This window comes from Arachis hypogaea, chromosome 20, assembly GCF_003086295.3.
Source record: "Arachis hypogaea cultivar Tifrunner chromosome 20, arahy.Tifrunner.gnm2.J5K5, whole genome shotgun sequence".
NCBI lineage: Eukaryota > Viridiplantae > Streptophyta > Magnoliopsida > Fabales > Fabaceae > Arachis > Arachis hypogaea.
In genome coordinates this window covers 110962421-111034509 of record NC_092055.1, presented here as the reverse complement: position 1 = coordinate 111034509, position 72089 = coordinate 110962421, and the positions used below count along the sequence as shown (strand labels likewise).

Below are 72089 nucleotides of genomic sequence, written 5' to 3'. Positions count from 1 at the left end.
CAAAGTGTTCTTGGTGTTCATCTTGACATTCATAGTGTTCTTGCATGCATCACATATTTTGATCCAAAATTTTTATGCATTGAGTCTTTTTTATGTTTTTCTCTCTCATCCTTAAAATTAAAAAAAAATCAAAAAAATATCTTTCCCTTTTTCACTCATAAATTTTCGAAAATTTGAGTTGACTTTTTCAAAACTTTTTAAAATTTAGTTGTTTCTTATAAGTCAAATCAAATTTTCAATTTGAAAATCCTATCTTTTTCAAAAATCAAATCTTTTTCATTTTTCTTGTTTATTTTCGAAAATTATAAAAATATTTTTCAAAAAATCTTTTACTTAATTTTATCTCATAATTTTCGAAAATATTATCAACAATTAATATTTTGATTCAAAAATTTCAAGTTTGTTACTTTCTTGTTAAGAAAGATTCAAACTTTAAGTTCTAGAATCATATCTTGCTATCATATCTTTTTTAACTCATATCTTTTTCAAAAATTTAATTTTAAAATATCTTTTTTAACCTCTTTTCTAATTTCCTATCTTTTCAAAATTTGACTTTCAATCTTTTTCAATCAATCTTATCTTTTTGTTTCAATCACATCTTTTTCAAATTTCAATCTTATCTTTCCAAAATTTGATTTTCAAAATCTCTTAACCACTTAACTTTTTGTTTGATTCTTATCTTTTTCAAAATTGCCCAACTAACTTTCTACCTTTAATTTTCGAAAATCCCTCCCTCTTTTTTTCAAAATTCCTTTTTAATTAACTAATTGTTTTAAATTTTAATTTTTAATTTAATTTCAAACTTTAATTTTCAAAATTTAACTTTAATTTTTAATTTTTATTTTGATTAATTTTCGAAATTCTCTCACCTCTCATCTCCTTCTATTTATTTATTCATCTACTAACGCTTCTCTTCCACCCAAAAATTTGAACCCCATCCTCCTCTCTGTGTTCAAGTTTTCCTCTTCTCTTCCTTACATTACATTCTTTTCTTCTTCTACTCACATAAAGGAATCTCTATACTGTGACATAGAGGATTCCATATTTTCTGCTTTCTTCTTCTTTTTCATATGAGCAGGAACAAGGATAAGAACATTCTTGTTGAAGCTGATCCTGAACCTAAAAAGACTCTGAAGAGGAAGCTAAGGGAAGCTAAAGCACAACTCTCTGGAGAAAATCTGACAGAAATTTTCGAAAAAGAAGAAGACAATATGGCCGAAAATAATAATAATGCAAGGAGGATGCTTGGTGACTTCACTGCACCTAATTCCAATTTACATGGAAGAAGCATCTCAATTCCTGCCATTAGAGCAAACAACTTTGAGCTTAAATCTCAATTAGTTTTTCTGATGCAACAGAATTGCAAGTTTCATGGACTTCCATCTGAAGATCCTTTTCAGTTCTTGATTGAATTCTTGTAGATCTGTGATACTGTTAAGACCAATGGGGTTGATCCCGAGGTCTAAGGCTTATGCTTTTCCCGTTTGCTGTAAGAGACAGAGCTAGAGTGTGGTTGGACTCTCAACCCAAAGATAGCCTGAACTCTTGGGATAAGCTGGTCACGGCTTTCTTAGCCAAGTTCTTTCCTCCTCAAAAGCTTAGTAAGCTTAGAGTGGATGTCCAAACCTTCAGACAGAAAGAAGGTGAATCCCTCTATGAAGCTTGGGAGAGATACAAGCAACTGACCAAAAAGTGTCATTCTGACATGCTTTCAGAATGGACCATCCTGGATATATTCTATGATGGTTTGTCTGAGTTATCAAAGATGTCACTGGACCATTCTGCAGGTGGATCCATCCACCTAAAGAAAACGCCTGCAGAAGCTCAAGAACTCATTGACATGGTTGCAAATAACCAGTTCATGTGCACTTCTGAAAGGAATCCTGTGAATAATGGGACGCCTATGAGGAAGGGAGTTCTTGAAATTGATACTCTGAATGCCATATTGGCTCAGAATAAAATATTGACTCAGCAAGTCAATATGATCTCTCAGAGTCTGAATGGATTGAAGGAATCATCCAACAGTACTAAAGAGGCATCTTCTGAAGAAGAAGCTTATGATCCTGAGAACCCTGCAATAGCAGAGGTGAATTACATGGGTGAACCTTATGGAAACACCTATAATCCCTCATGGAGAAATCACCCAAATCTCTCATGGAAGGATCCAAAAAAGCCTCTACAAGGCTTTAACAATGGTGGAAGAAACAGGTTTAGCAATACCAAGCCTTTTCCATCATCCACTCAGCAAAAGACAGAGAGCTCTGAGCAGGATCCATCTAGCTTAGCAAATATAGTCTCTGATCTTTCTAAGGCCACTTTAAGTTTCATGAATGAAACAAGATCTTCTATTAGAAATTTGGAAGCACAAGTGGGCCAGCTGAGTAAAGGAATTACTGAAACCCCTCCTAGTACTCTCCCAAGCAATACAGAAGAGAATCCAAAGAGAGAGTGCAAGGCCATTGATATAACAATCATGGCTGAACCTACAAGGGAGGAAGAGGACGTGAATCCCAGTGAGGAAGACCTCATGGGACGTCCAGTAATCAACAAGGAGTTTCTCTTTGAGGAACCAAAGGACTCTAAGGCTCATCTAGAGACCATAGAGATTCCAATGAACCTCCTTATGCCCTTCATGACCTCTGATGAGTACTCTTCTTCTGAAGAGAATGAGGATGTTACTGAAGAGCAAGTTGCCAAGTACCTTGGTGCAATCATGAAGCTAAATACCAAATTATTTGGTAATGAGATTTGGGAAGATGAACCTCCCTTGCTCATCAATGAACTGAGTGATCTGGATCAACTGACATTACCTCAGAAGAAACAAGATCCTGGAAAGTTCTTAATACCTTGTACCATAGGCACCATGACCTTTGAGAAGGCTCTATGTGACCTTGGGTCAGGGATAAACCTCATGCCACTCTCTGTAATGGAGAAACTGGGAATCCTTGAGGTACAGGCTGCCAATTTCTCATTAGAGATGGCAGACAAATCTATGAAAATGGCTTATAAACTAGTAGAGGAGGTGTTAGTAAAGGTTTGAGGCCTTTACATCCCTGCTGATTTCATAATCCTAGACACTAGGAAGGATGAGGATGAATCCATCATCCTTGGAAGACCCTTCCTAGCCACAGCAAGAGCTGTGATTGATGTAGACAAAGGAGAATTGATCCTTCAACTGAATGAGGACAACCTTGTGTTTAAAACTCAAGAATCTCCTTCTGTAACAATGGAGAGGAAGCATAGAAAGCTTCTCTCAGTGCATAGTCAACTAAAGCCCCCACAGTCAAACTCTAAGTTTGGTGTTGGGAGGCCTCAGCCAAACTCTAAGTTTGGTGTTGAACTCACATATCCAAACTCTAAGTTTGGTGTTGGGAGTCTATAAAATTGACCTGATCACCTGTGTGGCTCCATGAGAGCCCACTGTCAAGCTATTGACATTAAAGAAGCGCTTGTTGGGAGGCAATCCAATTTTTATTTATCTAATTTTATTTTTATTTTTATTGTTCTTTTATGTTTTATTAGGTTCATGATCATGTGGAGTCACAAAATAAATACAAAAATTAAAAACAGAATCAAAAATAGCAGAAGAAAAATCACACCCTAGAGGAAGGACTTACTGGCATTTAAACGCCAGTAAGGAGCATCTGGCTGGCGTTCAACGCCAGAACAGAGCATGGATCTGGCGTTGAACGCCAGAAACAAGCAACATCCTGGTGTTCAAATGCCAGGAATGCACCCTGAGAAGAGCTGGCGCTGAACACCAGAAACAAGCATAGAACTGGCGTTCAACGCCAGAAACATGCTGCATCTGGGCGTTGAACGCCCAGAACAAGCATTAATTCAGCGTTTAAACGCCAGAATTGCATGCAAAGATGTTTTACATGCCTAATTGGTGCAGGAATGCAAATCCTTGACACCTCAGGATCTGTGGACCCCACAGGATCATCTCAGCATCTGTGGACCCTATAGGATCCCCACCTACCTCCACTCATATTCTTCCCTCTTCTCAACACTCACCATTCCCAATAAACACCTTTCCCCAAAACCCTTCACCAATCACCTCAATCTCTCTTCCCTATTACCCCTTCACCACTCACATCCATCCACTCTTCCCCATAAACCCCACCTACCTTCAAAATTCAAAATCACTTTCCCACCCAAAACCCACCCCATATGGCCGAACCTACTCCCTCTCCCCTCACTATATAAACACCTCAATCCCTCCTTCATTTTCACACAACACAACCCTATCTTATTTACCTTGGCCGAATACACCCCCTCCCTCTCCTCCATATTTTCTCTTCTTCTTCTTCTTTTCTTTATTCTCTTGCTCGAGGGCGAGCAATATTCTAAGTTTGGTGTGGTAAAAGCATAAGCTTTTTGTTTTTCCATTACCATTGATGGCACCTAAGACCGGAGAAACCTCTAGAAAAGGGAAAGGGAAGACAAAAGCTTCCACCTCTGAGTCATGGGAGATGGAAAGATTCATCTCCAAAGCCCATCAAGACCACTTCTATGATATTGTGGCCAAGAAGAAGGTGATCTCCGAGGTCCCTTTCAAACTCAAGAAAAATGAGTACCCGAAGATCCGACATGAGATCCAAAGAAGAGGTTGGGAAGTCCTAACCAACCCCACTCAACAAGTCGGAATCCTAATGGTTCAAGAGTTCTGTGCCAATGCATGGATCACTAGGAACCATGATCAAAGTAAGAACCCGAACCCAAAGAATTATCTTACCATGGTTCGGGGGAATTACTTAGATTTTAGTCCAGAAAATGTAAGGCTGGCGTTCAACTTGCCAATGATGGAAGAGAATGCACGCCCCTACACAAGAAGAGTCAACTTTGATCAAATGTTGGACCAAGTCCTCATGGACATATGTGTGGAAGGAGCTCAATGGAAGATTGACTCAAAAGGCAAACCGGTTCAACTGAGAAGATTGGACTTTAAGCCTGTAGCTAGAGGATGGTTGGAGTTCATTCAACGCTCAATCATTTCCACTAGCAACCGGTCTGAAGTTACTGTAGACCGGGCCATCATGATCCATAGTATCATGATTGGGGAGGAAATAGAAGTTCATGAGATTATACCTCAAGAACTCTACAAGGTGGCTGACAAGTCCTCCACTGTAGCAATGTTAGCCTTTCCTCACCTCATTTGGCATCTATGCAATTCGGCTGGGATTGACATAGAGGGAGATATCCTCATTGATGAGGACAAGCCCATCACTAAGAAAAGGATGGAGCCAACAAGAGAGCCTATTCATGGATCTCAAGGGACGCATGAAGAAGCTCATCACCAAGAAATCCCTGAGATGCCTCAAGGGATGCACTTTCCTCCACAGAATTTTTGGGAGCAAATCAACACCTCCCTAGGATAACTAAGTTCCAACATGGGACAATGATGAGCGGATAATTTATACGCTTTTTGACATTGTTTTTAGTATGTTTTTAGTAGGATCTAGTTACTTTTAGGGATGTTTTCATTAGTTTTTATGTTAAATTCACATTTCTGGACTTTACTATGATTTTGTGTGTTTTTATGTGATTTCAGGTATTTTCTGGCTGAAATTGAGGGACTTGAGCAGAAATCAGATTCAGAGGTTGAAAAAGGACTGCTGATGCTGTTGGATTCTGACCTCCCTGCACTCAAAGTGGATTTTCTGGAGCTACAGAACTCGAAATGGCGCGCTTCCAATTGCGTTGGAAAGTAGACATCCAGGGCTTTCCAGAAATATATAATAGTCCATACTTTGGCCAAGAATTGATGACGTAAATTGGCGTTCAACGCCAGCCTTCTGCCCAAATCTGGCGTCCAGCGCCAGAAAAGGATCCAAAACCAGAGTTGAACGCCCAAACCGGCACAGAACTTGGCGTTCAACTCCACAAATGGCCTCTGCACGTGCTACACTTAAGCTCAGCCCAAACACACACCAAGTGGGCCCCGAAAGTGGATTTATGCATCAATTACTTACTCATGTAAACCCTAGTGACTAGTTTATTATAAATAGGACCTTTTACTATTGTATTAGGCATCTTTTAGACCATCTTACGTCTCTTTGACCATCTTTTGGACGTCTGGTTCTTAGATCATAGGGGGCTGGCCATCTCGGCCATGCCTGAACCTTCACTTATGTATTTTCATACGGTAGAGTTTCTACACTCCATAGATTAAGGTGTGGAGCTCTGCTGTTCCTCAAAGATTAATGCAAAGTACTACTGTTTTCTATTCAATTCTTCTTATTTCGCTTCTAAGATATCCATTCGCACCCAAGAACGTGATGAAGGTGATGATTATGTGTGACGCTCATCACCATTCTCCCCTATGAACGCGTGCCTGACAAACACTTCTGTTTTACATGAATTAAGCTAGAATGAGTATCTCTTAGATCTCCTAACCAGAATCTTCGTGGCGTAAGCTAGAATGATGGCAGCATTCAAGAGAATCCGGAAGGTCTAAACCTTGTCTGTGGTATTCTGAGTAGGATTCAATGATTGAATGACTGTGACGAGCTTCAAACTCGCGAGTGCTGGGCGTTAGTGACAGACGCAAAAGGAGGGTGAATCCTATTCCAGCATGATCGAGAACTGACAGATGAATAGCCGTGCCGTGACAGGGTGCGTGAGCATATTATTCACTGAGAGGAGGGGATGTAGCCACTGACAACGGTGATGCCCTTGCATACAGCCAGCCATGGAAAGGAGTAAGACTGATTGGATAAAGATAGCAGGAAAGCAGAGGTTCAGAGGAACGAAAAACATCTCCATTCGCTTGTCTGAAATTCCTACCAATGAATTATATAAGTATCTCTATCCCTATTTTATTATATTAAATTCGAAAACACCATTATCACTTTACATCTGCCTGACTGAGATTTGCAAGGTGACCATAGCTTGCTTCATCCCAACAATCTCCGTGGGATTCGACCCTTACTCACGTAAGGTATTACTTGGACGACCCAGTGCACTTGCTGGTTAGTTGTATCGAAGTTGTGACAATTATGAATTAAGATCAGAGCACCAAGCTTTGGAGCCATTACCAGGATTTGTTCGAGCCTGGAGATCACAATTTCGTGTACCAAGTTTTTGGCGCCGTTGCCGGGGATTGTTTGAGTTTTCGGCAAGCTTTTGGTCCGGTAACATCAGTGCCAAGTTTGATCCGGCAACAACACCAAGTTTTTGGCGCCGTTGCCGGGGATTGTTTGAGTTTTCGGCAAGCTTTTGGTCCGGTAACATCAGTGCCAAGTTTGATCCGGCAACAGCACCAAGTTTTTGGCGCCGTTGCCGGGGATTGTTTGAGTTTGGACAACTGACGGCTCATCTTGTTGCTCAGATTAGGTAATTTTCTTTTCGTTTTGTTTTCAAAAAAAAAAATCTTTCAAAAATATTTTCAAAAACCTCTCATCTGTTTTTGAAAAAAATAAAAAAATTGTTTTCAAAAATTTATTCAAAATTTTTAAGAATGAATTCTAGTGTTTCATGAAGCATGTGAAGCCTGGCTGGCTGTAAAGCCATGTCTAAATTCTTTTGGACTGAGGCTTGCAATTTGTTATCAAAGAGCAATATACTCTCGTGTTAAAGACTGAAGCTTGGCTGGCCATTGGCCATGTCTAGTGTTTTGGACTGGAGCTTTCATTGAAAGCTTGGCTGGCTAGTGAGCCATGTCTAATTCCTGGACTGAAGCTTTAGACTAACATGGCAAGATTCTTGGAATTCATACTAAAAATTTTGGAATCCTTATTTTCCTTTTTCAAAATAATTTTTCGAAAAATATAAAATAAAAATCCAAAAAAATTTAGAAAATCACAAAAATCAAAAAAATATTTCATGTTTCTTGTTTGAGTCTTGAGTCATATCATAAGTTTGGTGTCACTTGCATATGCATCTTGCATTTTTCAAAAATTTCATGCATTCATAGTGTTCTTCATGATCTTCAAGTTGTTCTTGGTAAGTCCTCTTGTTTGATCTTGATGATTTTTTGTTTTGTGTTGTATGTTGTTTTTCATATGCATTCTTGAATTCTTAGTGCGTAAGCATTAAAGAATTCTAAGTTTGGTGTCTTGAATGTTTTCTTTGCATTAAAAATTTTTCAAAAAATATGTTCTTGATGTTCATCATGATCTTCATAGTGTTCTTGGTGTTCATCTTGACATTCATAGCATTCTTGCATGCATTCATTGTTTTGATCTAAAAATTTCATGCATTGCATAATTTTCATGTTTTCATAAAAATTCAAAAAATCAAAAAAATATCTTTCCCTTTTTCTCTCATCAAATTCGAAAATTGAGTTGACTTTTTCAAAAATTTTTTAAAAATCAAAGTTGTTTCTTATGAGTCAAATCAAATTTTCAATTTGAAAATCTTATCTTTTTCAAAATCTTTTTCAAAAAATCAAATCTTTTTCAAATTTCTTAGTTATTTTCGAAAATTCCAAAAATATTTTTCAAAAATCTTTTTCTTATTTTTATACCAAATTTTCGAAAATAACATAAACAATTAATGTTTTGATTCAAAAATTTGAAGTTTGTTACTTGCTTGTTAAGAAAGATTCAAACTTTAAGTTCTAGAATCATATCTTGTGATTTCTTATGAATCAAGTCATTAATTGTGATTTTAAAAATCAAATCTTTTTCAAAACTAATCCTATCATATCTTTTCAAAATATCTTCTTATCTTATCTTGTTCAAAAATATCTTTTCAAAATATCTTTTCTAACTTCCTAACTTCTTATCTTTTCAAAATTTGTTTCAACTAACTAACTAACTTTTTGTTTGTTTCTTAACTTTTTCAAAACTACCTAACTAACTCTCTCTCTCTAATTTTCGAAAATATCTCCCCCTTTTTAAAAATTTCTTTTTAATTAACTAATTATTTTTATTTTTATTTTTATTTCAAAAAATTTTTCGAAAAATACTAACAAATTTTCAAAAACCAATTTTCAAAAATCACTAACTCCTTTTCAAAATAATTTTCGAAAATTATACCTCCCCCATCCTATTCTATTTATTCATTCATATCCTAACATCTCATCTCACATCTCTTCCATCAGTATAGTTGCATTTCTTCCTTCACATCACATTCTTTGTCTCTCCCTCTTTTCTTCCACTCACAAAGGGATCCCTATACTGTGGTATAAAGGATCTCTATTATTATTATTTTTCTGTGCCTTCTTCTTTGTCATATGAGCAGGAGCAAGGATAAGAACATTCTTGTGGAAGCAGATCCAGAACCTGAAAGGACTCTGAAGAGAAAATTAAGAGAAGCTAAAATACAACAATCCAGAGATAACCTTTCAGAAATTTTCGAACAGGCAGAGGAGATGGCAGCCGAAAATAATAATAATGTAAGGAAGATGCTTGGTGACTTTACTGCACCTAATTCCAATTTACATGGAAGAAGCATCTCCATTCCTGCCATTGGAGCAAACAACTTTGAGCTGAAACCTCAATTAGTTTCTCTAATGCAGCAGAACTGCAAGTTTCATGGACTTCCATCTGAAGATCCTTTTCAGTTCTTAACTGAATTCTTGCAGATATGTGATACTGTTAAGACTAATGGAGTAGATCCTGAAGTCTACAGGCTCATGCTTTTCCCTTTTGCTATAAGAGACAGAGCTAGATTATGGTTGGATTCTCAACCCAAAGACAGCCTGAACTCTTGGGATAAGCTGGTCACGGCTTTCTTAGCCAAGTACTTTCCTCCTCAAAAGCTGAGCAAGCTTAGAGCTGATGTTCAAACCTTCAGACAGAAAGAAGGTGAATCTCTCTATGAAGCTTGGGAAAGATACAAACAGTTGACCAAAAAGTGTCCTTCTGACATGCTTTCAGAATGGACCATCCTGGATATATTCTATGATGGTCTGTCTGAGTTATCTAAGATGTCATTGGATACCTCTGTAGGTGGATCCATTCACCTAAAGAAAACGCCTGCAGAAGCTCAAGAACTCATTGACATGGTTGCTAATAACCAGTTCATGTACACTTCTGAAAGGAATCCTGTGAATAATGGGACGCCTATGAAGAAGGGAGTTCTTGAAGTTGATACTCTGAATGCCATATTGGCTCAGAACAAAATATTGACTCAGCAAGTCAATATGATTTCTCAGAGTCTGCATGGAATGCAAGCTGCATCCAACAGTACTCAAGAGGCTTCTCCTGAAGAAGAAGCCTATGATCCTGAGAACCCTGCAATAGCAGAGGTGAATTACTTAGGTGAACCTTATAGAAACACCTATAACTCAACATGGAGAAATCATCCAAATTTCTCATGGAAGGATCAAAGCCCCAACAAGGCTTTAATAATGGTGGAAGAAACAGGTTCAGCAATAGCAAGCCTTTTCCATCATCAACTCAGCAACAGACAGAGAACTCTGAACAAAATACTTCTAATTTAGCAAATCTAGTCTCTGATCTATCTAAGGCCACTGTAAGTTTCATGAATGAAACAAGGTCTTCCATTAGAAATCTGGAAGCACAAGTGGGCCAGCTGAGTAAAAGGATCACTGAAATCCCTCCTAGTACTCTCCCAAGCAATACAGAAGAGAACCCAAAAGGAGAGTGCAAGGCCATTGACATAAGCGCCATGGCCGAACCTCTGAGGAGAGGAGAGGACGTGAATCCCAAGGAGGAGGACCTCCTGGGACGTCCAGTGATCAATAAGGAGCTTCCCTTTGAGGAACCAAAGGACTCTGAGGCTCATCTAGAGACCATAGAGATTCCATTGAACCTCCTTATGCCCTTCATGAGCTCTGATGAGTATTCCTCTTCTGAAGAGAATGAGGATGTTACTGAAGAGCAAACTGCCAAGTTTCTTGGTGCAATCATGAAGCTGAATGCCAAATTGTTTGGCATTGATGCTTGGGAAGTTGAACCTCCCTTGTTCATCAATGAACTAAGTGATCTGGATCAACTGACATTGCCTCAGAAGAGATAGGATCCTGGAAAGTTCATAATACCCTGTACCATAGGCACCATGATCTTTAAGGCTCTGTGTGATCTTGGTTCAGGAATAAACCTCATGCCCCTCTCTGTAATAGAGAAACTGGGAATCTATGGGGTGCAAGCTGCTAAAATCTCACTAGAGATGGCAGACAGCTCAAGAAGACAGGCTTATGGACAAGTAGAGGACGTTTTAGTAAAGGTTGAGGGCCTTTACATCCCTGCTGATTTCATAGTCCTGGATACTGGAAAGGAAGAGGATGAATCCATCATCCTAGGAAGACCTTTCCTGGCCACAGTAAGAGCTGTGATTGATGTTGACAGAGGTGAAATAGTCCTTCAATGGAATGAGAACTCCATTGTATTCAAAACTCAAGGATCTCCCTCTGCAACCATGGAGAGGAAGCTTGAAAAGCTTCTCTCAAAGCAGAGTCAACCAGAGCCCCCACAGTCAAACTCTAAGTTTGGTGTTGGGAGGCCACAACCAAACTCTAAGTTTGGTGTTGAACTCCCATATCCAAACTCTAAGTTTGGTGTTGGAGAGTCTCAACAAAGCTCTGCACATCTGTGAGGCTCCATGAGAGCCCACTGTCAAGCTATTGACATTAAAGAAGCGCTTGTTGGGAGGCAACCCAATGTTTATCTAATTCTTATTTTTATTGTTTTTCATGTTTTCTTAGGTTCATGATCATGTGGAGTCACAAAATAAATAGAAAAATTGAAAACGGAATCAAAAACAGCAGAAGAAAAATCACACCCTGGAGGAGCATCTGTCTGGCGTTCAGCGCCAGAACAGAGCATGGTTCTGGCGCTGAACGCCCAAAATGGGCAGCTTCTGGGCGCTGAACGCCAGAACAGGCATGGTTCTGGCGTTCAACGCCAGAAATGGCACACAGATGGGCGTTGAACGCCCAAAATGGCCACCAACCTGGCGCTGAACGCCCAGAGTTGGATACAAAGGCATTTTTACATGCCTAAGGGTGCAGGGATGTAATTCCTTGAACACCTCAGGATCTGTGGACCCCACAGGATCCACTCAGGATCTGTGGACCCCACAGGATCCACTCAGGATCCGTGGACCCCACAGGATCCCCACCTACCTCCACTCACTTCTTCTCACCACTCTCTTTCACACAACCCCATAAACACTCTTCTCTAAAAGCCCTTCACCAATCACCTCAATCTCTCTTCCCCATTAAACCTTCACCACTCACATCCACCCACTCTTCCCAATAAACCTACCTCATAAACTCCACCTACCTTCAAAATTCAAAACCAATTTCCCACCCAAACCCACCCATATGGCCGAACCAATACCCCCCTCCCTTCCCTATATAAAGACCTCCATTCTTCATCAAATTCACACAACACACCCCTCTACACTCCTCTTGGCCGAAACCACATATCCCTCTCCCTCTCCATATTTCTTCTTCTTCTTCTTCTATTCTTTTGTTTATTGCTCGAGGGCGAGCAATATTCTAAGTTTGGTGTGGTAAAAGCATAGCTTTTTTGTTTTTCCATTACCATTGATGGCATCTATGACCGGAGAATCCTCTAGAAGAGGGAAAGGGAAGACAAGAGCTTCCACATCCGAGTCATGGAAGATGGAAAGGTTCATCTCCAAAGCCCATCAAGACCACTTCTATGATGTTGTGGCCAAGAAGAAGGTGATCCCTGAGGTCCCTTTTAAACTCAAAAGAAATAAGTATCCGGAGATCCGACATGAAATTCAAAGAAGAGGTTGGGAAGTTCTAACAAACCCCATCCAACAAGTCGGCATCCTAATGGTTCAAGAGTTCTATGCCAATGCATGGATCACCAAGAACCATGATCAAAGTAAGAACCCGGATCCAAAGAACTATGTTACAATGGTTCGGGGGAAATACTTAGATTTTAATCCGGAAAATGTGAGGTTGGCGTTCAACTTGCCATACATGGAAGAGAACGCACGCCCCTACACAAGGAGAGTCAACTTTGATCAAAGGTTGGACCAAGTCCTTATGGACATATGTGTAGAAGGAGCTCAATGGAAGATTGACTCCAAAGGCAAGCCGGTTCAACTAAGAAGATTGGACCTCAAGCCTATAGCTAGAGGATGGTTGGAGTTTATTCAATGCTCAATCATTCCCACTAGCAACCGGTCTGAAGTTACTATAGACCGGGCCATCATGATCCATAGCATCATGATTGGAGAAGAGGTGGAAGTTCATGAGATTATACCTCAAGAACTCTACAAGGTGGCTGACAAGTCCTCCACCATGGCAAGGTTAGCCTTTCCTCACCTCATTTGCCATCTATGCAATTCAGCTGGGATTGACATAGAGGGAGATATCCTCATTAAAGAGGAAAAGCCCATCACTAAGAAAAAGATGGAGCAAGCAAGAGAGCCCAGTCATGGAGCTCAAGAGGTGCAAGAAGCTCATCACCATGAGATTCCGGAAATGCCTCAAATGCACTTTCCTCCACAAAACTATTGGGAGCAAATCAACACCTCCCTAGGAGAATTGAGTTCCAATATGGGACAACTAAGGGTGGAACATCAAGAGCACTCCATCATGCTCCATGAAATAAGAGAAGATCAAAAAGCAATGAGGGAGGAGCAACAAAGACAAGGAAGAGACATAGAAGAGCTCAAGGACATCATTGGTTCCTCAAGAAGGAAACGCCACCATCACTAAGGTGGATTCATTCCTTGTTTTTGCTTTCTCTGTTTTTCGTTTTCTATGTTATGTGCTTATCTATGTTTGTGCCTTCATTACGTGATCATTAGTAGTAGTAACTTTGTCTTAAAGATATGAATGTCCTATGAATCCATCACCTCTCTTAAAAGAAAAATGTTTTAATTCAAAAGAACAAGAAGTACATGAGTTTCGAATTTATCCTTGAACTTAGTTTAATTATATTGATGAGGTGACAATGCTTCTTGTTTTCTGAATGTATGCTTGAACAGTGCATATGTCTTTTGAAGTTGTTGTTTAAGAATGTTAAATATGTTGGCTCTTGAAAGAATGATGACTAGGAGACATGTTATTTGATAATCTGAAAAATCATAAAAATGATTCTTGAAGCAAGAAAAAGCAGCAAAGAACAAAGCTTGCAGAAAAAAAAAATAGGCAAAAAAAAATAGAAAGAAAAAGAAAAAGCAAGCAGAAAAAGCCAATAACCCTTAAAACCAAAAGGCAAGGGCAAATAAAAAGGATCCCAAGGCTTTGAGCATCAGTGGATAGGAGGGCCTAAAGGAATAAAATCCTGGTCTAAGCGGCTAAACCAAGCTGTCCCTAACCATGTGCTTGTGGCGTGAAGGTGTCAAGTGAAAACTTGAGACTGAGCGGTTAAAGTCAAGGTCCAAAGCAAACAAAGAGTGTGCTTAAGAACCCTGGACACCTCTAATTGGGGACTGTAGCAAAGCTGAGTCACAATCTGAAAAGGTTCACCCAATTATGTGTCTGTGGCATTTATGTATCCGGTGGTAATACTGGCACAGAACTTGGCGTTCAACTCCACAAATGGCCTCTGCACGTGCTACACTTAAGCTCAGCCCAAACACACACCAAGTGGGCCCCGGAAGTGGATTTATGCATCAATTACTTACTCATGTAAACCCTAGTGACTAGTTTATTATAAATAGGACCTTTTACTATTGTATTAGGCATCTTTTAGACCATCTTACGTCTCTTTGACCATCTTTTGGACGTCTGGTTCTTAGATCATAGGGGGCTGGCCATCTCGGCCATGCCTGAACCTTCACTTATGTATTTTCATACGGTAGAGTTTCTACACTCCATAGATTAAGGTGTGGAGCTCTGCTGTTCCTCAAAGATTAATGCAAAGTACTACTGTTTTCTATTCAATTCTTCTTATTTCGCTTCTAAGATATCCATTCGCACCCAAGAACGTGATGAAGGTGATGATTATGTGTGACGCTCATCACCATTCTCCCCTATGAACGCGTGCCTGACAAACACTTCTGTTTTACATGAATTAAGCTAGAATGAGTATCTCTTAGATCTCCTAACCAGAATCTTCGTGGCGTAAGCTAGAATGATGGCGGCATTCAAGAGAATCCGGAAGGTCTAAACCTTATCTGTGGTATTCTGAGTAGGATTCAATGATTGAATGACTGTGACGAGCTTCAAACTCGCGAGTGCTGGGCGTTAGTGACAGACGCAAAAGGAGGGTGAATCCTATTCCAGCATGATCGAGAACCGACAGATGAATAGCCGTGCCGTGACAGGGTGCGTGAGCATATTATTCACTGAGAGGAGGGGATGTAGCCACTGACAACGGTGATGCCCTTGCATACAGCCAGCCATGGAAAGGAGTAAGACTGATTGGATAAAGATAGCAAGAAAGCAGAGGTTCAGAGGAACGAAAAGCATCTCCATTCGCTTGTCTGAAATTCCTACCAATGAATTATATAAGTATCTCTATCCCTATTTTATTATATTAAATTTGAAAACACCATTATCACTTTACATCTGCCTGACTGAGATTTGCAAGGTGACCATAGCTTGCTTCATCCCAACAATCTACGTGGGATTCGACCCTTACTCATGTAAGGTATTACTTGGACGACCCAGTGCACTTGCTGGTTAGTTGTATCGAAGTTGTGACAATTATGAATTAAGATCAGAGCACCAAGCTTTGGAGCCATTACCAGGATTTGTTCGAGCCTGGAGATCACAATTTCGTGCACCAGACAACTAAGGTTGGAACATCAAGGGCACTCCATCCTCCTTCATGAAATTAGAGAAGATCAAAGAGCAATGAGGGAGGAGCAACAAAGATAAGGAAGAGACATAGAAGAGCTCAAGGACATCATTGGTTCCTCAAGGAGAAAACGCCACCATCACTGAGGTGGACTCATTCCTTGTTCTTAAATTTACTATTTTTCGTTTTTTATGTTAAATGTTTATTTATGTTTGTGTCTTATTACATGATCATTAGTATTTAAGTGTCTATGCCTTAAAGTAGTGAATATGAATCCATCACCTCTCTTAAATGAAAAATGTTTTAATTACAAAAGAACAAGAAGTACATGGTTTCGAATTCATCCTTGAAATTAGTTTAATTATTTTGATGTGGTGACAATACTTTTTGTTTTCTGAATGAATGCTTGAACAGTGCATATGTCTTTTGAAGTTGTTGTTTATGAATGTTAAATATGTTGGCTCTTGAAAGAATGATGAACAGAAGACATGTTATTTGATAATCTGAAAAATAAAAAAAATGATTCTTGAAGCAAGAAAAAGCAGTGAATACAAAGCTTGCAGAAAAAAATGGCGAAAAAAAAAAAAGAGAAAAAGCAAGCAGAAAAAGCCAGTAGCCCTTAAAACCAAAAGACAAGGGTAAATAAAAAGGATCCAAGGCTTTGAGCATCAGTGGATAGGAGATCCTAAAGGAGTAAAATTCTGGCCTAAGCGGCTAAACCAAGTTGTCCCTAACCATGTGCTTGTGGCGTGAAGGTGTCAAGTGAAAACTTGAGACTGAGCGGTTAAAGTCAAGGTCCAAAGCAAAAATAAGAGTGTGCTTAAGAACCCTAGACACCTCTAACTGGGGACTCTAGCAAAGCTGAGTCACAATCTGAAAAGGTTCACCCAGTTATGTGTTTGTGGCATTTATGTATCCGGTGGTAATACTGGAAAATAAAGTGCTTAGGGCCACAACCAATACTCATAAAATAGCTGTGTTCAAGAATCAACATACTGAACTAGGAGAATCAATAACACTATCTGAACTCTGAGTTCCTATAGATGCCAATCATTCTGAACTTCAATGGATAAAGTGAGATGCCAAAACTATTCAAGAGGCAAAAAGCTACAAGTCCCGCTCATCTGATTGGAGCTATGTTTCATTGATATTTTAGAATTTATAGTATATTCTCTTCTTTTTATCCTATTTGATTTTCAGTTTCTTGGGGACAAGCAACAATTTAAGTTTGGTGTTGTGATGAGCGGACAATTTATACGCTTTTTGGCATTGTTTTTACATAGTTTTCAGTATGATTTAGTTAGTTTTTAGTATATTTTTATTAGTTTTTAATTAAAAATCACATTTCTGGACTTTAATATGAATTTGTGTATTTTTCTGTAATTTCAGGTATTTTCTGGCTGAAATTGAGGGACCTGGGCAAAAATCAGATTCAGAGGTTGAAGAAGGACTGCAGATGTTGTTAGATTCTGACCTCCCTGAACTCAAAGTAGATTTTCTGGAGCTATAGAACTCCAAATGGCGCGCTTCCAACTGCATTGGAAAGTAGACATCCAGAGCTTTCCAGCAATATATAATAGTAAATACTTTGTCCGAGTTTAGACGACGCAAACTGGCGTTGAGCGCCAGTTCCATGTTGCAGTCTGGCGTTCAGCGCCAGAAACAAGTTGCAAAGTTGAGTTCAATGCCAGAAACACGTTACAAACTGGCGTTCAACTCCAAGAAAGACCTCTCCATGTGTAAACTTCAAGCTCAGCCCAAGCACACACCAAGTGAGCCCCGGAAGTAGATTTCTGCATCATTTACTCATTTCTGTAAACCCTAGTAACTAGTTTAGTATAAATAGGACTTTTTACTATTGTATTTACATCTTCGGATCAGATCTTTGATTAGTTTTTATGCGATCTTAGACCTTTATGGGGGCTGGCCATTCGGCCATGCCTGGACCATTATCACTTATGTATTTTCAACGGTAGAGTTTCTACACACCATAGATTAAGGTGTGGAGCTCTGCTGTTCCTCAAAGATTAATGCAAAGTACTACTGTTTTTCTATTCAATTCAAGCTTATTCCTATTCTAAGATATTCATTCGCACCTCAATATGAATGTGATGATCGTGACACTCAACATCATTCCCTATGAATGCGTGCTTGACAACCACTTCCGTTCTACCTTAGATTGAATGAGTATCTCTGAGATTCCTTAATCAGAGTCTTCGTGGTATAAGTTAGAATCCATGGACGTCCATTCTTGAGATCCGGAAAGTCTAAACCTTGTCTGTGGTATTCCGAGTAGGATCCGGGAAGGGATGGCTGTGACGAACTTCAAACTCGCGAGTACTGGGCGTAGTGACAGACGCAAAAGGAGGGTGAATCCTATTCCAGTATGATCGAGAACCTCCAGATGATTAGCCATGCAGTGACAGCGCATCGGACCATTTTCACAGAGAGGATGGGAAGTAGCCATTGACAACGGTGATACCCTACACAAAGCTTGCCATGGAAAGTAGTAGGAAGGATTGGATGAAGATAGCAGGAAATCAGAGGTTCAGAGGGACGAAAGCATCTCTATACGCTTATCTGAAATTCTCACCAATGAATTACATAAGTACCACTATCCTATTTTATATTTTATTTATCTTTTAGTACACTATAATCTCTTAATACATTTGAATCCGCCTGACTGAGATTTACAAGGTGACCATAGCTTGTTTCATACCGACAATCTCCGTGGGATCGACCCTTACTCACGTAAGGTTTATTACTTGGACGACCCAGTGCACTTGCTGGTTAGTTGTACGAAGTTGTGAAACAAAATTAAGAATATGAACGTGCGTATGAAGTTTTTAGCGCCGTTACCAAGGAAGTAAAGATCACGATTTCGCACACCAGGAACGTAAAAGAAGGAAACAATAACTAACTATGAAGTGGATAGGAAGTTAGAAAAATTTTAGTTTTTAAAATTTAAATTAATCTTAATTATAAATGTATATCTAAAAATAAGAATATATTTTAATTAAAAAATAATTAAATAATATTAAAGGTTGAACAAAGACTGAATTTTTTTGTATAAGTAACATTTTTCTAAATTAAAATATCTACGCGAATGAGAATGAAAATATAGGTATCTGTCTTAGGTTGTATGAAGACTCGTTAAATTCTCATAAATGTAAAATTATCAAATTATCCTATTATTATTATTATTATTATTATTATTATTATTATTATTATTATTATTATTATTATTATTATTATTATTATTATTATTTTAAAATATATTCTTATGTTATTTTTTAAATTGTTATTTTTTGTAATAAATGTATTATAAATTTTTAATGTAAATATTAGATTATATTAAATTATGATCAATGTGTCAAATTATGTTGGACTATATTAATTTTTTGTATTAATTTTTTTAAAAAAAATTAAAGATGTATAAATATCTATGAATATCAATCTTTTCAGATATAGTGAATATTTTATAAATAAAAATAAAACAAAAAAAAAATATTCTTTCTACGAGTATCCATTATCATTTCTGTTAATATTAAAGATTTGAGTGTTCGAAGTTTATGATATGACTTAAAAACTCTGGCAAAGTTTAAGTTGCTATGCGTATTAACGTGGAAGGTGTTAGCAACTTGTGCTAAAGAAGAAGGCATACAAGGTTTTGTGAATTATGTTCAAGTGTAATTTAAAGTTTTTCTTTTCAAAAAAAAAAATAAAATAAAATCATTAATATTCGATTTTTTAAAAAAATTAACTTTTCTTTAATTAATAACGAACTGTTTAATTATTAAAATAGTTCTTAAAAGAGGATGTAATTGTCAAAATTGTTTTCAAAAAATAAAACGTCTCAAATAAATTTTTAAAAAAATATAATTATAAGTCAATTTAGTCTTTTCGTCACTTAAACGATGAAGAGTCACTTTAATCATCATGTGTCATATTTAAAGAGCATATTAGCACTATATATCACAAAATAATTGGTACACATATCCTCTCAAAGACATGATATGTTATATTTCATATATTTATGCACTGTCAAATTAATTTCACATCTAAAATCATTTTTATACCTAAAGTTTTAAAAAATAGTCAATCACTAAACAAATCTCTTTTATTTTTTCTTTCATAAATATCAAACTTTTAATATTTTTAATCTTACTAATTTTAATCTTATTTATTATACCATATTCAAGAAAATTCTCTCCATATAAAATAATAAAAATAATATATTATTAATTTTTAAATGCTTTTAATTGTGAATAATAATAATAATAATAATAATAATAATAATAATAATAATAATAATAATAATAATAATAGGACTTTTTTTACTTAAATAAATAAAAGAGAATCTAAAATTATCAGATTTTTTAAAAAGCTACATGAATTTTCTCTTCCTATTATTATATAAATTATTCCAAGACTTTGTGCTTTAAGTTTGGACGTTAAACATTTTAGGATGAGACGATTTATATTTGAATTTCGTAATTCAAAAGCATGTAAATCGTCTTAGGGTATTGTACTTCACTAAATGAGTGTAAATTGTTAAAAGTGTGATCTTTAATCTTTTATTATTCTCTTTTTTATATTTATTTTTGATTCCATTTATAAAATTAATGGTGAGAGATCACATTTTATTCTCTTTAATTGTTAAAAAAAATAGAGAGGATCTATTCCCGATTATGACAACCACTAATACATGATTATAAGAAAGCAAGCTAGATCAAACAAATCCACATCATAGGTTTTTCACCGAAAAATATTTTTGGGTCGGGTCAACGCTGTACAAAAGCATTTCTTTATTTCTGGTCAGGGTATGGGACAAAAAATATTAATTAAAACACCATACCAAATCTAGAGACCACTTATTCTAAACAGACAACCCAATACCCCAACCCAACTAGTTGTCCAAAAACGAAAAAAAAATAACCCAATCTAGTCCACTAAGTAAACCTCTCATTAATAAGCCCATCCAAGAATTCGTCGGCTTTGAACAAATAAAAAAAAAAAAAAAAACAAATGGAGCTGCCAAGCCACCGAGAAAGTCGTTCACAAGGGGCAAAATTCCATGGAACTAACGATCAACGTTCCTCGATTAAGGGGACATCGGATTTTTCTCTATGCTTATTCTGTAATTTATCAGCACTACCACATAAGTTGCTTTGAGAATCTCAGCTATTCACATATTTAATTCAATATCTACACGGTTCAAAATCAATGTCATATTGGTATCGGAAAAATATACTAATACATTAGAAAATCTTTTAAATTTATAACACGTCAAATGGTACATTACATTACATGTTACTAATAAGATACATCAATTAATTATTTTATAATACGTTATACTAACTTGTTAAATTAGCGTAATATGTGATACTTAATGTGACATGCATGATCTAATTGACGAAATGACTAATTTAAGTTAATTGCATTTTTTATAGACTAATTTAAAAGGTTTGATTGGCAAATTTTACTATTGTGTAATCTTTCAAAAACTGTTTTAATCCAACAATTAACGAATAAGTAATAAAAAATATAAACAAAGATTAAAGAGATAGAAAGCGAAAATAAAAAAATTATTGATTGATTATCAATTTCTTTTTTTATATTATAAAGGGAAATACGAAGAAAGTATATTGGAAGTGGGTCCTAAATATAGACGCACCACAGAAACTGAAGTGGGCTCAAAAGAATGCATAGAGAAGCAAGACTTGCCAATAGGAATGAGGCAATCTCACCTTATCCACACTCCTACCACAATCCTTTAATTTCATCCATCATCACTATCACAATCACACTACCTCCTTATCTCCCTTCAACAAGTTAAACCAAAATAACAATAACCCAAGACCAAGAACCACTACACAATCCTAGCCTTAACTTATTAATTTAGTGCTCGCATCATATCCATGGCTGCCATGAACTCCTCTAGTGTATTGGCTTGTAGCTACGCCATTTCGGGTGGCGCTTCCAGTTCCGAGCTCAGTGGCAAGATTACTTCCTTGCCCTCTGTCTCCACCAAGTTGCCTGTGATGAAGGTGAAGGCCCAGCAAGAGAGAGCCCCCAAAGCCATCAAAGAATCTGAATTGGGAACAAGAAGAACCGCTCTTGTTTACTTGGCAGCCACACTTTTTGGCACTGCAGCTGCTGCTTCTTCTGCCAATGCTGGTGTCATTGAAGATTACCTTGAGAAGAGCAAGGCCAACAAGGTCTCATCACATTTTGTTTTTTCTCCTTACTTATTTATTTAATCAATTTTGCAATTATAACTATCAATGCTTTATTTATAATTTTTTTTAAGTAGTCAATTATTAGGTAATTTTTAATTTTTGAGACAAGCAATTTTATGATACTCTAAAAGTATAGGTTTGATTTTTGTTTAAAAGAAAAAGTTTAAACTTTTTGAATAACCTTATAATTTTGTCAAATTTATAATTATTTTTTAGTTTTTAATTGAATCTTTACACATTTTTTATTTTGTAATTAATTTTTTGTCAAAAAAATATTAGAATTAATAAAATATTTCGGCTAATTAAGTTTTTAATCGAGGATATATTTAATTTATAAAAAATATTCTGTTAATTCATATTTTTCAAACGACAATAATTAAATATCATAGAATTCAATTACAAATTTGATTATAAGAACCCACAAAGTCACTAAACCCAACAAAAGAAATTCAACATTTGAATACAAATTATAGTAATTTATTTATATATGGGTGTGTATAAAAAACCAATAGAAGGTAAAAAATTAGGATGTTGGTGTAATTTCTGTTGATGAGATTACCTATTTGATATATAGGAACTGAATGACAAGAAAAGGTTAGCTACTAGTGGAGCAAATTTTGCAAGAGCATACACGGTGCAATTTGGCACTTGCAAATTCCCTGAGAACTTCACTGGTTGCCAAGATCTTGCCAAGCAAAAGGTCGAATATACCCTCTGTTTTTTTATTTCTTTATTAGCAAATTAAATACTAGGTGCTTTGCATTTACCTCTCTCTATTTATTTATTTATGCAGAAAGTGCCATTCCTTTCTGATGATTTGGAGCTTGAATGTGAAGGAAAGGACAAATACAAGTGTGGTTCTAATGTTTTCTGGAAATGGTGAGACTGAAAGGAATCAAGCTGGGCAACAATTTCCGATTCAGTTGTTGATCTCTTTGAAATATGTACCATACTTCTTCGATCTCCTTCAAAAAGTTACTAATTAAAATGCTTTCTTTTGCTACGTATATTCCTATTCTTCTTTTTTTCTTGGGTAACACTAGTGGTGGTGGTTTTTTTCTTCAGTTGGTTGCAATAATGTATAAATATTTAAAATTTATCAGTTGGTTGAATAGGTTATGAGTGAATCTACTTATTCAAATGTATAGAGAACTCGATGTTAATCTCGTTAAAACAGGGAAACCAAGAAAAAAGTAGGCGTCGGTAATAAAAGATTTTAATTATTTTATTAAATATGAGCAGTATTAATCGATCGTGAAATTAGAATTTAGAAGTTAGATACAATGAGGCATATATTGACGCATTTAATAATAATAATAATAATAATAATAATAATAAACAGCCTTATTTCGTGAATATTGTGTTAATGTGTAAGTGTTGGTTTGCTTTACACCATTTTATGCCGTGTTTACAAACTAAGAAACAATTTAAATACTTAGTTTAATGTTTTAATAAGTCCCTCCTTTATAAAGCAAGGATAAGCTGCGCCTTTTTATAACCTAAAACTATTTTCTTGACATTGATTGATCTGGTACGGTACGACGGTTCAACAAAAGATTCGAAGTCTAGCTATAACGGATATTGTTCATATTCTCGTCCAATACATAAAAGTCATGTCCAATAATATAAAAAGATCTACTAATAAAGTCAGTACTTTATGATAAACTCGACCTCTTTGAAAAAATCGGACACAAACATAAGAAGGTCAAGCCTCACCTATCCAAAACAAATAGTCACCTCCACAAATTTTTTCTACTATCTCTACCTCATCTAAAAGGTAGATTCCAACAAACTCTCAAGATAAAGGGAATACTTATTCATCAGAAAAGATAGGATTACTTCAACAAAGGTGGTTATCAATTCTACTATAAATACACTGGCACCCCCAGGTATAACTCACGTTCTAATCTACTAAAAACCTGCCTAAAACCCTTGCTAATTTAAGCATCGGAGTCTTTTGCAGATACCACCCCCACCTCCTCACGAGAAACTCAGACAGGTGGCACCTCGACACAACAAGTCGGATGCTGCCATATTAAGGGACATGGACCTCACGTTCAGGCCCAAATCAACGTTTCAGGTAACCTTCGGAACATTGGCGCCGTTGCCAGAGACCTAGGATTCTCTCTTTAACAAATGGCGGACCACGAGTGCAGAGATGGCTATACAACATCTGAGTATAAGCTAGAAAATCAGCTAGAAGATCAAGCTCTCTCGCTTTCGCCTCTACCACCACACCAAGGCCCCCACGGGGAAGGGACCTTAGAAAATCCTCAAAGAAAGATCCAGTCTGAAGTCCACCATCCCGAGGCTGAGGACCAACCTCATACAACTGAGATCCTGGATCTTGTTCATGGCTAGGGGGATCGATTACAACAGCTCGAACATGAGGTTGAACGACAACGAGAAGCAGAACAAGAATTGTAAGGAGAAGTAAGACGGCGAAAGGAGTTAGAAGACAAGCTACGAAAATTGGAAGCTGATATACAAAGGAGGAATACTCGGGCGGAGCATGATGAAAGTCCCTCAGGATGAGAAAATCCGTTCACAGAAGAGATCATGAAGGCTAAAGTTCCTAGGAACTTCAAATCACCTAACATGGATCTCTATGACGGGACGTCCGACCCGAGCCATCATCTCAGTAACTTCAAAAGTAGAATGTACCTGGCCGACGCTTCTAATGCCACTCGTTGTAAAGCCTTCCCAACTACTTTGACCAAGGCGGCCATAAAGTGGCTCGATAGTCTACCCCTCAGGTCAGTCACTAGCTTTGACGACCTGGCAAGAAAATTTTTTACCAGATTCTCCATCCAAAAAGATAAAACGAAGCACGCTTTGAGCCTACTGGGAGTAAAGCAAGAAGTCGGAGAAACCCTTCGTGACTATATGGAAATGTTCAACAAAATTTGCTTGAAAATTTAGAGTCTACCCACCGAAGCTATAATTATGGACCTGGTCAATGGCCTTAGAGAAGGACTATTTTCTCAGTCAATATCCAAAAGATACCCGACTTTTCTGAACGAAACCCAACAAAGGACAGAAAAATACATCAACATGGAGAAAAATTCCCAACTCAGGAACCTCCTTCGCTATTTAACCTACCTATCTATCTCGTGATAAAGAGAGAGAACCTAAGAAGAAAGAGGAGCAAAACATAGAGAAACCTCGAAAATATCACAATTATACTCCTTTTGGGTTTCCTTAGTGGATGTCTACAGAGAGATATGCCATACAGAGAAGCTTCCACCTCCTTATTCGATTAAGCACAAGAAAGCTAGAAGTCAGGTTGAATACTGCAAGTATCATAAGCTCTATGGTCATTCCACTAATGAATGCTACGAATTAAAGAATGTCATCGAAAAGTTGGCCAGAGAAGGCCGACTTGATAGATACCTGGCAGACAGGTTAGACGACCCAAGGAAGAGAAGAAGGGATGAAGAAGGAGGAGATCAGAACGCCCTCCTCACACCCCCGAGCGACATATACACATGATTAATGGTGGGTTTGTAGGAGGAGGAATAACAAAATCCTCACGAAAAAGGCACTTCAAGAAAGTATATCAAGTCGGGGAGGATAATCAATCGTCCGACTTACCCATTATTTCCTTCACTAAAAAAAATGCTCAAGGAATATCACCAGGGCACGACGACCCAGTGGCAATAACTATAATCCTAGCAAACGCCAACCTCCATTGAACTTGGTAGATCAAGGTAGCTCGGTGGATATTCTATATAAACCCGCCTTTGACAAGCTCAGGTTAGAGGAAAAGGATCTAAGGGCATACCCAGATAGCTTTTTTGGACTGGGAGACACCCCAATCCGACCTCTAGGTTACATCTCATTATACACCACCTTCGGAAAGGTGCCAGATCAAGGACACTAAGTGTCGACTATATTGTAGTCAATGTAAGCTTAGCCTACAATGCCGTAATATGTAGGACGACTTTGAACCGACTTGCGATTGTTGTCTCCACCCCACATCTTTGCATGAAATTTTCCACATCTAAAGGGATTGCCACCATCAAAGGAGATCAAAAGTTAGCAAGAAAATGCTATAGCGAGAGCTTCAGCCTGAAAGGCAACTCAGAAGGTAAAGAAGTCAATACAGTCGAGTTAGGTGGAGTCCGAGTTCAAGCAGAACTACGACCTCAACCTGAGGGCAAAACGGAAGTGATACAAATCAGAGACCACCCTGACAAGAAAACGAGTATAGGGGCAAAGCTGGAGGAAAGCCTAAAGAAATAACTTGTTGAATTGTGAAGGAAAAATTCCGACCTCTTTGTCTGGAAAGCCTCCGACATGCCCGGCATTGATCCTGGCCTGATGTCCCACAAATTGGTAGTATACCCGGGATCCTGACCTGTTCAGTAGAAGCACAGAAAACTTAGATCAGAAAGGACACATGTCATAGAAGAACAAGTTCGAGCCTTACTAAAGGCAGGGTTTATAAGGGAGGTAGATTATCCATTTTGGTTAGCTAACGTTGTATTAGTAAAAAATAAAAACGGAAAACGGAGGATGTGTGTCGATTACACTGACCTCAATAAAGCTTGCCCAAAGGATTCTTATCCACTCCCCAACATCAATGCTCTGGTCGACTCCGCCTCAGGTTACAAATACTTGTCCTTTATGGACGCCTAGTCGGGATATAATGAAATTCCGATGTATAAACCAGACTAAGAAAAGACCTCATTCGTAACTCCAAAGGCAAACTATTCCTACATAGTAATGCCTCTTAGATTAAAGAATGCAGGAGCTACCTATCAGCGATTGATGAATAAAGTGTTTTCCTCTCACATAGGAAAACTCATGGAAGTATCTGTGGATGACATGCTTGTCAAGACCAAAGAAGATGGAACACTACTGTCCGACCTCTCAGAAGTACTCTCCACTATAAGGAAGTATGAAATGAGATTAAATCCCTCAAAATTCACCTTTGCAATAGAAGTTGGAAAGTTTTCAGGGTTCATGTTGACTCAAAGAGGCATAGAAGCAAACTCTGACAAATGCCAGGCTATTCTCGACATATTTTTAATAACACGGTGAGACATAAAGGCTGCACCTACAAATGCAAAAAATAAAGAAAACCGTTACTAAGTAAATCAGATGTCATCCCAAAGAGGTCAGGTAAATCAAACAAAATCAAGGGAAAGCTATTCTTTTTTAGAAACTTTCTATAGAGCAAACCAAACGGCGCCTCTTCAATATAACATCACGTCAAAGCGGCACCATTAGGGGAAATGCAACATATAGTTAACAAAAGTTCGTAATTGCAAAGGTACAAAAGCAGAATCTTTATTCACTTCAAACATTTTTTCAAAATGTCTCACACCAAGCATCAAAGCCGAAAAGAGAATCAAAAGCAACGGGAAAAAAAGAGCCAGCAGCGAAGCCAAAGTCCGATAAAAACAATAAGCAAACCCAGGTAAATAAAATAAGGGTACAAGAAAAAGGGAAACAAGACCAACCTCGAAGGGAGACCGTGGAAAAGACGAAAGGCGCATCTGAAGCAGCAAAAATCACGGACGATCCCCTTCTTAACAGCAATGAATGATAGCGCTTCAGAAGATCAAAATAAAAAATCTTGGAAATATGACAAAAGAGAATGAAGTGCACAGGAAAAGTTCTTTGAGAAAGAAGAAATGAAGTCATTTTCAGAAGCAAAGAAGAAGCAAAAGAGTTGAAGAGTCTTTTATAAGAAACAAACAAAGCCAAACGACTCCTTTACCCCTCTTTAAATGTGTGCGGATCCCAAGGAGCGACTGCCGCGCAACGTTCGCCTGTCATTAAGAGGCAACATTCAAATTTTTTGAAAGGATCGTCGGACAACCTGACCTGTTAATGGCACCATGACCAACGTGTAAGACAAAAGCCGAGATGCTTGAGCCCGACCTATAAAAGGAATGGACTCAAGAAGGGGCACTATTCATACCCTGGTCCAACAGATAAAAGCCAGGCCCAATAACACAAAAAGAGCCACCAATAAAGGTGGACTTCATGATAAGCCTGATCTCTTTAAAGAGGTCAGACATTGACATAAGGAGGTTAGGCCTCACCTTCCCAAAACAGGTAGCCACCTCCACAAATCTCTCATACTATCTCTACCTCATCTAGAATGTAGATCCCAATAAACTCCCAAGATAAAGGAAATGCTTATCCATAAAAAAGATAGGATTACTCCAACAAAGGTGGTTATCGATTCTACTATAAATACACTGGCACCTCCCAGGTATAACTCATGTTCTAATCTACTAAAAATCTGCATAAAGCCCTTGCTAACTTAAGCATCAGAGTCTCTTGCAGGTACCACCGTCCACCTCCTCACGAAGAGTTCGGACAGGCGACACCTTGGCACAATAAGTCGGACGCTGCCATACAAAGGGACCTAGACCTCACGTTCAGGCCCAAATCAATATTTCAGGTAACACTCGGAACAGATATTATTATATCCAATTGAAAAATAATGTAATATATGTCGAAATGGGAAAGTGAGAAGTGAATTCTTATATATTGGTTGAGAAATAATCAAGTAAAATGTATAAAAAAATTATAAAGAACAATAAATATATTTCAGCATTTATTTACTCACTTAATTGAGTTAATCTATTGGTTTGAATTCTAAGGTTAAAATAATACAACTTGTTACGTCTTATTTTTAATCATCTGTTATCACTTATCACAAAGAAGCGGAATCACTGAGGTCGTTTCATTCAACACAAGATAACATTATAACCTGTTAGTATAAAAAATTAGATTTTTTCTCAACAAAAAAGCATTTTAATTGCCAATGATTTTGACTACAAGAAGCAGTGTTTCAACTAATAGAAGAAGAAATGGGTAAGTTGAAGTCAAAAAAGATGGAATAAAAAGTGTCGAAGCTGAAAAGTAGTTATTGTCTTTCCTTGAGCATCAATACTTGCTACTCAACCATTAAGGCTAAGTATAGAACATGGGTGCGAGATTTGAGGAGTAAGCTGAAGAAACGTGAGACTTGAAGACCAAGAAAGACATGGATGTCAAAACCTGGATATCAGGACTCTTCATTGTCAAAGAAAGGTCATGGCTGACAAAAGGAGGAAGTAAGATAGTGGACAACATGCTCCAGGGTAAGTTCATCTACATGGTTTACAAATAGTAGAAACTTAGGAGAGTTCTGAGACTTCAACTAAGGACAATAGATCATCACGTAAGCTCATAAAATTCCCAGCCTCTGCGACGCAACAAAAGAACATGGAGTATGATGAACCACTATTTTATGGTATATTTTGGATTGAATTGAGTGGACTTTGTCAACTATTCTTACACTTATTAATGTAAATTGCATGTTTTTAAGTTTCCTTCTTAATTTTGTGCTATGATTGAAAACATGCTTCCTAGGCCTTAAAATTGCTAATTTTTAGTCCTCTTTTATTACCATTCGATGTCGTAATATGTGTGTTAAGTTATTTCAGGGTTTATAGGGAAGGAATGGCTTAGAGGATGGAAATGGAGCATGCAAAAGTAAAAGGAACACAAATAATTGAAGATTTAAGAAGCTGGTACCGCCGCGTACGCCTGGATGACGCATACGCGTTACCAAGCCATAGTCAAAATGATGTGTGTGCGTGACTGACGCGTACGCGTGACTGATGCGTACGCGTGACGAGCGTCACGTGCTGCAATAAAGTGAAAATGCTGGGGCGAATTCTGGGCTGCTTTTGACCCAGTTTCAATCCCAAAAATGAAGACAAGAGGCTGGGGATGGAGCTGAATCATTCATTGCACACACTTTAGGTTTTAGATGAAGAATTCGAAAAAGAGAGAGACTCTCTCCTCTCTCTAGGTTTTAGGGTTTCTTCTTTCAATTTCTTCTTAGATTTAGATTTAATTCTTGTTTTCATTTACATTTCCTTGCAACCTATTGTTCCTGCACCTTTGTCCTTTAATTCTACTTGTTATTTCCTTCACTTTGTTGCCTTTATGTTATGGACTCTTGCTACCCTTGATCTTTATTAATACAATTTATATTTTCCATGTTATTAATGCTTTCTTCAATTTGTGTTATTGTTCTCTTGCAATTGTTAGTCTTGGGTTTTACTATTTCTTATTAGTTTTCCATGTTTTTATTTTGTGTCTTCCAAGTGTTTGATAAAATATTTGGTCGAATTTTAAAATATATTTTTATGTTCTTAGCTTGGATTGATGATTTGGAGACTCTTGAATTGTCAAAGTCTCTTGTTGATTGGTAATTGAAGATTGCTAGTTAGCTTGAACTTCACTAAATCTAGTTTCTCACTATGAGTTGACTAGGACTTGTGAACTCAAGTTGATTGTATGCACTTGACTTTCCTTCATTGGTTAGAGGTTAACTAAGTGAAGGCAATTTACATTTACCATCACAATTGACGACGATAATGGGGATAGGACTTCTAATTCTCTTTCCTTGCTAAGAGCTTTCTTAGTTATTAGTTTATTTTTTTTGCCATTTTACTTTCTTGTTTCTTATTACAAAAACCCCAAAATATACCTCATAGCCAATAATAAACTACACTTCCCTGCAATTTCTTTGAGAGACGACCCGATGTTTAAATACTTCGGTTAATTTTATTGGGTTTGCTTAAGTGACAAACAAATTAAACGTTGATTGAGGTTTAATTTTCGGTTTAGATCTATACTTGCAACGCGATTTTATTGAGAAATTCTTTACCAACATTTTTTCTCTGTCAAGTTTTTGGCGCCGTTGCCAGGAATTGCAAATGTGTGTCTTATTATTGGTTATTGTGAATATTGTGAATATGTTTGCCTTTTGTTTCTTTGTTAGTTGTTGCTAGTTTTAGGAGTTTATTTTCATTATTTCTTGTTAGTGTTTGTTTTTATTTTCTATTCCTACTATGAATTCTCATCCCTTTGGCTATGAGTTTGGTTTAAATTATGTTGTAGGGAATGGAAGCTTCAATGAAAACATACATCAAAGATGGAACAATGATAAGCAGATATTTTATACCCTTTTTGGCATTGTTTTTACATAGTTTTTAGTATGTTTTAGTTACTTTTTATTATATTTTTATTAGTTTTTATGAAAAAATCATATTTCTGGACTTTACTACGAGTTTGTGTGTTTTTCTATAATTTTAGATATTTTCTGGCTGAAATTGAGGGACATGAGCAAAAATCTGATTCAGAGGCTGAGAAAGGACTGCAGATGTTGTTGGATTCTGACCCTTCTGCACTCGAAGTGGATTTTCTGGAGCTACAAAAGCCCAATTAGCGCACTCTCAATTGCGTTGGAAAGTAGACATCTTGAGCTTTCCAGCAATATATAATAGTTCATACTTTTCTCTAGATTTGATGGCCTAAACTGGCGTCTAAACACCAGTCAGAGACCCTTTTCTGGCGTAAAACGCCAGAACTAGCACCAGAACTGGAGTTAAACGCCCAAACTGGCATCCAAGCTGGTGTTTAACTATAAGAATGGCCTATGCACGTGAAAGCTTCAAAGCTCAGCCGAAACACACACCAAGTGGGCCCCGGAAGTGGATTTCTGCACAATTTGCACTTAATTACTTATTTTCTGTAATCCCTAGTAACTAGTTTAGTATAAATAGCACTTTTTACTATTGTATTCGCATCTTATCATCTCTGGATGTTTAGTCCTTAGACTTTGACACTTTTATGTTACATTTGGGAGGCTAGCCATTCGGCCATGCCTAGACCTCTTTCTTATGTATTTTCAACGGTGGAGTTTCTACACCTCCTAGATTAAGGTGCGGAGCTCTGCTGTTCTTCATGAATTAATGCAAGTACTATTGTTTCTCTTTCAATTCATGCTTACTTCTTCTCCAAGATATACTCTCGTACTTAATTCAGTTAAGTCAGAATGAAGAGGTGACCTGTGACAATCACCCACTATCTTCATTACTCGCTTAGCCAAGATCCACGTGCCTGACAACCACAATCGGTCTACATGATGTTCAACGTAGTCATTGGACAACAGCCGGAGTATAGTCTCTTGGGTCTCTGATCCACGGACCGAGTCCGTGAGATTAGAACCTTTGTGGTATATGCTAGAACCAATTGGCAACATTCTTGAGATCCAGAAAGTCTAAACCTTGTCTGTAGTATTCCGAGTAGGATCTGGGAAGGGATGACTGTGACGAGCTTCAAACTCGTGAATGTTGGGCGCAGTGACAGTGTGCAAAAGGATAGAGAGATCCTATTCCGACGCTAGTGAGAACTGACAGATGATTAGCCGTGCGGTAGCTGTACCTGGTATTTTTCATCCGAGAGAAGAAATCCGACAGTTGATTAGCCGTGCAGAAACCGTACCTGGTATTTTTCATCCGAGAGGATCATACAGCTTGCCATGGAAGGCAGCACGCATGATTGGAAGAAGACAATAGAAAACCAGAGGTTCAGAAGCAACAAAGCATCTCCAAATGCTTATCTGAAATTCCCATCAATGATTTACATAAGTATCTTTATTTTATTTTGTTTTATTTATCTTTTAATTATCAAAACCTCATAACCATTTGAATCCGCCTGACTAAGATTTACAGGATGACCATAGCTTTCTTCAAGCCGACAATCTCCATAGGATCGATCCTTACTCACGTAAGGTATTACTTGGACGACCTAGTGCACTTGCTGGTTAGTTGTGCGGAGTTGTGAAAAGTGTGATCACAATTTCGTGCACCAAACAATCAAAGGTGGAAGGAGCCTCAAGCATTTGATCAACCTCCATGGCAACAACCTCCACCAATGTACTATGAGCAAGAGCCATTCCAAGATGCATACCAATCCGACGACTTTGGTGGACCTCCTTTTGACTACCAACAACCACCACCATATGCCTATGAACCTCCTCCACAACATAGCCCTCAACCATACTCACAAGCCCCACACCACCAAACATTTTCATATGATCCTAATCCATATCCACCATACCAACTACCATATGAACCATCTGAACCATACATAGAACCTCCCCAATTCCAACATAATTACTCTCAAGAACCACCACCTCAATATATACCATATCCATATCCTTATCAAGATGAACCACCTTCCTATTATGAGCCCTTTCTCCCACCTAATGAATCCTCCTATCCACCCCAAGCCCCAATAGATGATTCTCTCACTTCACTACTTCAAGGGCAAGGAGAGATGCAAAGGACGACACTAGAACTCATGGCTACCTTGACTGAGGTAGTAAATAATTTAGCTTCCCTACGCTTCAACACTCAAAGTACCCCCATGGCCGCATGTGAAGAATCTAATGAGGAGCGTAGTATGAAGGAGAGATTAGAAACTCCGGTGGAAAGTGAGGAATATGACTTTGTATTGGGATAATTGAAGGAAGTCGTAATTATTGAAGAGGAAAAAGTGGTTGAAGACTTAGGAGATGTTGAGAGTCCATGGGAACCTTAAGTCATAGAGCCTCCTTCCAAGAAGTTTGAATTTGATGTTGAGGAGGGTGTACAACCTCTAAAGCATATCATGGTTGAAGACTTTGAGGAGGTTGATCAAGAGATGGATTGAATAATTGATGAATTTCTATCTACAATTGAATCCTCCCCATTGGACATGAAATAGAGGCCAAATAAGAAGATACACAACCTCCAAGGCATGTTCCCTATGAAAAATTGGATGGAATAGATCAAGAGGCAAGTTCCCTTGGTGATGACGATCATGAATCAAGCCCTCCTAGTAATGAATTTGCATCCACAAGTGAACTCCTTGAGTTTGAAGAACCTTCTCCCGATGAAATGGAAAGTAGCGTTGAGGTAGATTTCTCTCAACCTCCTATTTATGAATTGAGTGATGGAGAAAAGTTGGATGAATTCGGTGAGGAAGAGCTTGAAGGTAAAGAATCTTTTGAAGAGGTGGAAGTCCTTCGAAAAGGATGGACGGGAGTGGAATATGCTTTGTCAAGATCGTTGGAGACTTCTCTACCTAGGTTGCCATCGACTCCTTCATTTGAGTGGGTAAAACTTATCTCTCTTAGCTTTAATATCGCACTTGAGTATGGTATGCTTGAAACGGATGGCCAACTTAGGAGGCTTTGTGGAATGAAGCGTAAGAGAAGGATGTTTAGTGGTTGGCATTGCAAATCAAGACTCATCAAGGTTGAGATTTCAAGAGCTAGATGCAAGGGTTGGACTAGTGCTCAATTGGTTGGATCTAAGATAAGAGTTTGGTACTTCATTAAGAATTCAGATTTCTTACCACCCGGATGGAATAATGATGATCAACTTGAAGACGGGTGTAGAAACAAGATTTGGGATCCCGGCATACAAGAGGATCAACTTCGGGAGCTCAAAGCTTGTGAAGAACTTCATCAAGGCTTGGTGAATTTATTTGGAAATGTTGGAGCTTATTGGAAGTCCAAGCATTGGTGAAAGTTTTAAGATGAGTTCAAGCACAAGCCACCATGACAAGGAGCTCATCAAATGTCCAACTTAAGAACTTTAACTAATAGTGCTAGGTGGGAGACACCCCACCATGGTAAATTCTTCCTATTTTCCCTTTTGATTATATTGGTAATAAGTTGAACTTTTATTTTTAGTTAGGTTTATTTAGTTTAAGTTGTGATTTAGCTTGTTTAATAAAATTTGGCATTGCTTTGGTAGCTTGTTAGTTTCTTAAAAAAAATAGGGGGCCTCCCACGCGTATGCCTCGCTGATGCGTACGCGTCACCCACAAATTTTCCTTATCCACACGTGAGCGTGACCGACGCGCATGCATCGCATGCTAATGCTGTAATCCCTGGTACAAAAACTAGAGACTTGCGCGGGAACGATCCGGATGGGGTGCTAGGCGCACAACCCAACCCACGCGTGCACCTCGTTGACGCGTACGCATCACTTCATTTTTCAGCCACCCACGTCTGGGTGTGACCGACGCACACACGTCGTCTCTTCATGCTGCCTCTAGTATAAAAACCAGAGAGTTGTGATGGCACTGTGCAGGTTTTGTGCGTCCAACACGAATGGTTATCATGCATCCGAGTGACCGACGCATACGCGTCACCTTCTGCTTTTTACTTCCCACGCGTACGCGTCACTCCCTTCTACTGCACACCACGCGTACGCATGGTCGAGCATCCGCGTCGCATCCTTGTCTCTTCTTTCTTTATTTCTTTCCTACTACTTCTTCTTTCTTTCTTCCTTTCTTCTCCGTCTCTTCTTCCATTTCTTTCTTCTTTCTTCTCTCCTTCTTCTTTCTTTCTACCTTTCTTCTTCTTCATTCCTTTCACTTCTCATCTTTATTCTCTTTCATTCTCTTTTATTTATTGCATTTGCAAACCTTCATTTATTGCATTTTAAATTTGCAGCTTGTTCTTATTTTCTTTTCTAAGTTTGCTATCTTTCCATTGGTGTTGAATTCTCTTACTTAACTGTTGAATATTTCTTGCTTTGTTTTGGTGTTTTGTGACTTGTTTTGTATTATTGGGTGATGATATTTATAGGTCAATGCTTATCTTTTGTGACACTTGCATTCTTTGTGCATTGACATGAACTCATATTGTCTTTCATGACCCGCTCTTTCCTATTTGAACTTGATGCTTCCGAGTGTTCTCTTCATGCCATTTATTTATGAATTTACTCTTGCATCAAGTGGTTGTTAATATGCCATTCGCTTATATTGCTTTCTCACTTACATGTTGTAGCTACCATGTAGTTGGGAACCCCACTTTTATTTGGCATTAGCCCCCCACCTATATTTTATTTGCTATGATATCTTTATTTTTGGGCTTAATCTTCCGTCTTTTCTCCCCTTTCAGGCCGGCCACCAAGAAGGAAAAGAAAAAGCTTCTAAATGGGGTGAACAACAAGTCTCACCGCACAATCTTTTGAAGGAGATCATCAGTTGTAGCCACCCTTGCTCATCTTTGCATGCACTGAGGATGGTGCAATCTTTAAGTGTGGGGAGATCGAGATCAACTTCCATGGGTAACTACTTCCTTTTCCAACACCAATTTTTAATCTTCTTTGTTAAAATAGTTGTTGCATTGCATAATAGATTGCATGTGTAGTTAGTTGCTTACATTTATGTACTACTTGGTTGAAGTGATGAATTCCTTTTCAAGAAACTATTTTTGGGCATTTCACTAATTTGAATTAAAATTTTTGTTGAACTTGCTTGAAGAAATTTATTTTTGGACCATGGTTTTAGAGCTCGAACACACGAGCCTAGTGAGCTTTTTGAACCTATTTGATTGGTTGCATCTTATCAACCAATGTTTTGTTTTGGTGTGTATTGGTCTCTCTAAAATTGTGATATTTGTCTTGTTTGATTCTATATTTCCATTGTTTGATGTATGCATACACTTATGTGATTGAGGCCTTTGTTTCACTATCGCTCACATACCCATATGGCCTTACCCTTTTATCACCCTTTGCAACCCAATGTTGAGCCTATGTTACCCCATTTGTTCTTTATTTTAGAACATCACTAACTCTAAGCGGAAAACAATAAATGTCTCTAATTTGAATCATTGGTTAGTTTAGACTAGTGAGAGTGTACACGAATTAAGTGTGGGGAATTTGGGTTTGGGGAATACTTGGTTTGGAAATTGGGTATTTTATATTCTTATATGAAAACGTGAAATAGTTTGGGCACTTGTTCATGCATCCAACACTTTAATCATATGCATTAACTCCTTGTGTGTATATATATATATATATATATATATTCCCAACCATATATGCATATAAAAAAAAGAGAAAAAGAAATGAAAAAGAGAAAGCAATAAAAAGGGGACAAAATGTCCCAAAGTAAGTGGTGATACCAATGCATATGAGTTGTATTCAAATTTGGGATGCATGAATATGTGAAAAAGATAGTCAATAGGTAGTTAGGTTTTGCATTCTGATTGTATGGATTGTCTTAGGTTAGATGGGAAGTTAGGCTAATCAAGGATTCAGATTTTAGTCCACTTAACTAAATACATTCCTACCTTGGCCTTAACCAAATTACAACCCATGAATAGACCTCTTGATATGTGTATTCATGCATTACATTTTTGTTGATTGGTAGAAGAAGAGCAAGCCTTAGAAAGCAAGATTAGTACAGAATTGAGAAAATCGAACCTTAAACACTTGAGCGATTAGAGCGTATACACTTTCGGTGAGGGTTCGATGCTCGATTCTTTGTTCCCGGCTTTCACAAGCTTTCTTCTTGCAAGTTTATTTGTACTTCATTTTTGAGATTTAAATTAGTGAAATCCAGTTCATATTTGTTCTTGGAAGATTTACTTACTTTTAACCAAGTAGGTAGAAATATTTTGTATTTAGTTGCATTCATATAGATAGGTTGCAATTAATGAATCCTACCATCCCTCTTCACCCCTTTATAGCTTCTTTTGAGCTTAGCATGAGGACATGCTAATGTTTAAGTATGGAGAGATTTGATGAACCACTATTTTATGGTATATTTTGGATTGAATTGAGTGGAATTTGTCAACTACTCTGCCACTTATTCATGTAAATTGCATATTTTTTCCTTCCTAATTTTGTGCTATGATTGAAAACATGCTTTCTAGGCCTTAAAATTGCTAATTTTTAATCCTCTTTTATTACCATTCAATTCCGTGATATGTGTGTTAAGTGATTTCAGGGTTTATAGGACAGGAATGGCTTAGAGGATAGAAAGGGAGCATGCAAAAGTGAAAGGAACACAAAGAATTGAAGATTTGAGAAGTTGGTACCGATGCGTACACATGGATGACGCGTACGCGTTACCAAGCCATAGTCCAAATGACGCGTACGCGTGGCCAGGAGCGTCTGTCCATTGACGCGTACGCGTGACTGATGCGTACACGTGACCTTGTGCAGAGCCCACCGACACGTACACGTGACTGATGTGTATGCGTGACGAGCGTCACGTGCTGCAATAAAGTGAAAATGCTGGGGGCGATTTCTAGGCTGCTTTTGACCCAGTTTCAGGCCCAAAAATGAAGACAAGAGGCTAGGGATGGAGCTAAATCATTCATTGCACACACTTTAGGTTTTAGATGTAGAATTCTAGAGAGAGAGAGGCTCTCTCCTCCCTCTAGGTTTTAGGGTTTCTTCTTTCAATTTATTCTTAGATTTAGATTTAATTCTTGTTTTCATTTACATTTCCTTGCAACCTATTGTTCCTACACCTTTGTCCTTTAATTCTACTTGTTATTTCCTTCACTTTGTTGCCTTTATGTTATGCACTCTTGCTACTCTTGATCTTTATTAATGCAATTTATATTTTCATGTTATTAATGCTTTCTTTAATTTGTGTTATTGTTCTCTTACAATTGTTAGTCTTGGGTTTTACTATTTCTTGTTAGTTTTCCATGTTTTTATTTTGTGCCTTCCAAGTGTTTGATAAAATGTTTGGTCAGATTTTAAAATAGATTTTTGTGTTCTTGGCTTAGGTTGATAATTTGGAGACTCTTGAATTGTCAAAGACTCTTGTTGATTGGTAACTGAAGATTGCCGATTATCTTGAACTTCACTAAATCTAGTCTCTCACTATGAGTTGACTAGGACTTGTGAACTCAAGTTGATTGTATGCACTTGACTTTCCTTCATTGGTTAGAGGTTAACTAAGTAAATGCAATTTACATTTACCATCACAATTGACGACGATAATGAGGATAGGACTTCTAATTCTCTTTCCTTGCTAAGAGCTTTCTTAGTTATTAGTTTATTTTTTTGCCATTTTACTTTCTTGTTTCTTATTACAAAAACCCCAAAATATACCTCATAGCCAATAATAAACTACACTTCCTTGCAATTCCTTTGAGAGACGACCCGAGGTTTAAATACTTCGGTTAATTTTATTGGATTTGCTTAAGTGACAAACAAATTAAACGTTGATTGAGGTTTAATTGTCGGTTTAGATCTATACTTGCAACGTGATTTTATTGAGAAATTCTTTACCGACATTTTTCCTCCGTCAAGTTTTTGGTGCCGTTGCTGGGAAATTGCAAATGTGTGGCTTATTATTGGTTATTGTGAATATTGTGAATATGTTTGCCTTTTGTTTCTTTGTTAGTTGTTGCTAGTTTTAGGAGTTTATTTTCATTATTTCTTGTTAGTGTTTGTTTTTATTTTCGACACTTTAGCTACTAAAGGTTTCAACTCATATTAAAAGAGTAGAGGGTGTATCCATCAGAAAAAATTAAGACAAGCACGATTGAAGCAAGGGGTCAAAGGTCGAGAGTCTGCAGTCGCTCTTGTCAAACAACACATGCGCACGGTGGTGATAGTCGACCAGAAACCTCAAAGGGTGTCAAGTCAAACTAGAGTTCCTCCATCTAATGTATCAAACAACAAATGGGTTCAGAATAATGCCCCAAATTACTCTAGGAATTATAGTTTTAATGTTCCTATGAGCAGTTTTGGAAATTAGGCTGGAATCCGAAAAAGAGGAAAATCTAGACAAGGAGCAGGAAGAAGGGGAATGGTTAAGGAAGGTATCGACGCAATTTTTTAGAAAGAGCTCCCTTCATTCCATGAGCTGTGTCCCAGACACAAAATGTTATGCCAATACACTGGGACCATATCCAGAATTAACCAAAGAAAGTAAGTCACCTCAGAAACAGCAACAGAAAGGGGACAAGATATCCTCAAGTAAATACAAGGAGAATGAGGAGTCGAAAGAGATATCAGTTATTAAGTTGACTAGTTTCGAGGATGATCTAGATGTGATATTTAGTGAACTGGTTTTGGGTATATTGCCGACGTTTCTGTTCTCTCTTTTGATTTTCAGGGCAATCCTGAAGGGCCTTGGAATTGTCTAGAACGAGACTGTATTGATAAAATCCTAGGTGACGAATGCCGATTTGTCGAAAATGGCAAGATTAAAGAAGGGTTATTCGAAAGGGTTGATGAGATTACCAAAGGCCATCTTCGACCATTGCATATTAAGGCAAAAGTCAAAAGATTGATGATTAATCGCATTTTGGTCGATGAAGGAGAAGCAATTAATTTGATACCTGAAAGTATGCTCCTATTATTCCAGAAAATAGTCGAGGATCTAATTAAAACAAACTTGGTTGTCATTAGATTCAATGGTAACTCGACAATTGTCCAGGGAATGATCCCACTCAGGGTTAAAGTCGGAAGCGTCAAACGACCAACAGTGTTTATAATGATACCCACTAAGGCAACCTTTAATATGCTTTTAGGAAGAGATTGGATCTATGGTGTAGGAACAATTCCCTCGACTCTGCATCATAAATTTGTGCTGTGGGACGAGGATGAAAAGATCGAGGAAATTGAACCTGATGATAGCCCCTGCTATGTCGAACAAATGAATGTCAGCTTCAAAGAATATCATACCAGTGTTTGACCACTGGATATTGATATGAGCACCTTTGACCCTACTCTTATCAAAGGTTGTTATGTAGGGTCCATGGTATGAAATTGGTCCCTAAGGCCAAGGAAGACTTGACCATTATATCTACTTAAATGGATATATCGAGCCACTGGGCTCGACTCTCAGCCTATATGGATGAGAAGGAGTGCACAGGAGAACGTGCACTGGATTGTATATATGACTTCGACCCCTTAGGGTTTGAAAGGTCCAATTTAATTTCTAAAGATTTGCATAATAAAAAAGTTGAAGTACAAGATCCTCTCAATGAAATCGAGATTGATGGAAAAGGGCGAGTGACGATGTTAGTCAATGCCTAGACCCTGAATTCAAGAAAGACTTGATAGAGGTCTTAGAGAAATATCAAGATTGTTTTGCTTGGAAATATGAAGAGATGCTTGGTTTGCATAGATCTTTAGTCAAACATAAACTCCTTCTTGTTTAGAATGCTCGAACTATCAAGCAAGCTCCTAGATGTTTTGGTGTTTTGATACCTGGAGCCATTGGCACTTATGAGTGATTAGTTATGGCATTTTAGTTGAAAAATACTGAAGCTACTTACCAGAGAGCTATGAATTCGATCTTCGATGATTTTATTGGTAAGTTTATGAAAATTTACATTGATGATGTGGTAGTTAATTCAGAGTCAAAACAGGCTCATTTGTGTAATTTAGAGTTGGCATTTCAACGAATGAGATATTAGTGACTCAAAATAAACCCATTAAAATGTGCTTTTGGTGTTTCTGCAGAAAATATTTTGGGATTCATTGTACAAAAAAAGTAGTTATGAACACCAATAAATGGCAAGCTATTTTTTACTCATCTCCTCTTAGAAATAAGAAAGAACTACAACCTTTCATAGAAAAAGTAAATTTTCTCCGATGTTTCATTTCAAATTTATTTGGGAAAACAAAAGTATTTATCCCTTTATTGAAAATGAAGCAGGGAGAAGAATTCAAATGGGAAGAGGAGCATCAAAAGGCTTTCAACCAAATAAAGAAATATTTAACTTCACCAGCAATCTTAATACCAGTCAAACAAGGTTGGCCACTGAAATTATACATTGCTGCATCAGATACAACTTTAAGAGCATGCTAGCCCAAGAAGATGAGGATGAAAACAAGAAAGTAGTTTACTATCTGAGTCGAATGTTGACTGAGTTGCATGACACCCATCCCTAAAAAAAAGTTCATGTCATGCGTACGCATGCCTTCTGCGTACGCATGACCCTCTGTCTCACATACTTTTCTTTTCTTCTCTCCATTTCTTCTCTTCTCTTCTCTTCTCTTCTCTTCTCTTCTTTTCTTTTTCCATCTTCTCTTCTCTTCTTTCCCTCTTTCAACCACCATCCACCATCATCTCCTGTAGTTAGTTAGTTAGTTAGTTAATTAGTTTAATTTTCTGTTTTAATGGATTAGGTTGTTAGTATAGATTAGATTTTAGTGAAAAGTATTGGATTATTAATCTCTATTTCTTGCTGCTAAATTATTCATTATTGGATTGTGATTGAGATTATAATTTTTTTGCTTGGTATTGAATTTTGAATGTTGAATATTTGTGCATACCAAGTACTTATGATATTGCCTTCAAGAATGATTTTGGATTTCTAAATTGCATGTTGTAGCTAGCCACCATATAATTTGAATTCACTATCTATTATTAGCCAATTACTTCTATCGATGTATTTCTTGTTAGGTGATGCTTGTTTATGATTGATTTTTATTTACATCACCTAGTTGATGCATTGAGATTGTGAAATTGTGAAATTGGATCGTAAGCTTACCTAGTGACATCTTTTTTAGCTTTCTAAGCTCTGTGGACCATGCTTGCTATGTGATTGATCTCATCATATATCTCTCTTTTCCTAAGTTGCATAGCAACCATATTTCCCACTTTATGTCAATTAGGTATTGCGAACAAAAATTCAATGTGCGTCATTGATTGATGTGTGAGTTCCATATTTTATTTGATCCATTAAATTCTCTTATAGATCAACCAATGTCCATTCATTATCCATTTAACAATTGCTAGATTTTTGCTTGAGTGCTTTCATGCTTCTTTATTACTTGTTTGTTTATCTTAACCTACAAGTTTCCTTTAAAGTATCTCAAGCATACTAGAATGAGTGAAGTACATGTTTCTTTTGTGTAATTGTGACATAGCTTTCAATGCTAGTGTGTGTGTTCTAAACTGCACACAATTTAGAATTCACGCACTATTTTTCTTAATGTCATAAACTGATTAACTCACTTCATTTTAGTGATTATTACCTTATTTCAACATCATATACTTCCTTGTTTTCAAATTCACTCATCTTACTATAGTCCATTTTATATTCTTCAGGATGAGTCACTATAAGCAAAAAGGGAAGCAAAAGAAAAGAACATGCAGCAGCCGGTTGATCCACCAGCTGAAGGTGCCAATCCGTGTAGTCATTGTACCCCTTGCTCATCTTTGAATGCATGGAGGATTGTGCAAACCTTTAACTGTGGGGAGGTCGTCCAAGCAATCAGCCAATCTTAGGTAAAAAATTCTAATCTCAAATACTTTCACATTTTATTTTTTCTACTACGTCTTTTAGAATTTTTAGTTGCATTTTCTTAGTTTGCATATATATAATAAGCTTAGTCAAAATAATGAAAATTCCAAGACCATTTCTTTATAGGGCATTCTAGAATTGATTTGAGTTAAAAATATTTTTATTAAACTTGCTTGAATTATGATTGTGGAACATAGTTTTTGAGCTAGAACACACAACCTTATGAGTTTTGAGCCTAATTGTGTGGTTGCGTCTAGGGGTGTTCATGGATCGGCTTCAATCTGCATATCCGCAGTGTTTATCCGAATTCAACCCAAAAATTGCGGATATGGATCTGATCCGCAAGGCTATCAGATCGGATCAGATCAAATCCACACATTAATCAGATCAAATTGCGGATTTGTGTAGGTATTCGCATATCCACAAAAATAAAGAAATAAATAAGTAAATATTCTTTTTATGTTTTATTTCGAGTAATAATTATCATATATGTTGTATTATTTTAATTTATTATTTAAGAAAAGTATGTTTAATATTATTTTAAGAGTAAACATATTTAAAAGAATAGAAAAAATAAATTTTATTGATATTTTTTAATAAAAATAAGTTTTAAAAAATAGTTTTGTATTTTGCGGATATATCCGATATCCGATCCAATCCGATCTGTAAATGTGTGGATCGGATAGGATCGGATCCAAGCTTAAAATATGCGGATATTGGATCCGATCCGATCCGATGATTTTAATGCGGATCGGATAAAAATTTTGGCCATATCCAATCCAATCCGATCCGTGTTCACTTGCATCATATAACCATTATTTTCCTTCTTGTGTCTTATTCTCTCTCTATGATTGCAACCTTTGGTTTGTTTGATTCTTTATGTCCATTATTTGATGTATATTTGCATTTATATGATTGAAGCCTTCATTTCAATTAGCTCACTTACCCAAATGGCCTTATCCTTTTATCCACCATTGTTAGCTAATTTTGAGCCTATTTTAATTCCCTTTTGTTCTCAATTTTAGCACATCACTACCATTGATAATTTTATGCATGCATTGAATAATTGTTGATTATTATATGAAGAATGATAAACCACTATTTTATGGTTTATCTTGTGCTCAATTGAGTGGTTTTTATCAATTCTTTGCTCACTTATTCATATAATTTGCATGGTTTTACAATTCCTTCCTAATTCTGTGATATAGTTGAAAACATGTTTCCTGGGCCTTTAAACTGTTAATTTTAATTATCCTTTATTATCATTCGATGCTGTGATCTGTGTGTTAAGTGTTTTCAGGCTTTATAGGGCAGGAATGGCTTAGAGGATGGAAAGAAAACATGCAAAAGTGGAAGGAACGCGAAAAATGAAGTTTTGAGAAGCTGGTAGCGACGCGCCCGCATGGACGATGCGTACGCAAAAATTTAGCCCCCTTCAATCTGAACAGCAAGTTGCGCCAAAATGACGCTAGAATCATGCGTTTAGCACATTTTTGGTCGACGCGTACGTGTGCCTCAAGCGTACGCGTCATCTTTATTTCTCCCGTTTCACGCGTTCGCGTCTACAACGCTTACGCGTCGATGCACTTTTCTCGCATCCACGCCTAAGCGTGATCTACGCGTACGCGTGGATTTAAATTTTAATAACCCCTTGACGCGAGAACCCTTGCCCCCGTCGCGTGCCTTTTCTCCTCTCTTCTCCAACGTCCCTTCTCTCTCCCCTCCTTTCTTCTTCTCTTCTTCTCCTTAACCCCCCATTCACCACCCCCCTGCCTTCACGCAACGCCGCGGCGAACCCGACCGCTGCCAATACCGCCGCCGTCTTTGAGTGGTAACCCCCTTCCCACTTCCTTTCCCAATCCTATTACTGCACCCCACCAGGTTTCCTTGTTTCCACCCCTGCATTTCATTTTCATCACTCTGTTCAATTAAGTTAGTTTGCTTCTTTAAATTCTGTTAAAAATTAGAATAGTTAGAAATGAATGGTTCTTAGTAAATTTTAGGTGGTTAGGTAGCTAGGATGTGGTTAGTGGATTTAGGTCTGATAACTGCTCCATTCTTGCTGACTGAAATGGTTAATTCATCTCTGTTTGTGCTCATGCTCTGCCTTGTGCTGAATTGTTACTGATGCTATGTGCATATTTCATTGTTTGCTTTTGTGCTAAACTGGTCTCTTGTTGTTGCTGAGTATTATCTGAATTTGCTGAGCTCCTATCGAGTCAATTTGGTTCCTTGATATTGGATTCTTGATGTATGATTTTAATGGAATTCAAATCTGAGTTGTTATTGCTGTTGAAATCTTGTTGCGATTTGCTCTTCATTGTTGATTCAGTGAGCTTAATTCCTTGCATTTATATCCCTTATTATTGCTTGCTTGCTGAATTTGATGAGGCAAGGCTGATTGCATATAACTGCCTATTGCTCTTTTGGATTGGCTCAATTGCTAGATTCTTATGAATTTACATATGGTTTTCGTGTTTTTAATAGTTAATGAATTCATAGGAAGTCCAAACTGATTAACTGAATTTTGGACTAGCCTGCTGCTTTCTTCTGCTTTATGATGTCTGAGTCACATGATTTACCTTGTTCTTCCTGCTATTGCCATATATTGAAATTCATGTGCTGATTGAAATTGATGGCTTCTTGGATGCTGCATGTTGCTACTTTTCTGAAATTTCCTCTGATTCATTAAGTGCTCCATTTCAACTTCCATTCCAATTCCACACTTGTGTCTTTAAAATCACCCGTGCTTGATTATTGATTACCTCAGTGTTCTTCTGCTGTTTTGGTTGATAATCTTCCTTGAGTTTATATTGATTGAAATTTCTGCTCAATGGCATTTTACTTGCTAGTTTTGCACAACTTGTTCTGAGATTCGTATAAGCTGCTGATTCTGTTTGAAATTGCTACTGCTTGCATTGTTGATTCTGCTATTTGATTTCCCGGGAACATTCCTTTTACTGCCGGAATGCTACCCAATTTTTTTGAAAACTATTTTACTAAACTTCCACTCTTGAATTGACTTTGGTACTTTTGCATTGTGCTTTATTTGGTTTAACCCAAAGCCAATTCATGAGGTGATGGGTTAGCATTCCCATTCATTTTTTGGTTCCCTTTCTATTACAATCCATTATTGATGATTTTGATCCTTTTCATGCTTCTCTCATTTACATGTTTTATCATCAATAACATGCATTTAATGCTTGACTGTGAGCTTGCTTGTTCTAAAACCTTTTGAACTTCTTTTGATTAAGAACAACATTTCCATACTGCTAACTTCTTCACACTTTTCTAACTCTTAATTTAATTGACTTTCTAACTGTTCTTTTAAGTTTAAACTAACTCTTTTAACCCCTTTTTAAGGCATGATAACTGTTGTTACTTCACAAACAAGCTTTTCACTATTATTGCAGGAATTCTTGGTTTTCGTTTTGATTGTTGTTTGCATTCTGTTTTCTTGCTTTCCAAGAGTTCATTTCTTTGAGTCAACTCACAAGTGTGTCTCAATCTCCTTTTGTTTTTGGCTTCCTGTCTGCTTGCTTCTTACCTGCTTTTCTTTCCTCTGCTTTAATTGTTAATCTGTATCCTGGGATTTTTGTTTTTCAGGATGTCTGATCTGAAAGGGAAAGGCAAGGCTAAGGCCAGCACGGGTAAGAGGAAAAGAGGGCAGTCATCTGTCGCTCTGTCAGATATTCTAGGGGATGAATCCTGGCGTGAGAAGAACTTCACTCCACAGGAAAAAGAGGATCAACTAATGCCTGCTTCTGACCCAGTTAAGTTTGTAAACCTCTACTGTGAACTAATATTTTCGGTCTTTGCGGAAAAGAGGCACCTCTATTTGGAAAAGACTCTCAGAATACCAACTGAATTACAGAAGTACACTGCAGAGAAAATTAAACAGAGAGGTTAGTTCTTTCTAGAGAGGAATCTGATAGAGGTGAACGCATCTTAGGTCAGTGAATTCTACTGCAACTATTACAAAACGACCCTGGATGCAGTACAGCTAAGAAGAAAATAGGTCTTGGTTACTGAGGAGGCCATAGAAGATATCCTCCATTTCCAGCCTAAATCAGACAAGCCAGATAGTTATCAGAAGGCTGAGGAGTCCATTAGGTTTATGAGCTTTGACTGGGATGCTGTGAGGCGCACCATAGCCATTGATCCTGCTATTCCCTGGGCTATGGGTAAGTCGACGGTAACTCCAAAGGGCATCAAGATTATCTATCTTAATGATGAGGCTTGGCTATGGCAACAAATACTGAGTAACTATGTTATGCCGAGCACTCACGAGTTAGAGGTGCCGGCTGCTATGATCATTCTCATCTGGTGCGTTATGGAAGGCAAGGACCTGTACCTTCCACGGTTCATCAGGAAGTACATGGCTAGGGTTCATGTCAGAGGCACTATGCCATTTCCCTATCTGATTACCTAGATGGCCCGCCGAGCTGAGGTACCTTGGGAACTTGAGGAAGAAAAGCCACCGGTTGTCGAATACAAAAAGATTATTCCACATGGCAAGCGGTTCGAAGCTCTAGACCACAGGCCACCTTCTCTTACTGCCTCTACTGACGCGGCCACATCCTCCACAGCACCTTCAGCGCCTGCCGCACCACCCACATCTATAGCACCATCCCCCACCTCCCAGCCAGTCTACCACCTAGTGCACCGCCTCTTTGAGCGCATCGATCAGATGGAGCGCTGCACTCAGCGGTGTATTGAGCAGTCTGAGCGTCGCAACAAGCGACGCTTTGAGCATCTGAAGCTGATGATGAAGACTGGGCATACTGATATCCCCTCCGAGCCTGACACACCATCGGAGCACTGACGAACGGATTCTTGCCAGTAAAGAATTTAATAAAAATAATCACGTTGTAAGTATAGTTTCTAAACTAACAGAAAATCCTTTCATACAAAAACTTTGGTTGTCACTTAAGCAAACCCAATAAAATTTATAACCGAAGTATTTAAACCTTGGGTCGTCTTCTCAAGGAATTGCAGGGAGGTGTGTTTATTATTGGTTATGAAATTGTATATTTTTTGTTTTGGGTTTTTGAAATAGAGAACAAGTAATTTAAATGGCAAGGAAAATAAATTAATAATTAAGAGAATCTCTTGGAAAGGTATGAAAACTGGAAATCCTATCCTAATTATCCTTATCAGGTGTGATGAGAATTGGCTTTTGCTCCCACTTAGTTAACCCTTACTAAATAAAGGAAAGTCAAGTGGACTAGTTAATTTGATCCTCAAGTCCTAGTCAACTCCTGTGGAAAGACTAGCTTTAGAACGATCCAAATCAATCAGCAATTCCCAAATCTCAATCAACTGCTGAGTTTGACAACTCAAGTGTTACCAATTACTTAACCAAAGCCAAAAGGAGAAAATAAATCTAAATTAAAATGAAAGAATCATAAATAGAGTAAAACAATCATTAATCTGAAATACCTCAAATTGCATTAAATAGAATATTCAAATCTTAACATGAAGAGTTCGTAAGCCAATTTGGAAAGATAAATAACAATTAAAGTAATAGAATAAATAAAAGTAGAAACTAAATTAAAGGAACATTGAACCTGGTATGAAGAGAAGTAGCCTAATCATAATAGAAATCCTCAATCATAAATCCTAAGAGAGAGGAGAGAACATCTCTCTCTCTAAAACTACATCTAAAACCTAAAATTATGTATTATGAATGTTATATCTATCCGTTGTTCTAATTCCCCCATTCTCTAGCTTATATTCTGTGTTTCTGGCTTGGATTTGGACCGAAAAAAGGTCCAAAAATTACTGGGGGCGACTTATGCAATTTTCTGCATGTGACGTTCGTCACGCGTGCGCGTGGGTCACGCTTTCGCGTGGTTTGGAGTTTTTCCTTGTCACGCGTACGCGTCAGTCACACGTTCACGTCATTTGTGTTCTGCTCTAGACACGTGTCTACGTCGTCCACGCTTATGCATCGCTGCCATTTCGTGTTAGACACGCGTCCGCGTCGTTCACGCGTGCGCGTCGCTGCCTTTTCTTCAAAACTCTATTTTTGTGCTTTCCTTCCATTTTTGTATGTTTCCTTTCTGTCCTCTAAGCCATTCCTACCATATAAAGTCTGAAATCACTTAACACACAGATCACGGCATCGAATGGTAATAAAGGATAATTAAATTTAATATTTTCAAGGCATAGGAAACATGTTTTCACATATATCATAAAATAAAACCATGCAATTTACATGAATAAGTTGGTGAAGAATTGATAAAAACACTTAATTGAGCACAAGATGAATCATAAAATATGGGTTTATCAAGCACTCTGAGGAGGCGGAGGAGGATGAGCAGGATGAGGAGGCACAGGTGGCAGACCAACAGCAGGCACAGTACAAGGAGCCTCAGCTTGAGCAACCTGCAGAGCCTCAGGCCCTACACAGCCAGAGCCCACAGAGCCAGCAGCAGCACACCATTCAGGAGGCGATGATCCCTCACGCCCGGCTTGACTGAGCATCGAGGACGATGCTGTGATATAAGTGTGGGGAGGTCGCCATCTCTGGCGAATTCTATTCTTGATGAACTATTTTAGACCTTTTATCCTATTTTTTCTTTATTTTGTATTTTTGCTTTATCTTATTTTATTTTATCTTATTTTCCTTTCAGTACTTGCACATTTTCTTTTATTGTACTTCTGTTTATTTTTACTTTGTTACATTTTGCACTTTGGGCTGTATATATCTTAGATATTTAGCTTGAATTGCACTTTTAGTCTATTAGTTGTGATATGAAAAATGTGGATTATTGAGCTTAGTTTACCCTTTTAGCATATGAGAAATTTATTTGATTGAAAATAGGGAGTAAACTAAAAACTTTTAGTTTTCATAATCACAACATTTCATTTAGTATATATATAATAAATGTTAGTCAATTTGATGAAATTTTCAAGGAATATATTTATGTTTAGAAAAGGCATTTAAGATTCACATTGAATTGAGTTAAAACACTTCTGGTAACTTGCATGATATATATAATTGGAATATGGTTTTTGAGCCAAAGAATACACAACCCGTGAGTTTTTGAGCTTAATTGCATGGTTACATTATTTAACCATAATATTTTATTCCTATGTGTTTTCTTCACTATGATTGCAGACTTTACTTTGTTCCATTCTATATGTCCACTGTTTAGTGTATTTACATGCTGACATATGATTGAGGCCATCATTTGTCATTAGCTCACTCATCCTAAATAGCCTATCCTTTCAATCACCTTTGTTAGCCACTTTGAGCCTTTTAATCCTCTTTTGTTCTATATTTTATCACATCACTAGCCTTAAGCGGAAAAATAAATTAATTACCCCAAATTGAATCTTTGGTTTGCTTAAGGTAGAGATTGTGTATCAATTAACTGTGGGGAACCGTGGGAACTTGGGTTGATAAGAAAGTGTTGAATTGACAAGATATTGAGAATTTGGGTGCATACTCATGTGAGACCAGAAAAAAAATTAAAAACTCATGTGTATTGATATGTTATGTTTATTTTTATGTTAAAAAAAATAATAATAAAAAAATAAAAAAAATTTACAATATAAGTAACTAAATAAATAAGGGGACAAAATTACCCCTGTGTTAAGTTTAATAAAAGATCAATGCATATGTGATAAAATTAAAGAAAATTTGGTACATGAGTATGTGATGCAAAAGTGGGAATTATGGGTAGCTAGGCATGAATTTAGAGTTACATAGAGTGTGTGTATGTTAGGTGAGGACTTAGGCTAGTCAAAGATTCAATTTATAGCTCACTTGGCCATACATATATCCTCACCCTTACCTTAGCCCCATTACAACCTTGAAAAGACCTCATGATGTTTACATTTGTACATTAGATATTTATTGATTGGTTAGATGAAGAACAAAGTTTTAGAAAGCATGACTAGAGAAGAGTTGAGTTGGTTTAACCCCAAACACTGAGTGATCAGAATGCATATACAATTCCAGTGAGGGTTCAATGGCTCATCTCCATATGTCCATGTTTGATCATTGTTTGTCTTACAAGTTTGTGAACTCTTTTGGTTGACTCAACTCAATTGTGAATGTGTTTTGATATGAATTAGTCCTTGGTTGTGCATATATGATTTCTTGAACATTTAACTCAATTTGACCACATGTATGCTTATATAGATAAATAGTAATTAGAATTGCATGATGCATGTAGGTAGCTTGCATTTAGATAGATTGCATTGCATAAGTTCCACCATTCTGCCTTTACTCTTTTATAGTTTCTCTTGAGCTTAGCATGAGGACATGCTAATGTTTAAGTGTGGGGAGATTGATAAACCACTATTTTATGGTTTATCTTGTGCTCAATTGAGTGATTTTTATCAATTCTTTGCTCACTTATTCATATAATTTGCATGGTTTTACAATTCCTTCCTAATTCTGTGATATAGTTGAAAACATGTTTCTTGGGCCTTTAAACTGTCAATTTTAATTATTCTTTATTACCATTCGATGCCGTGATTTGTGTATTAAGTGTTTTCAGGCTTTATAGGGCAGGAATGGCTTAGAGGATGGAAAGGAAACATGTAAAAGTGGAAGGAACGCGAAAAATAAAGTTTTGAGAAGCTGGCAGCGACGCGCACGCATGGGCTTTATATGTTTTTATGTTATTGCCTTTCAAGTGTTTGATAAAATTCTTGGGAGGGTTTTAAATTAGCTTTTTATGATTCTTGGCTTTGGTTGAGTAATTGGAGACTCTTGAGTTATCAAACTCCTTTGTTGATTGATAATTGAACGTTGCTGGTTGACTTGGATCCCTCTAAAGCTAGTCTTTCCTTAGGAGTTGACTAGGACTTGAGGAATCAAATTGATTAGTCCACTTGACTTTCCTTTATTCGGTAAGGGTTAACTAAGTGGGAGCAATGAACAATTCTCATCACAATTGATTAGGATAACTAGGATAGGACATCTAGTTCTCATACCTTGCTAAGAGCTTTTCTAGTTATTAGTTTATTTTCTTATCATTTACATTCCTTGTTCAACTTTTCAAAAACCCAAAAAGATACTTTTTCATAACCAATAATAACTACACCTCCCTGCAATTCCTTGAGAGACGACCCAATGTTTAAATACTTCGGTTTAATTTTATTGAGTTTGCTTTAGTGACAAACCAAAACTTTGTATGAAAGGATTCTTTATTGCTTTAGAAACTATACTAGCAACGAGATCTCATTTGTGAATTCTTTATTGGAAAAAATCCGTTTGTCAAAGAACAAATCTTAAAAAGCATGATTAGAGGAGAAGTGAGTGAATCAACCTTAAACGCTTGAGTGACTAGAGCGTATACACATCTGATGAGGGGTTCGATTGCTCAATTATATGCTTTCACCTATGATTATTTCTCATCTTGCAAGTTTGTAAATTCCTTTCAATAATTCTAATCAATTGTTGGATTTGACTTGGGTGTGATTGCTTTAGCCCTTATGTTTATATATGTATTCTTGAAAATTGATTTATTTTGACCAAGTAATTGCATGCATTTACATAGATATAGATAGTTTGTATCGAATAAATGTTGACATCCCTTTCTTGTTTCTTTCTTGGGTTTAGCATGCGGACATGCTATTGTTTAAGTGTGGGGAGGTTGATAAACCACAATTTTAGGGTTTATCTTTTATTGAATTTGGTAGATTTTATCAACCTATTCTACATTTATTCACTGAAATAGCATGGTTTTGTGAATTTCTCCTAAATTGTGCTTAAGATTGAAAACATGCTTTTTAGGCTCTTAAATTACTAAATTTAATTCACTTTAATTCCATTCGATGCCTTGATGTATTTGTTGAGTGATTTCAGGCTTAGAAGGCAAGGATGACTTGAAGAAGTGAAGAAAAAGCATGTAAAAGTGGAGAAATCATGAAGAAATATAGTTTTGGAAATCTGCCCCGTTGCGCGTAAGCATACCTCATGCGTACGCATGACCTAGAATTTTGCCGATTTGTGTGTATGCATGCCTCATGCATACACATGAGTGCCAGTACGTGATTTACTTAAGTAAACAAGTGGGTCACGATTTCAGGCTAATTTTGGGCCCAATCCAACTCATTTCTAAAGTATTTCATGCAATTTTCAAGGAGGAACAAGGGAGGAACAATTAGGTTTAGTTTAGTAACATGTTTTAGGTTATATTATAGAGAGAGAAGCTCTCTCTTCTCTCTAGAATAAGGATAGGTTTAGTTAAACTCCTCTTGGATTTACATTTTGATATTGTTTTGATTTAGTTTTCCTCACAATTTCTTGTTATTGCATCCTTGTTCTCTTAGTTTTACTTGTTATTTCCTTTATTTTGTTGCTTTTGATCCTATGCACTCTTGTTGATTTTGATTTCCATTTAATGCAATTTGTTATTTTTATGTTTATTGATGTTTAATTGAGTTATTACTATTGTTATCTTGTGTTTGATAGCTTTAGATTTCATTATTATTGCAATTTTATCATTCCTTTATTTTATAACTTCCAAGTGTTTGTAGAAATGTCTCTCTTAGTTTTAGAGTAGATTTCTATACTCTTGGCTTGGAATTGAGTAATGAAGGTGACCTTGATACCTTTGATGTTCGATATTGATTGGTGAATGAAGGTTGTTAGTTGTTCTTGTTTCCACTGACGAGTAAGACCTATGGATTAAAACTGACTATGCCTATTTGACTTTCTTCCGACGCTGGAGATGACCAATGTTCGTGGTCAACGACTTGAAAAGGAAGCTTTGATTCTCAATCTTTACCAGGAGTTTCTTTTAGCATTTATACTTGTTTAGTTGTTAGTTTTACTTTCTTGTCATTTAATTTCTCTCTTCTTTATCCGCAAACCCCCCCTTTATAACCATAACCAATAACACGCATACCTCACAGTAATTCCTTTGAGAGACAACCCGAGGTTTAAATACTCTCGGTCTTTATTGGTTTGTATTGTGACAAAAAAAATTAAACTTTGATTCGTGTCATTCGTTGGTTTGGAACTATACTTGCAATGAAGAAATTCTTTTATTGAGAGAAATTCCAAGCCGACGTCTGGCACGATCAGCCTTAAACTTCTGTTTGCATCCATCATATTGAGCACGATTTATACCATCATCACCAGGTCCAAGCTTTGTGAAATATCTCCACACATCAGATGTTATTGCCTTTGTCTTTTTCTTTTTAATATCTTCTGTAGTTTTAGATCTTTCCACATTTTCAGGATTTTGTGTCACATTCCCACCATCAACTTCCATAGAGATAGAATTATCCATTGTAAAATCAACAACTCAACCTAAATAATATCAATACATAACAATATCTAAATCAGTAAAAAAATATTCAAACGATAATCAAACATAATCAATTAGTACTAACTACATCATCAGTTCATCACTTATTCACTTACAGTCACCAGAAAACAAAAAAGTTAATTTTTCTTCCTTTTTATCTATTTTTTTATCCTTGTCATATAAACAAGTTTAGTAATCAAAGATAAATATAGGTAAACACAGTTCCTTACTTGAAAAAAGAAAAACAAAATAAAATGAAGATCTTCATTTTAATCTTTTATAGTACAACTGGATATGAAAAAAACAAACAAACAACAAGAATCTTTATAAAAGATTTGTCACATACATATTCAGCAACTGTAAATCACTTACTAATATTAATCACAGAGCCGTTGAGCAGGAAGAGGAGGAAAGAGAACCGCCAAGGGTCACAGAACCGCCAAGCGAGACATAGCGCCGACAAGACACAGCGCTGCCAACGACGAGAGGAGGAAAGAGAGAGAGGAAAAAAGGCAGAGCAGAGGCGCCAGAGAGGAGCAGCTCGCACAGAAGAGGAACTAAAGTGCGCCGCCCATCCACCGCGAGCCGCGATCTGTGATGCCGCGAGATTGAGGCAATGTCGCCGACGCAGGAAGCTTAGGGAACACCGAGGAGTGAGGACCGCGAGACTGAGGAAAGGCCACCGCAGGGAGGAGCAAGTGAGGAGGGAGCTGAGTTGCTGAAGCTCAAGGAGTCAGGGTCACTGGGTTAAGGAAGGCTGAAGGGACGAAGGTCGAAGGGTGCTGTAGGGTCTAGGGTGTGGCCATATGGGCTGTGGCATTAGGCAGGAGGCAGCATGTGTGTGATATGTTGTTTATGGAAAGCTGGTGCATGAAATTATGATCATCAATGGCGCCAACAACTTGGTACGCACAATTGTAATCTCAACTCTTTATCACAACTCCGCACAACTAACCAGCAAGTGCACTGGGTCGTCCAAGTAATAAACCTTACGTGAGTAAGAGTTGATCCCACGGAGATTGTCGGCTTGAAGCAAGCTATGGTCATCTTGTAAATCTCAGTCAGGCGGATTCAAATGGTTATGGAGGATTGATAATTAAAAGATGAATAAAACATAAAATAGGATAGAGATACTTATGTAATTCATTGGTGAGAATTTCAGATAAGCGTATGAAGATGCTTTGTTCTTTCTGAATCTTTGCTTTCCTATTGCCTTCTTCCAATCATTCATACTCCTTTCCATGGAAAGCTTATGTTGGGTTTTACCGTTGTTAATGGCTACCTCCCGTCCTCTCAGTGAAAATGGTCCAAATGCGCTGTCACCGCACGGCTAATCAGCTGTTGGTTCTCGATCATGTTGGAATAGGATCCATTGATCCTTTTGCGTTTGTCACTACGCCCAACACTCGTGAGTTTGAAGATCGTCACAGTCATCCCTTCCCAGATCCTACTCGGAATACCACAGACAAGGTTTAGACTTTTCAGATCTCAAGAATGCTGCCAATTGATTCTAGCCGATACCAAGAAGACTCTGATCTCATGGAATGGAAGGCTCGGTTGTCAGGCAAGGCAACCATGTGTCATGAATCAGGAGGCTAAGAGATACGCACTCAAGCTATTGCAAGTAGAAGGGAAGTGGTTGTCAGGCACGCGTTCATAGGTGAGAATGATGATGAGTGTCACGGATCATCACATTCGTCAGGTTGAAGAACGAGTGTATATCTTAGAGAGGAAATATGCTTGAATTGAATAGAAAAATAATAGTACTTTGCATTAATTCATGAAGAACAGCAGAGCTCCACACCTTAATCTATGGGGTGTAAAAACTCCACCGTTGAAAATACATAAGAACAAAAGGGTCTAGGCATGGCCGTGAGGCCAGCCCCCAGACGTGAACATACAAGTTCGAAAGATGGAAAAAGTATTTGAAAGATTGAAAATACAATAGCAAAAGGTCCTATTTATAGAGAACTAGTAGCCTAGGGTTACATAAATAAGTAATTAATGCAGAAATCTTCTTCCGGGCCCACTTGGTATGTGCTTGGGCTGAATATTGAAGCTTTCATGTGTAGAGACTTTTCTTGGAGTTAAACGCCAGCTTTTGTGCCAGTTTGGGCGTTTAACTCCAGTTTTTATGCCAGTTTTGGCATTTTGACGCCAGAATTTTTATGCTGACTTGGAACGCCGGTTTGGGCCATCAAATCTTGAGAAAAGTATGAATTATTATATATTTCTGGAAAGCCCAGGATGTCTACTTTCCAACGCAATTGAGAGTGCGCCAATTGGGTATTTGTAGCTCCAGAAAATCCACTTCGAGTGCAGGGAGGTCAGAATCCAAAAACATCTGCAGTCCTTTTTCAGCCTCTGAATAAGATTTTTGCTCAAGTCCCTCAATTTCAGCCAGAAAATACCTGAAATCACAGAAAAATATACAAACTCATAGTAAAGTCCATAAATGTGATTTTTATTTAAAAACTAATAAAAATATAATAAAAACTAACTAAAATATACTAAAAACATACTAAAAACAATGCCAAAAAGCATATAAATTAGCCGCTCATCACAACACCAAACTTAAATTTTTGCTTGTCCCCAAGCAACTAAAAATGAAGTAGGATAAAAAGAAGAGAATATACAATGAATTCCAAAAACATCTATGAAGATCAGTCTTAATTAGATGAGCGGGGCTATTAGCTTTTTGCTTCCGAACAGTTTTGGCATCTCACTTTATCCCTTGAAGTTCAGAATGATTGGCATCTATAGGAACTCAGAATTCAGATAATGTTATTGATTCTCCTAGTTAAGTATGTTGATTCTTGAACACAGTTACTTTATGCGTCTTGGCCGTGACCCTAAGCATTTTGTTTTCCAGTATTATCACTGGATACATAAATACCACAGACACATAACTGGGTGAACCTTTTCAGATTGTGACTTAGCTTTGCTAGAGTCCCCAATTAGAGGTGTCCAGAGCTCTTAAGCACACTCTTTTTGCTTTGGACCACGACTTTAACCGCTCAGTCTCAAGCTTTCACTTGACACCTTCATGCCACAAGCACATGGTTAGGGACAGCTTGGTTCAGCCGCTTAGGCCAGGATTTTATTCATGTGGGCCCTCCTATCCACTGATGTTCAAAGCCTTGGATCCTTTTTATTTCACCCTTGCCTTTTGGTTTAAAGGGTTATTGGCTTTTTCTGCTTGCTTTTTCCTTTTCTTTCTTTTTCTTTTTTTTTTTGCAAGCTTTTCACTGCTTTTTCTTGCTTCAAGAATTATTTTTATGACTTTTCAGATTATGAGTAACATTTCTCCTTTTCCATTATTCTTTCAAGAGCCAACAATTTTAACATTCATGGACAACAAATTCAAAAATATGCACTGTTCAGGCATTCATTCAGAAAAATAAAAAGTATTGCCACCACATCAAAATAATTAATCTGTTTTAAAATTCGAAATTCATGCACTTATTTTTCTTTTTTTGATTAAAACATATTTCTTTTAAGAAAGGTGATGGATTCATAGGACATTCATAACTTTAAGACATAGACACTAAGACACTAATGATAAGATAATAAAGACACAAACATAGATAAACCTAAAGCATAATTTTCGAAAAAGAGAAAAATAAAGAACAAGGAAATTAAAGAACGGGTCCACCTTAGTGATGGCGGCTTGTTCTTCCTCTTGAAGATCTTATGGAGTGCTTGAGCTGCTCAATGTCTCTTCCTTGCCTTTGTTGCTCCTCCCTCATGACTCTTTGGTCTTCTCTAATTTCATGGAGGACGATAGAATGCTCTTGGTGCTCCACCCTTAGTTGTCCCATATTGGAACTCAATTCTCCTAGGGAGGTGTTAATTTGCTCCCAATAATTTTGTGGAGGAAAGTGCATCCCTTGAGGCTTCTCAGAGATTTCATGATGAGGAATTTCCTCATGCTCTTGCCCATAGGTGGGATCTCTTGTTTTCTCTATCCTTTTCTTAGTGATGGGCTTGTCCACATCAATGAGGATGTCTTCCTCTATGTCAATTCCAGCTGAATTACAGAGGTGACAAATGAGATGAGGGAAGGCTATCCTTGCCAAAGTAGAGGACTTGTCCGCCACCTTGTAGAGTTCTAGGGATATAACCTCATGAACTTCTACTTCCTCTCCAATCATGATGCTATGGATCATGATGGCCCGGTCTATAGTAACTTCAGACCGGTTGCTAGTGAGAATGATTGAGCGTTGGATGAACTCCAACTATCCCCTAGCAATAGGCTTGAGGTCATGCCTTCTTAGTTGAACCAGCTTCCCTCTTGAATCTCTCTTCCATTGAGTGCCCTCTTCACAAATTTCTATGAGGACTTGGTCCAACCTTTGATCAAAGTTGACCCTTCTAGTGTAGGGATGTGCATCTCCTTGCATCATGGGCAAGTTGAATGCCAACCTTACATTTTCCGGACTGAAATCTAAGCATTTCCCCCGAACCATTGTAAGCCAATTCTTAGGGTCCGGGTTCACATTTTGATCATGGTTCTTGGTGATCCATGCATTGGCATAGAACTCTTGAACCATTAAGATCCCGACTTGTTGAATGGGGTTGGTGAGAATTTCCCAACCTCTTCTTCAAATCTTATGCCGGATCTCTGGATATTCACCCTTTTTGAGCTTGAAAGGGACCTCGGGATCATATTTTTCTTAGCCACAACTTCATAGAAGTGGTATTGATGCACCCTTGAGATGAATCTCTCCATCTCTCATGACTCAGAGGTGGAAGCTTTTACCTTCTCTTTTCTCTTTCTAGAGGTTTCTCTGGCCTTTGGCGCCATAAATGGTTATGGAAAAACAAAAAGTAACGCTTTTACCACACCAAACTTAGAATGTTTGCTCGCCCTCGAGCAAAAGAAGAAAGAAAAGAGTAGAAGAAGAAAATGGAGGAGTTGGAGGGGATTTTGTGGTTCGGTCAAGGGGGAGAAGTAGTGTGTATGATGTGTAAAAATGAAGGAGTGAAGATGGGTTTATATAGGAGTGGAGAGAGGGGTAGGGTTCGGCCATGTATGGGTGGATTTGGGAGGGAAAGTGGTTTGAATTTGAATGGTGAGGTAGGTGGGGTTTTATGATGGATGGATGTGGATTAGTGAAGAGATTATGGAGAAGAGGGTAGGATTTGATAGGTGAGGGGTATTTGGGGAAGAGGTATTGAGGTGATTGGTGGAGGGTATTTGGGGAAGGTTGTTATGGAGTGGTGTGAAGAAGAGAGAGAGAGATGAAGTAGGTGGGGATCCTGTGGGGTCCACAGATCCTGAGGTGTCAAGGATTTCTCATCCCTGCACCATGTGGTGTGTAAATGCCCCCTTGATCGCCAATCCAAGCGTTAAACGCCAGGTTGCTGCCTATTTTTGGCATTTAACGCCAGCTTTTCTCGCCTTTCTGGCGTTTAACGCCAGCTCTGTGCCCATTTCTGGCGTTAAACGCCAGCTCTGTGCCCCTTTCTGGCGTTAAACGCCCAGAATGGTGCCAGACTGGGCGTTTAACGCCCATTCTGCTACCCTTACTGGCATTTAAACGCCAGTAAGCTTCTCCTCCAGGATGTGCTATTTTTAATACTATTTTTCATTCTGTTTTTGCTTTTTCAGTTGTTTTTATGACTTCACATGATCATCAACCTACAAAAAACATAAAATAACAATGGAAAATAAGTAGATATAATAAAATTGGGTTGCCTCCCAACAAGCGCTTCTTTAATGTCAGTAGCTTGACAGTGGGCTCTCATAGAGCCTTACAGATACTCAGAGCATGATGATGGCCTCCTAACACCAAACTTAGAGTTTGAATGTGGGGGCTCTATTTGACTCTGCACTGAGAAAAGCTTTTCATGCTTCCTCTCCATGGTTACAGAGGGATATCCTTGAGCTTTAAACACAAGGGAGTCCTTATTCACTTGAAGGACCAATTCTCCTCTGTCAACATCAATCACAACTTTTGATGTGACTAGGAAGGGTCTGCCAAGGATGATGGATTCATCCATACACTTCCCAGTGTCTAGGATTATGAAATCAGCAGGGATGTAGTGGCCTTTAACCTTTACTAAGACATCCTCTACAAGTCCATAAGCCTGTTTCTTTGAATTATCTGCCATCTCTAGTGAGATTTTTGCAGCTTGTACCTCAAGGATCCCTAGCTTCTCCATCACAGAGAGTGGCATGAGGTTTATACTTGACCCTAGGTCACACAGAGCCTTCTCAAGGGTCGTGGTGCCTATGGTACAAGTTATTGAGAACTTTCTAGGATCCTGTCTCTTCTGAGGTAATCTCTGCCTTGTCAAGTCATCTAGTTCTTTGGTGAGTAAGGGGGGGTTCATCCTCCCAAGTCTTATTACCAAATAACTTAGCATTTAGCTTCATGATTTCTCCAAGGTACTTAGCAACTTGCTCTTCAGTAACATCTTCATCCTCTTCAGAGGAAGAATACTCATCAGAGCTCATGAATGGCAGAACTAAGTTTAATGGAATTTCTATGGTCTCTGTATGAGCCTCAGATTCCCATGGTTCCTCATTAGGGAACTCCTTGGAGGCCAGTGGATGTCCATTGAGTCTTCCTCAGTAGAAATCACTGCCTTTCCCTCCTCTATGCATTCATCCATGTGGGACGTATTTATGGCCTTGCATTCTCTCTTTGGGTTCTCTTCTGTATTGCTTGGGAGAGTACTAGGAGGGATTTCAGTAACTTTCTTACTCAGCTGACCCACTTGTGCCTCCAAATTTCTAATAGAGGACCTTGTTTCAGTCATGAAACTTTGAGTGGTCTTAGTTAGATCAGAGACTACAGTTGCTAAGTCAGAGTCGCTCTTCTTAGAATTCTTTGTCTGTTGCTGAGAAGATGATGGAAAAGGCTTGCTATTGCTAAACCTATTTCTTCCACCATTACTGTCATTGAAGCCTTGTTGAGGCCTCTGTTGGTCCTTCCATGAGAGATTTGGGTGATTTCTCCATGAAGGATTATAGGTGTTTCCATAGGGTTCTCCCATGTAATTCACCTCTTTTATTGCTGGGTTCTCAGGATCATAAGCCTCTTCTTCAGATGAAGCTTCTTTGGTACTGCCTGTTGTTGCTTGCATTCCAGACAGACTCTGAGAAATTATATTGACTTGCTGAGTCAATATTTTATTTTGAGCCAATATGGCATTCAGAGTATCAATCTCAAGAACTCCTTTCTTCTGATTTGTTCCATTATTCACAGGATTCCTTTCAGAAGTGTACATGAATTGGTTATTTGCAACCCTTTCAATGAGTTCCTGAGCTTCTGCAGGCGTCTTCTTCAGATGAAGAGATCCTCCAGCAGAGCTGTCCAATGACATCTTGGACAGTTCAGACAGACCATCATAGAAGATACCTATGATGTTCCACTCTGAAAGCATGTCAGAAGGACACCTTCTGATCAATTGCTTGTATCTTTCCCAAGCTTCATAGAGTGATCACCTTCCTTCTGTCTGAAGGTTTGGACTTCCACTCTAAGCTTACTCAATTTTTGAGGTGGAAAGAACTTTGCCAAGAAGGCATTGACTAGCTTTTCCCAAGAGTTCAGGCTTTCCTTAGGTTGTGAATCCAACCATATCCTAGCTCTGTCTCTTACAGCAAAAGGGAAGAGCATAAGTCTGTAGACCTCAGGGTCATCCCTATTGGTCTTGATAGTGTCACAGATTTGCAAGAATTTAGCTAAGAACTGATGAGGATCTTCTAATGAAAGTCCATGAAACTTATAATTTTGTTGCATTAGAGAAACTAATTGAGGCTTAAGCTCAAAGTTGTTTGCTCCAATGGCAGGGATTGAGATGCTTTTCCCATAGAAGTCGGGAGTAGGTGCAGTAAATTCACCAAGCACCTTCCTTGCATTGTTGGCATTGTTGTTGTTTTCGGCTGCCATGGCTTCTTCTTGTTTGAAAAGCTCTGTTAGGTCCTCTACAGAGAGTTGTACTTTAGCTTCTCTTAGCTTTCTCTTCAAGGTCCTTTCAGGTTCAAGATCAACCTCAACAAGAATGTCTTTGTCCTTACTCCTGATCATATGAAAGAGAGAGGAGAAGAAAGTATGGAATCCTCTATGTTACAGTATAGAGATTCCTTGAGATGTCAGAGGAAAAGAAGAATAGAAGGAGGAGGTAGAGAGGAGAGAATTCGAACTTATAGAGAGAGGTAGTCCGAATTGCACATTGAGGAAGAGTGCTAGTCCCTTAAATAGAAAAATGTGAGAAGGGGGGAAAGAATTTTCGAAAACAAATTAAAAAAAATTTGAAATAATTAAAAGAAATTTTGAAAAATTGATTGATGATTTTCGAAAATTAAAGTTGAGAAAGTAGTTAAGTGATTTTGAAAAAGATTTTGAAATTAGAAATAAAAAAGATATGATTGAAAATTATTTTGAAAAAGATGTGATTGAGAAGATATGATTGAGAATCAAATTAAAAAAGAAAGTTTTAAAATTAAAGTTGATTACTTGACTAACAAGAAATTAAAAGATATGATTCTAGAACTTAAAATTTGATCCTTTCTTAATAGGCAAGTAACAACTTGAAAATTTTGAATTAAATTATTAATTGTAGCAAGGATTTTTGAAAATAGTAAAAAAAATAGAAAATGGAAAGAAATTGATTTTGAAAAAGATATAATTGAAAAGATATGATTTGAAAAAGATTTGATTTTGAAAAATTATGAAAATTTGAAAGAGATTTGAATTAAAAACAAAATCTTACCTCTTGTGCCATCCTGGCGTTAAACGCCTAGAATGGTATCCATTCTGGCGTTTAACGCCCAAAATACTACCTTTTTGGGCATTTAACGCCCAGCCAGGTACCCTGGCTGGCGTTTAAACGCCAGTTTTCCTTCCTCACTGGGCGTTTTGAACGCCCAGCTTTTTCTATAAATTCCTCTACTGCATGTTCTGAATCTTCAATTCTCTGTATTATTGACTTGAAAAAACATAGTTTTTGAAATTTTTTTTGAATTTTTAATGATGAGAAACAACAAAATAAAACTAATCATGGAAAAACTAAGATCAAATAGACAATGCATGCAAGACACCAAACTTAGAAATTTTCATATTAGAGACACTAACAAATTGAGAATGCATATGAAAAATAACAAAACACATAAAACAAGAGAATTTAAAGATCAGAGCAAGGAAATCATCAAGAATAACTTGAAGATTAATGAAGAACATAATGCATATATTCAAAAATTGCAAGAAATTAAATAAAACATGCAGGACACCAAACTTAAAAATTGACATTAGACTCAAATAAGAAACATAAATTATTTTTTGGTTTTTATGATTTTATAAATTTTTTTGTACTTTTATTTTTTTTCGAAAATTAATTGGAAGAAGAGAAATTAAGGAATTCAAAATTTTTAATGAGAATTCCAGGAATCATGCAATGTTAGTCTAAAACTTCGGTCCAGGAATTAGACATGGCTTACTAGCCAGCCAAGCCTTCAATGAAAGCTTCGGTCCAAAACACTAGACATGGCCAATGGCCAGCCAAGCTTTAGTAGATCATTACTTTCAATAGCAAAATTGATAGAAATTAACAAGCTCTTGTGATGATAAGTTGAAACCTCGGTCCAAAAGTTTAGAGATGGTTTCACAACCATCCAGACTTCAACAAATCATCATGAAACTCTAGAATTCATTCTTAAAAACTCTGAAGAACAGAATAGAGAAATTTTTTTCTTTTTTTGAAATTTTTCGAAAATAAAAAGTAAAAAGTTTAAACATAAAATAAAATTACCTAATCTAAGCAACAAGATGAACCGTCAGTTGTCCAAACTCGAACAATCCCCGGCAACGGAGCCAAAAACTTGGTGCATGAAATTGTGATCATCAATGGCGCCAACAACTTGGTATGCACAATTGTAATCTTAACTCTTTATCACAACTCCGCACAACTAACCAGCAAGTGCACTGGGTCGTCCAAGTAATAAACCTTACGTGAGTAAGGGTCGATCCCACAGAGATTGTCGGCTTGAAGCAAGCTATAGTCATCTTGTAAATCTTAGTCAGGCGGATTCAAATGGTTATGGAGGATTGATAATTAAAAGATGAATAAAACATAAAATAGGATAGTGATACTTATGTAATTCATTGGTGAGAATTTCAGATAAGCGTATGAAGATGCTTTGTTCCTTCTAAATCTCTGCTTTCCTATTGCTTTCTTCCAATCATTCATACTCCTTTCCATGGCAAGCTTATGTTGGGTTTCACCGTTGTCAATGGCTACCTCCCGTCCTCTCAGTGAAAATGGTCCAAATGCGCTGTCACCGCACGGCTAATCAGCTGTTGGTTCTCGATCATGTTGGAATAGGATCCATTGATCCTTTTGCATCTGTCACTACGCCCAACACTCGTGAGTTTGAAGCTCGTCACAGTCATCCCTTCCCAGATCCTACTCGGAATACCACAGACAAGGTTTAGACTTTCCGGATCTCAAGAATACTGCCAATTGATTCTAGCCTATACCACGAAGACTCTAATCTCATGGAATGGAAGGCTCGGCTGTCAGGCGAGGCAACCATGCATCATGAATCAGGAGGCTAAGAGATACGCACTCAAGCTATTGCAAGTAGAACGGAAGTGGTTGTCAGGCACGCGTTCATAGGTGAGAATGATGATGAGTGTCACGGATCATCACATTCATCAGGTTGAAGAACGAGTGTATATCTTAGAGAAGAAATAGGCTTGAATTGAATAGAAAAACAATAGTACTTTGCATTAATTCATGAAGAATAGCAGAGCTCCACACCTTAATTTATGGGGTGTAAAACTCCACCGTTGAAAATACATAAGAACAAAAGGGTCTAGGCATGGCCGTGAGGCCAGCCCTCAGACGTGAACATACAAGTTTGAAAGATGGAAAAAGTATTTGAAAGATTGAAAATACAATAGCAAAAGGTCCTATTTATAGAGAACTAGTAGCATAGGGTTACAGAAATAAGTAATTAATGCAGAAATCTTCTTCCGGGCCCACTTGGTGTGTGCTTGGGCTGAGCACTGAAGCTTTCACATGTACAGACTTTTCTTGGAGTTAAACGCCAGCTTTTGTGCCAGTTTGGGCGTTTAACTCCAGCTTTTATGCCAGTTCTGGCGTTTTGACGCCAGAATTTTTATGCTGACTTGAAATGCCAGTTTGAGCCATCAAATCTTGGGCAAAGTATAGACTATTATATATTGCTGGAAAGCCCAGGATGTCTACTTTCCATTGCAATTGAGAGCGTACTAATTGGGCTTCTGTAGCTCTAGAAAATTCACTTCGAGTGCAGGGAGGTCAGAATCCAACAGCATCTGCAGTCCTTTTTCAGCCTCTGAATCAGATTTTTGCTCAGGTCCCTCAATTTTAGCCAGAAAATACCTGAAATCACAGAAAAATACACAAACTCATAGTAAAGTCTAGAAATATGATTTTTATTTAAAAACTAATAAAAATATAATAAAAACTAACTAAAATATACTAAAAACATACTAAAAACAATGCCAAAAAGCGTATAAATTATCCGCTCATCAAAAGCAAACCCTAATTTTCAATTTATACACTTGTAAATTTACTAAAATACCCTTAAAAAAAGATGACAGCCCACCCCGCCCTGTCTTGGCCCACGATTTTGGTGATTTTTTAAAATTTGGCAGTTCAAAATCTCGTCATGACCCACCTTTTTTTACGGTTTTGGCGATTTGACCCGGCGGGTTTGACCCATTTTGCCACCACTAGATGTGTGCAATAACTCGACAAGAACATGTATTAAAGGGGCATGCTTATGACAGTTATTACAAGTTCTTACTTTATCATGGCTATTATGTTGTAAACTCAGCCAATGAAACTCTACACGTAATATTTTTGAAGCCAAACTCCAAGCTCTAATATGAGTTCCACATACACCTTCATGAGTTTCTGCTAATGCAAGTTCGGCTTCTGACCTATTCAAATATTTCAATAAGGGATGAGTATAACCTCGTCTATATAAATTGTCTCCTATTAGTGTGAAAAAGAATCCTATTGCCAAAACCTCTTTGGTTCCTCAATATTTGAAGGTATGTTTTCAGTTTTTAAGAACTGAATATACAGCCACCTCTAGTCATTATCCTAGTGGACTACCAATAGAGAATCACAATGAACTGTTAATGCTGAGATATGTAAGTCTTTGGCTAACCATAGGCTAGCTAGGAAAGATTCATATTCGGCTTGCTTATTTCTTTCCTGAAAAGAAAAATGTAAACAATGTTTAAACACAATCTCGTTGTTGTTTTCAAGAAGAATTCCAGTACCACATCCGTATGGATTTGAAGCATCATCAACATTAAGAGTCCAAACATGAGAAAAATCTTCGGTATCGGGAGCCTTAAACTCGGCCAAGAAATATGCCAGGTACTAATATTTAACAGATCCACGAGCATGATATTGAATATCAAACTCATATAACTCGATCGACCACTTTATAAGTCGTCCAACTAGTTCTGGTTTAGTAATAACTTGTCTGAGTGTTGTTCAGTCCAGACAATGATTGTATGGCTTTGAAAGTAAGGTAAAAAATGCCTTGTCGAGAATACTAAATCCAAGGCAAGCTTTTCTATCTTTGGATATCGAAGCTCGGCATAATGCAGTGATTTGCTCATGAAATAGATAGGTTGTTATGCCTTATGTTTTTCTATAACAAGAATAAAACTAACGGCCTGATTAGTGATAGATAAGTAAAGGTAAAGGGGCCTCCACTTTTTGGTTTTTGTAAAATAGGTGGTTAGAAGATAATAGTTTTAATGCTTTGAAAAGCATTTTCGCATGCGTCATTCCAAATAAAAGTACTTTTCTTATTCAATGTTCGGAAAAAAATGATTTAGAAGCTAGATAAGGTAAGAATCTAGATAGAGCAGCAAGTCTTCCTATTAATCATTGAACTTCTTTAGCCGTTTGAGGGCTCTTCATCTGAAGTATAGTTTGGCATTTATCAGGATTTGCTTTAATTCCTCAGTTTGTCAATGAAAACCCAAGGAATTTGCCTCATTGAACACTAAGTGCACATTTTTCAAGATTTAACTGCATATTGTACTTTCGTATCTGACTAAAGATTTCGATGAGATTAGCGGTATGAGATTGATCAACCTTGGTTTTTGCCACCATGTCATCTACATAGACTTTCATGTTTCGACCAATTTGCTCGGCAAATACTTTAACCATGAGTCTTTGATAGGTAGCTCCTGCATTCTTAAGACCAAAAGGCATAACTTTATAACAAAAGTTACCATATTCAGTTATGAAAGCGATTTTGTCTTGATCTAACTGGAATAAGCATCCATGAAACTTAATGTACTAAAACCAGAAGCATTATCAACTAAAGCATCGATAGAAGGTAAAGGATATGCATATTTAGGACATGATTTATTTAAATCAATAAAATCAACACACATACGCCATTTACCATTATGTTTCTTTACTATAACTACATTAGCTAACCAAGTCATGAATCCGGTATCTCGTATAAAGTCGGCAGCAATGAATTTCTTTGTTTTCTTTAAAGATGCTTGACTTTTCTCAACACCAAGATTTCACTTTTTCTGAGCTATAGGTCAGACAGAAGAATTCAAAGCCAACTTATGAGAAATGACAGTTGGATCTATACCAGGCATATCAGTAGGAGTCCAAGCAAATAAATCGGCATTGTGCCGTAAAAATTGTACAAGTTCATCCTTTTTCATCCCTTGAAAAGTAAAACCTACATAGGTAAATTTATTAGGATTATTAGTCAAGTATACTTTTTCCAATTTTTCCATTGGAGTTGGTCTGTCCTACAATTGAGCCCTTGCGTCTAATTCGGCTATTGGCGGAAGATCGTTCGAATTAAGAACTGCATTGATCTGTGCATTAATAGATCGACTTAGCGTACATCTTCTTAAACTGGCATTGTAGTAGTGCCGAGCTTTGCGATGATAACAATGTATTATGGTGATAAGGTCGTCTTGTACATGGAACTTAACACTAAGATGAATTATAAAAAATGATAGCACCAAAATTATTTAAAAAGATCAACCAAGGATTAAATTATAAAGGCAAAAATAATCAACAAAAGGATATTGAATGTCCAAAGTTTTTGCTAAAGGATGCTCACCTAGTGTGGTTTACAACCACACAGATCCTAAAATAGGAAGACATTCACCTAAAAGGCCAACCAAGCCACCAAAAGAAGGTTGTAGGATATGATTGCTTAGCTTCATTTTCTGAGAAGTGGAATAAAAAAGAACATCTGTATTACTTTCATGATCTAAGAGGACCATACGAATGATCAAATCCCCTAATTGTATAAATATAACCACTAGATCATCTAATTTTGTTGTTGTTGTCTTAAAGTCAGAAGGTTGGAACACCATTTCTAGAATAGTAGGAATAGGTTGAGTGAAACTACTAGCTCCTTCTATTGAGAACATAGCTCAGTATGTACGTTTACGTGCAGAATTAGTAATGCCTCCTCTAAAGATACAATTAATGATCCCTCATGGTTGAAAAGGTTGATTGATGATTCCTTTACCCTTGTCTTTTAAATGTTGTCCTACAGAAGAATGATCGGTAGAATGTCCAGTTCACTTTTGGATATGACCATCAATATACTTATCCAAATGACTTTGTCTAGCTAATCGTTTCAACAAATCTTTGGCCACTACACATTCATCGGTAGTATGACCATGTTTTTGATGAAAGGCATAATACCTTGATTTGTTTATGTTTTTCATATCTTGATAAGTACCTCTGCCTTCCGTAGAGGTTTGATGACTTGGCATTTAAAATTTTCTTAATAATTTTCTCCTTTTTGGTGTTGAATTGTGTATAAAAATCATATCAGGGTGTGAGGCAAAAGGGCTTCTTAGACCTTTATCATCGTCTTTGTTGGTATTGCCTTTATCTGATCGTTGAGCTTGTCGAAGCTCTTCAATCTTCATCTGACCTTTTGCTTTCTCACGAATTTCAGCAAGAGTCCTTGGTTTTGCTACAGCAACGGTTTCTTGGAATTTCTCTGGCCGAAGACCACTTTTTATAGCATGAAGATGCACTTTGGGATGAAGATCTAGAATGCTCATAGCTACCTTTGTGAACTGAGTAACATAATCACGAAGGCTTTCATGTTGTCCCTGCATAATTGTCCTCAAAGAATCAGAGTCATTTAGGTAAATAGATGATGCCACAAATCGTTCCTCAAAAAGCTTAGCTAATTCCTGAAAACAAGAAGTAGATTCTACAGACAAAGAAGAAAACAAATCAAGTGCAGGGCCATCTAAAAAAGTAGGAAAACAACAACATGAATTAGGATCAAAGGCACCGTTTACTATCATCATTGAATGAAATTTCTTGACGTATTTCTTCGATTACCCAAGACATCATAAGGTGTTAGTGTCATAGGCAGAGCAAAATTTCTAGGTAATTGAAAATTCACGACATCTACAATAAATGGATCAGGTGTATTTGCTTTCTTGGTTTCAGGTGGTGGTGGCTGACCTTCTCTAGGTCTCTGAGTTTTTAGAAATATGAGTCAGATAAGATTTAGCTTTTTCATCATTATGTTGCTCTTCTTCTTTGTTATCATTATTGTGAGATATTCGAGCATTATTAAGCTCGGCTATCTGATTTTTCATCCTTTGGTTTTTGGCTGCCATGCGCTGATTTGCTTATTGTAACTCTGTTACCATCCGAAGAAGTTCATATGGGGTTGGAAGAGGTTGATCAGCCATGAATACACCTTAAAATCTTTGGAGCTCAAAGAGAAAATTATAAATCTTGAGCCTTAAGGTGGGCACTAATTGTTCTTGGATGATCTCCTAAATTGGTATAGCTTGTCCTCACGATAATCCTTCTTTAAAGCTTCTGATGAGATGAGTTATACATCGATTGCTAAAGAAAAAAGAGAACGGGTACCTGCACAAGGCACTCCAGCGTTGAAGTTAATATGTGAAGAACATAATATTTAAGGTAAAGTCCAGAATGAATAATTTTTTCATACCTTTTCCCTTTAGTCCTTTGTTATTCATAAGTGGGATGCCTGTCTTTACCATTTGTCAGTTACGATTCTGAGAAATAAATATATTTTATGATATCATAACGTAGCAGTTATGAGTTATATCATGTGTGTAACTAAATTATAGCTCGGTCATAATGGACATATCAGATACTAACAACAATACTGCGTTTAGATTGAACAATTTATTACATGCCCCTCAAATCACTCAGAATATTATGAGTGTATCGAAATTTGAATCTGATCATTTTGTTTCCTTTGAGTTTTGGCCTGATTTTTATTTGATCTGTGATCAGGCTTCCAACAAATCTCTTCTTCGAGGCAAACCTAAGCAAGGCATTTATTCTTTTGAACATTTAGAGATTCAAAGAAATGTTGATTTCAATGCTGGTTCTTCTTGTAATAAACAAAATTTTAGGAATTCCTCTTTCAATTCTTCAATTTCATCATTTTATCATGAAGGTTGTTAGTGGCCTAGAGAAGGGGGATTGAATCAAGAACCACTTTTTAGTGCCTTTTAAATTTAATCACCAACATAGGCTAGAGAAAGAGATTCTGCAAATTCTGTTAAACAATTATGTAGGAGACAATTTAGTTTTATCTCACAACATCAGAATAGAAAAAATAGAGCAGAGAAGAGAAGCTTGCACCATCATGTATCCTTGTTTAGCCACTTAGTGAAATGTGACCTATATATAGTCTCCATCACAACAATGGTAGAATTTTGACTATCTTTTCAAAAATTACATTTACCAATTTTCTAGGATTTTTTTAATCCTATCAAGGAACAATCAAGCTCTTAACCAAGCTTGTTTCGGCTAAGCTCTATAGCCTAAACTCTCAAAACTAAGTGCATACCCAACCTAGTAATGGAAAACTCTAAGCCTCATGAGATAAAACAGAAATACATCAAAGGAATTTGGCATAATCTATGGCTTTTTCTCTAAATTTAACTCTCTTTGCCTTTTCTCTCAATGACTTTTGCTAATACCTTACTAATATGTCCTTTTTCATTGAAACAAAGAAAGATAAACTAGAAAAGCTAATATTAAATATATCAACATGAAGGAGAAGATAGAGATAGCTTGAAAGCTATAAAAAAACTCATATTTTTGTTTTCACTCTTTAGTTTCAACTCTTGGCTGACTAGTCTCTTTTGTATAGGAATAATGCTTTCAGAACTTGAGGTGATCCTTGGGGACAAGGTCTAAGCATAAAGATAGTGTAGAGCTTCTCTTTTTCTCCTAAAATCATAGCAGAAATGCAGAGGTAGTGGAGGTGCGAGGTTGCAGAGGAAAATTGCAGCTGCAGTAGAGAATCATGCTTAGGAGGAGTGCTTTGTCTGTTATTCTTGTTACTGCTTTTTCTTTCTTTTGTTGGAGGCCATTTGTCCTTGATTGTACTACATGAATTAACATTATTGATTTTTTCTTTGGCTCCAAGTTGTGATCTTTCTTCCTTCATCCATTTGATGAAACGAAATACCATTGCTCCTTTGTCTTTACCTGAGAATGTATGAACATGATGCAACATCAATAAACCTTAGTGAATGTCTTTGTTGGACCAAGGTAGCTGTTCACACCCTGGGTCGAGCTATCCGACCCGGGATGTTCAGTAACAAAGCGACCGACCTCTTCAGGTCAGGCTATCTGACCTCTTCTCAAAGAGCTCGGCCAAATCGACAGGAAAGCCTAGTAAAGGGTCCAAATAGAGGAACACGACCCAAATCCAAAGGCAGTCCAAGCCTATAGAGATAAAGGCGGTTCCCTTAAAGATAAGCTGACCTCGCCCAAAGATAAGATAAGATAAAATAAGATAACTAACTTATCTTATCTAAAAGGGTCACTCAACACCATTATAAATACACTGGAGCACCCAGGTATAACTGATACTCTGATTCTACATGAAAAACCTGCTAATACCCTTGCTAACTTAAGCATCGGAGTCCCTTGCAGGTACCCCCACCCTCCGGTGACAAAGGATCAGCAGTGCAGCTAGATCAACACGTTGGACATAACAGCTCCGGCC

At 37.4% G+C, this 72089-nt stretch overlaps 2 protein-coding genes and 2 non-coding genes across 4 annotated transcripts; 2 read left to right on the top strand and 2 right to left on the bottom strand.

Annotated features, from left to right (window-relative positions):
• Positions 1-1603: 1603 nt before the first annotated feature.
• Positions 1604-1707, bottom strand: LOC112788077 (small nucleolar RNA R71). The gene has a single exon (XR_003195458.1). It is a non-coding gene; the product is annotated as a small nucleolar RNA R71 (small nucleolar RNA).
• Positions 1708-9715: 8008 nt separating this feature from the next.
• On the bottom strand, positions 9716-9823 carry LOC112788255 (small nucleolar RNA R71). Its single transcript, XR_003195627.1, has one exon. It is a non-coding gene; the product is annotated as a small nucleolar RNA R71 (small nucleolar RNA).
• Positions 9824-21237: 11414 nt separating this feature from the next.
• On the top strand, positions 21238-22896 carry LOC112784611 (photosystem I reaction center subunit N, chloroplastic). Its single transcript, XM_025827881.2, has 3 exons — positions 21238-21868; positions 22464-22589; positions 22683-22896. The coding sequence occupies exons 1-3, from the start codon at positions 21569-21571 to the stop codon at positions 22770-22772; spliced, it is 516 nt and encodes a 171-aa protein (XP_025683666.1). The 5' UTR covers positions 21238-21568; the 3' UTR covers positions 22773-22896.
• A 3511-nt stretch (positions 22897-26407) lies between these two features.
• Positions 26408-26935, top strand: LOC140183151 (uncharacterized). Its single transcript, XM_072231172.1, has 2 exons — positions 26408-26498; positions 26691-26935. The coding sequence occupies exons 1-2, from the start codon at positions 26408-26410 to the stop codon at positions 26933-26935; spliced, it is 336 nt and encodes a 111-aa protein (XP_072087273.1).
• The last annotated feature ends 45154 nt before the right edge of the window (positions 26936-72089 follow it).

What these genes read in the sequence shown, in the direction of transcription:
- LOC112784611 (XM_025827881.2), top strand. Translation starts at nt 21,569, where the DNA reads ATGGCTGCCATGAACTCCTCTAGTGTATTGGCTTGTAGCTACGCCATT. An exon ending in AGAAGAGCAAGGCCAACAAG is followed by an intron (nt 21,869 to 22,463) that starts GTCTCATCACAT and finishes TTTGATATATAG; the next exon opens with GAACTGAATGACAAGAAAAG. An exon ending in AAGATCTTGCCAAGCAAAAG is followed by an intron (nt 22,590 to 22,682) that starts GTCGAATATACC and finishes TTATTTATGCAG; the next exon opens with AAAGTGCCATTCCTTTCTGA.
- LOC140183151 (XM_072231172.1), top strand. Translation starts at nt 26,408, where the DNA reads ATGTGTGTCGATTACACTGACCTCAATAAAGCTTGCCCAAAGGATTCT. An exon ending in TCTGGTCGACTCCGCCTCAG is followed by an intron (nt 26,499 to 26,690) that starts GTTACAAATACT and finishes CCTCTCACATAG; the next exon opens with GAAAACTCATGGAAGTATCT.